The sequence below is a fragment of the Apium graveolens genome, chromosome 5, assembly GCF_009905375.1.
Source record: "Apium graveolens cultivar Ventura chromosome 5, ASM990537v1, whole genome shotgun sequence".
Lineage (NCBI taxonomy): Eukaryota > Viridiplantae > Streptophyta > Magnoliopsida > Apiales > Apiaceae > Apium > Apium graveolens.
Window position 1 is genome coordinate 7,698,929 of NC_133651.1, and position 72,089 is coordinate 7,771,017.

General features: G+C 32.5%; 3 protein-coding genes, 1 long non-coding RNA gene and 1 pseudogene across 5 annotated transcripts; 3 read left to right on the forward strand and 2 right to left on the reverse strand.

Moving 5' to 3' along the window:
* The first annotated feature begins 1,943 nt into the window (after positions 1–1,943).
* On the forward strand, positions 1,944–2,684 carry LOC141659736 (uncharacterized). Its single transcript, XM_074466664.1, has one exon. The coding sequence runs from the start codon at positions 1,944–1,946 to the stop codon at positions 2,682–2,684; it is 741 nt and encodes a 246-aa protein (XP_074322765.1).
* Positions 2,685–7,037: 4,353 nt separating this feature from the next.
* Positions 7,038–7,844, forward strand: LOC141659737 (uncharacterized). The gene has a single exon (XM_074466666.1). It carries the CDS (start codon positions 7,038–7,040, stop codon positions 7,842–7,844), a length of 807 nt encoding a protein of 268 aa, XP_074322767.1.
* A 15,737-nt stretch (positions 7,845–23,581) lies between these two features.
* Positions 23,582–35,090, reverse strand: LOC141659738 (alcohol dehydrogenase 1-like; annotated as a pseudogene).
* LOC141661600 (uncharacterized) lies at positions 29,174–33,305 on the reverse strand. Of its 2 annotated transcripts, none has more exons than XR_012550043.1 (10): positions 33,134–33,305; positions 32,188–32,343; positions 31,879–32,054; positions 31,607–31,786; positions 30,953–31,050; positions 30,327–30,472; positions 30,063–30,160; positions 29,869–29,969; positions 29,371–29,517; positions 29,174–29,273 (listed from the first exon to the last, which is right to left on the reverse strand). It is a non-coding gene; the product is annotated as an uncharacterized LOC141661600 (long non-coding RNA). The 2 variants fall into 2 exon arrangements; XR_012550044.1 differs by having other exon boundaries at positions 29,183–29,234.
* A 35,784-nt stretch (positions 35,091–70,874) lies between the features above and the next one.
* LOC141659739 (uncharacterized) lies at positions 70,875–71,615 on the forward strand. The gene has a single exon (XM_074466667.1). It carries the CDS (start codon positions 70,875–70,877, stop codon positions 71,613–71,615), a length of 741 nt encoding a protein of 246 aa, XP_074322768.1.
* Positions 71,616–72,089: the final 474 nt, after the last annotated feature.

The window sequence follows — 72,089 nt, forward strand, 5'->3', positions numbered from 1 at the left end:
TCACAAATCCTCAATAATATAACTAACCAATAATATAAAAGAAAATTGTATCACTAATTTTTTCAATTAATATGCATTTCTATTTCTCTGAATACAATTTAAAAAAAACAAAATTTATATAACCTAAGGATTGTCCATGAAACGTCATCATCTTAAAAAAATTAATTTCAATATAATGATGTACCATGAACATCCTCAAATTATATGGATTTGATAAACTATAACACATTTTTGTTTAGAAATTTAAATATTTTTACACTATCTTAATATGAGAGGTCTTCTTACTATCATTCTATACAAGATTACATAAAAGCCGCACTCTATGATTTGTAATTTGTGTATCAGCAACATAAATTGTGTATATTTATAGTATTATACACGGGATATTAAAAAATAAGTCAATAATATTAGCATTGATTTCAAAGTATAGTGTATGTTTACAGCTGGATAACATCCGGGAATGAAAAAAATAAAGTACAATTTTTTGCATATATTTATATATAATATAGTTGACCTTTTTTGTTATGACAATAATATGAAAGACACATTTTTTATTAAATAATATACAATTTTTATTAATGAGAGGTATATATATATTTAAAGATAAATTATTTGAATAAAATGCACAATATACTTTTTTTAATCTTATGTACAATGTAACTTAACTACCATAGAAAACAAACATTGTCAAATATTATGCAATTTTGGATAGTAAGAGATAGTATATCCAAAAATAAATTATTTTAGTAGTAAGGGGCACATTTTTTTTACAAAAGGGATATGGTCAAATATTAAATAAGTAGTAATATATGAATATGTATATTTATAGATAATATATTTTTAAAGTGAAACAATGATTTTTATATTATTAAGATATATGCATACTCATGATCTGTTGGTGGTTAACCAAAAGGACATATGGGCTTTTTTGAAACTGGATTATACAAGTGTCTGTAATGGAAGGATAAATGACTAATTCTTAATTGGCTCAATACAATATTATTTTAATCTCTTTAGAAATAAATTGAATAGTCCTCTAAGTTTGCAAAGTTATTTAATTAAAACTTGAATATCTTTTAATTCTCAATAAATTAAGATTTGAATGTTATTTAATTGTGAAGCCACAAAATTTAGCTGCATCAAGTCATGACCAATGCCAAATTTTTCACAAAAGTTGTAGACATATGCCTTGAATAAATGGATGCTCTCTAACATTTTGAAGGCTTGATCAATCAATGATATTATAACTATTTACTTGTCAAGCTTCTTTACCAGCTATATTTTAGTAATCATTGCCAATTTGCTATTATTTACTTTAAAGATTACCGTGATGAAGCCTTTTATTAATTCTTCTAATAGCTTTTATATACAACTTAACACATAATTAATATAATATATATTTTACTAATTAAAAAATCAAATAAATATATCTGGGTTTAAAGTATGGCCAAGTCTTTTAATGGTCATATATACAAGGAAATGGTGATAACTTATGTAAGATTTTATGATGGCATTGTTGTTAAATCATAGAATCTTTCTTGTGATTGTCCACAGAATACAAAAATCAATAAAGATACAGGTGTAGTCTTCAAAACTGTTGGAATTAATCTCAAATATTTATATTTGTTTAGTTTTTATATTGTTCTGTCTCAGGTGTGTAGTGTAGCATTTGTTTGAATAAGTCCAACATGTTATCGTGTTTGTAGGATTGAGAATGGGTCAGCAGTGGTTGAGTTGTATTAGGATTTAATGTGGATCATGTCCTAGTTTATATGCTTCAGTTTCAGTTGGTATTTCTATATATGTAATGTATTGCTTTTCATTTGGATAAGAAGAAATTTCAGTCAAGTAAATCTTTTCAGCATATACAAACAGTTAGGTATTATTATACTTGCTGAGGGTGTAAATTTATTATTAGTAAGAGTCAAGGAACAATACCAACCATGGAGGTGAACAAAGGCAAGGGAGGGTCAATAGGCTTGAGTTACCCAATGCTGACAAGTAGTAACTATACAACTTGGGCTGTCAAGATGAAAGTGTTCATGCAGGCACAAGGGGTATGGATTACAATGGAACCAAGTGATCCCAAGGCTGCCATTAAAGACAAAACAGACAAAGTGGCCATGGAAATGTTGTATCAGGGTATACCTGAAGATGTATTGCTCTCATTGGTAGAAAAGAAAACGGCAAAGGACTTATCGGAAATGATAAAGACCATACATCAAGGTGCCGACAGAGTTAAGAAGGCCAGGATTCAAACTCTCAAATCTGAGTTTGAAAATTTGAGCATGAAATATAACGAAAACATTGATGATTTTCACATGAGGTTGAATGGACTCGTAACGAATATACGGGCATTAGGAGAGGACATGGTGGAGTCATATGTCGTGAAAAAACTCCTACGTGCAGTCCTTTCCAGATTTTTACAGATCACAGCTACCATAGAACAATTTGGGAATCTTGACACAATGATTGTAGAGGAGGCTGTTGGATCACTAAAGGCACACGAAGAAAGAGTGAAAGGAAAACCAGAGATCGGGGAAACTCAATTGATGCTCACTGAAGAGGAGTGGGCAAAGCGTGAAAATAATGAGGGAAAACAACTACTCACTCGAGAGGAGTGGCAAAAATGCAACAATACTGAAAGGTCAACAGGGTTGAAGAGCCGTGGAAATTCTGATTAAAACAAGATAAAATGTTTTAATTGTAATGTCTATGGACACTTTACAGCTGAGTGTCGGAAACCTAAATGAAAGAAGGAGCAGAGACAAGAGGCATATATGGCTGCTGTAGACGACGATGAACCAGCGTTGTTATTGGCAAAGTATGACAAGAATGAATCAAAATTGATATTGGATGAGACCAAGGTAATATTCTCTTTACTGTAAAAAGATGGAGAGCAAACTAGTGAGTCCAACGTTAAGTTCACAGACTTAGAGATTTTCGACAGGGTGTTTTTATCCCTAAATTACAATAAAGAGAATATTGTAATTTTGATTACAATAACGTTAAGTTCACTATCACAGACTAGTGAGAGCAAACTAGTGGTATCTCGACAAGGGCACGAGCAACCATATGACTGGGTGTAAGGTTAAGTTCACAGACTTAGAGATGGGTCTACAGTCGATATAGAAGTACGAGGTACCGTGATGTTGGCATGCAAAAATAGAGAAATGAAAGTCCTACACGATGTGTACTATATCCCAAGTCTACGAAATAACATAATCAGCCTGGGGTAAATGTCAGAGGAAGGCAACAAAGTGGTACTCAGGGGAGAATTCTTGTGGGTTTTTGACAAACAAGAACAAGAAAGACTGTTGATGAAAGTCAAGAGTTCAACAAACAGACTATACAAGATTGTTATTCAGGCCAATAAATAGATCTGTTTGATGTCTAAATCGGATGAAGATTCTAGGTTGTTGCACACTCGCCTTGGTCATGTAAACTACCATGCCATGTCTCTAAGGTCCAAGAACAAGATGGTGAAGTGATTTCCAAAGACGATCAAACCAGATACTGTGTGTGATGTTTGCCTTATGTCAAAGCAAACCCGAAAGCAATTTCCAGTCAAGACAAATTTTAGAGCTAAGAATGTGCTTGAATTGGTGCACAGAGACTTGTGTGGGCCAATTTCTCCAGAAACTGGTTCTGGATTCAAGTATTTCTTTTTACTAGTTGATGACTTCAGTCATTACATGTGGGTTTATCATTTGAATCCTAGCTCGATCCAACTTAACTTAGAATCCTAGCTCACACACTGGACTGAGAATCCTCGTTACCAACAATTTCCTTTTCAACTATTGAAAACATAAAAAGGTTTGCAAGAGTGAGCTAACTAGCTCAGCAAGTCATAATAATAATAACTGAGGTTAAACAATAACCAATTGAAATGATTCAGAAGAATCAAGTTTTTTATTAAGCAATGATTAGAATTGGATATTCACTTTTCATTTTATAAACCAAGGTTAGGCTGCTGATCAGTCACAAACTAACCCCGAGCAAGGCTCCCAGCTTTGCTCTATATACTGGATCCAAGGCACGCATTGGCCTATTATGAATCTGGTCCGACCACGAATCTGGTCCACATTTATAAAACCATCCAATTCTAAAATAATTAAATATGATAACCAATATAATTCAATAAGATGAATTATAAATAACATTTATCTTGAAGTATAGGGTGATTCACAATCCCATGAAGGTATAACAAAGATTTCAAAAAGATTGGCTTTCAATTAAGGAAAGGGTTGGTATGTTAAGGAAAGGGTTGGTATAAGATCAAGGGTTTAAGGGTTACAAGGATTGGTCTTCTGTTAAACAAGGAATAAGGGTTGGTATGTCAAGTAATTCAATATCGGTAATCAGTATGTGGTAGATATATATTTGTGGAGTAGTATAGTATGTGTCTGGCTTGTATCTGAGAATTCAACAATCAATGGTTTATGAAGAATAAGGCTTATGGCTCAAGATCAATAAGAATCAGGGTTCAAGGTTGAATAGTTTAAAGCGCTTGCAATATAAAACATGATTTATTTTGAATACTAGCAACATGTTATGAGGAAGTTTGAAAATATTTGAAATATATCTTGAAGAAGGTTCAGAAGTACTTGCTTTATTACCGATAATTTCCAACTTTACTTGTACCCATCTAACAGTTTTACTTTTCCATCACTTTCCTTCTTTTTTTCTATGCCTTGCTTTTATTCCTCGATCACTTGCTTTCATTTTCTACACTTCAGTTCTATTTAATGATCACTGGTTTTTTTTTCTATGCCTCGCTTACTCTTCTAGGCATCACAAGTATCTATCAATACTCCATCTCATATCATTGTAATCGTCACATAGACGTCATAGGCTTTTATCTACCATTCGTTTTACCCAAATCCGATATACGGATTAAAAGTTATGACTAAAACAGTCAAATAATAACCACATAGGCATATAACACATCAATCAGATAGCACATAGCACATAGCATACAGGATATTCGATCAAAATAATTTTTCAAAAAAGATTTGGGGTCAAAATGATCTTCGAGGTATTTAAAACTAATTCTTGAACATTTTTCGGAATTAAAATGGGTATCTGAATCATTTTATAATTAAATAACAGGGTGCGAATACTCGAATCTGGCTATAAAATAATTTTATAATAATTATTAAGCCTTGAAAATAATTTAAAATAATATTTTAAAGCTCGAAACTATTTTGCGGAATTTTTAAATCAAAAAAAAAATTAAATCCAATTATTAAATAAATTAAAATTAGGTAATAATTAATTAAATGAATTAATCAATTAATATTAAATTAATCGATTAATTAAAAAAATTAAAAACTAATTAAAATTATTTAATAAAATAAATCAGATCTATTTTTGGATAAATAAATAAATTAAAACAATTTTCTTAATTTAAAATAATTAAAAAAAATATTTTTTCTCATTTTTAAAATAATAAACAAATCATTTTCAAAACAGTAATCCATTTTCTGGAAGTTTTTAAAACATGCATCCATTATTTGCAAGATTCCAGAAACTTTGGGGGTCAACTTGTAAAAACATAATTTCATAAATGAATTTGAACCACAACAGATCAAAACCGGGTCGAACCCCGGGTCAAAATTGACCCGAATGGGTCACCTGATTCTGAAAAATACGGCGGCCGGGGAAAGAATCCAGCGAGGCAATTTAACAGCACACATGAACCGGGTTAAACGATTCTGCATATCAAATGAATTTTGGCCCTAGCAGCAACCCATGGACGTTCCTTTGTATCGCTTACAACCCCTGGAACCAGTTCCCCGGTGAACTCACCATTAACGCCAGCGAGTTTGAAGGTTTTCCGGCGAACTCATTCCGGCGTCCAAACTTTGATTTCTTTACATGTTTCGATTGCTCATAAAATGATCTAATAGTTGGTACTCATCAAACATATCTAGAATCAACCGTTATAAAAATCCCAAATTTTGATTGAGTTTATTCATGAACATAAACCCTAATTTTCAAGTGTTCATAATTAAACATCAATTTCTATATGTTATTGAACTCGATTTTTGACATATTATATACCAAATTAGTCAGGAGAAAATTATCTACATGATTATACCATCAAATCATATCAAAAACATCAAGAATAAAAATTCCTAATTTAAACTTTAATTAATTCGAATTACAAAAATTAAATAAAAAAAATACCTTGATTCCTGCACAAAAATGGATGATTGATTCAGAATGGGTTTTTCGAGAGCTTCGATTTGATATATTGCACGCTTGAATCGTAGTTCGATAACGCATACGTTCGTGCGTTTGATTCTAACGAACGTAACATTTTAGTGTTTTTCTCTGTATTTTCTATATTTTTACTAATGGATTATGATTATACGAATAAAATGAAATAATAAAAGGGCTATATATATTTAAGGAATATTGGTTCGTGTTGGATCATTTTGGATCGATAAATTAGTTGTTTAGCAGCTAAGTAACTGCAAAAAGGATCCGATTTGACACTCGTATGGGATAATTATCCAAACCGGGCTTTTTATAAAAACTTTATACGAAAATAATGTAATAATATCCTGTATTTCATGAATACGGGTTTTGTTGATTCACCGAAATAATAATTGTATCGAAAATCTTGCGTCAGGATGTGCACGGGTCAAACCGTAATCCGGATTGAAAAAGTCAAATCACAGAAAATGTCTGGAATTACCAGATTAGGTTATGAAGGAGTTTTCGGAAGAGTTTCAGGTAGTAAAAACGTAAAAACGGTTGAAGTTGGAAGATTCCCGGCTTTATAAAATAGTTTTGTAATTATTCAGAAAATAATTAATAAATTCATAAATTAATATAAAATCATATAACCCTCCAAAAATTACCAGAAAAATATCACAATTATCTATATTTTATTCTAGACATAATAAAATTAACATACATATACTTTATCACATATAAACATCCACATATCAACACCAATCATCAGATAATTCACCAAAAATCATATAATAGTCACATAATAATGATTTATTGATAAAAATAATTATATGCTATATCCCGGATATTACAAAGACTGGCTGAAGCGTACAGGCAACACTGATGGGACTGGCAATTCGCGAGGTGGTCGTGGTTTCAAAGGCACGAGTCGAGACAAAAACACTGTGAGGTGTTTCAACTGTATTATGTTGGGGCATTATGCTGCAGATTGCAAGAGGCCTCGTCGAGAAAGAAATCAAAAGTCTAAAGCAAATCTGGTGGAAATCAAAGATGACGAGCCTGCATTATTGCTGTCTGAGCTAGATGAAAGTAAAACAACAATGGTGTTGCGGAACGAGGAGAAAGTAATCCCGAGATTCGAGAAAGACCCAACAACGAAGAGAACGTCACAAGTATGGTACTTGGACAATGGAGCTAGTAATTATATGACCAGAGATAAAACAAAATTCTCGATGCTAGATGAAAGAATAACAGGTGAGGTAAAGTTTGGAGACGGGTCAACCGTGAATATCAAAGGGAAAGGGTCAATCACTTTCAAGTATAAAAACGAAGAAGAAAGAATATTTGATAATGTGTTCTACATTTCATGCCACTGCAACAACATTATAAGTCTTGGACAGATGTCGGAAGAAGGAAACAAGGTGGTAATGCTTCGTGAACTATTGTGGGTTTATGAGAAAGATGGGAGGGCGTTGATGAAAGTTAAGGGGTCAGTGAATCGGTTGTATAAAATTATGCTGGAAGAGTCACCAGGTGCCTGCTTACATACACAGAATACAAAGATGGAAGAAGACTTATGGCTATGGCAATGTCGCCTAGGCCATGCCAATTTTAATGTAATGTCCATCTTGAAGTAAAATGATATGGTTGTGGGTCTACCCAGATTACTTCAACCTACTGAAGCATGCAAGGGATGTCTCATGGCGAAGCAAACACGGACTCTGTTTCCCTCTCAGACGAACTATGCATCTAGCAAAGGGTTAGAGCTCGCCCGCGGTGACTTATGCGAACCAATCTCTCCACCGACCCCATTTGGAAAGAGGTATTTCTTACTTTTAGTCGATGATTTCAGTCGTATGATGTGGGTTTTCTTTCTGTCGACCAAATATGAAGCTTTTGAAGGTTTTAAAAAATTTAAAGTACCGGTTGAAAATGAGTCAGACAAGAAAATTAAAACTCTCCGTACTGATAGAGGTGGTGAGTTTTGTTCCCTGAAATTAAAAAGATTTTGTGAAGATGATGGAATCCTTAGGCAATATACTGCTCCTTATTCTCTATAACAAAATGGTGCGGTGTAATGAAGAAATAAAACAGTTATAGCCACGGCACGAAGTTTTTTTAAAGGAGACGGGCGTACCGTCAGAATTCTGGGGCGAAGCAGTAAGGCACTCAGTATACGTGCTAAACAGATTGCCTGCATGAGCCTTGTCAAGCTATACACCCTATGAAGCTTAGACAGGGAGTAAACCTGATATCTCTCATCTCAGAGTGTTTGGTTGCTGGGCCTATATGAAGGTACCATCGGTGCATACTCAAAAATTGGATGATCGCCGTCAATATGTTGTGTACTTTGGACGGGAGCCCGACACAAAAGTCCATCGACTGTATGACCCAGACAAAAAGAAGGTGTCTGTCAGCAGAGATGTAAAATTCATGGAGTCAAACTCGTGGGTTTGGAACATTGTGGGAAAAACAAATGAAGCCCATACTCAGTTCTTTACTATCGACATGGCTAATGAACATATTTTTAATAAAGCTGATACATAGGAGGTAGAAGAACCTGCAACACCAGTTACCCAGACTATATCAATCCAGTCGAGTGAGACACTCCCATTCAGTGGATCAATATCGACAGGTAGCAGCAGTTCTCAGACATCAGGTGCAAGCAACACACCAAAATGTTTCAGAACATTGTCTTCAATCTATGGCACTACAGAGGAAATAGAGGCGGAAGATGAGCACTTGTTATTCTTGGGGGTCGAGGAGCCAGTTATCTCAAGTTATTTCTTTTTTGTTCTTAGAACTGAGGTAACTGTGTACCATGTCTTATTGGCTATGCTTTATTGGTTCTCTATTTGGATGGATAACTACAACTCATTGACACAAGTAGCTACTAAGTCCAGTCCTCAGTTTGGTGCGCATTTGGTCATTATAGAATTAATTGCAATCTTTAAGTGATGGGCTTGTTCCCAAATCATAATACATTTCTTTTCTAAGGATCTGATGAAAGCTAACTGTACTGGATTTACCCTTGGTTATAAGATATAGCTTTATTTGATACACTACAACAAAATAGGCCAATTACGATGGCCAGCTTACGACGGAATAAAGTGTGCGGCCAACTTACGACGAAAAAAAGTAAAACGTCGCAATTGTTTATGACGAAACACAAAACCGTCGTAAGTTTAGTATTTTATTAATAGAATTTTTCACGGCACAATTAAACAAAAATGAAAATTATTTGAAGTTGCGACGATTTAAACATTTCATCGTAAGTTAATTATTTTTATTAAAATTTGAACTTGAAATTGAAAAAAAAATATTTAATAAAAATTTACAACGAAATATGTGCGATGGAAAAAATCGGATCGTCAAATTTACGACATAAATTAAAATTCGTCGTAAGTTATCAAAGAGGGAAATTTAACTTTTTTCCCAAATTTTTGGTGGGGAAAATATTGAACATCCAATTTACGACGGAAATTAAAATTCGTCGTAAGTTATTCAAGATGGAAATTTAACTTTTTCCCTAAAATTTTGGCGGTAAATTTGACTTTTCTCAATTTTTTTGCAGATAATAATTCATGACGGGTTCTGTCGTAAATTAGCACATGATTTTTTATAATTTCAATTTTTAAGAAATATTATTTCATGATCCAACCATATTAATGTCAACATTAATTTGTTTGGGTGACATTTCAAGAATTTCAGTAAAAAATTAAATATTTTGATAAAATAATTTAATATGAAACATTGATTATATCACTAATATATATATATATATATATATATAATCATCCATACGGTTGGATCGTTCAAAACTATTTTTAAAATAATCGTAACACCAATTTAGGAATAAACACTAGATAACAGTACTAGTCCAACTGTTGCTTCACTAGTAAATTGGCAAATGAGATAAAATTATTTTGACATTTAATTTTTGTAATATCACTAATATATATCAATTGAAATCCATATGGTTGTATCGTTCAAAAATATTTTTAAAATAATCGAAACACCAATTTAGAATTAAACACTAGTTAGTTGTACTAGTCAAACTAATGCTTAACTGTTAAAATGAGAAACCAACTAAATATTTTTAAAATAATCACAACATGAGCTCAAGATTAAACACTAGTTAGTTATACTAGTCAAACTCATGTTTGACTGTTAAAATGACAAACAAAACAAAATTAATTTGATATGAAATTTTGGGTATATCACTAATATATATATATATATATATCTATTTACATCCATACGGTTGGATCGTTCAAAAATATTTTTAAAATAATCGAAACACTAATTCAGGATTAAACACTAGTTAGCTGTAATAGACAAACTCATGTTTGACTGTTAAAATGGCAGACCAACTAAAATTATTTTGATATTAAATTTTTGTTATATAACTAATATATATATCTATTGACATCCATACGGTTAGATCGTTTAAAAATATTTTTAAAATAATCGAAACATCAACTCAGGATTAAACACTAGTTAGCTATACTAGTCAAACTCATGTTTGACTGTTAAAATGGTAAACCAAATAAAATTATTTTGATATGAAATTTTTGGTATATCACTAATATATATATCTATTTACATACATATAGTTGGATCATTCAAAAATATTTTTAAAATAATCGAAACACTAATTCAGGATTAAACACTAGTTAGCTGTAATACACAAACTCATGTTTGACTGTTAAAATGGCAAACCAACTAAAATTATTTTGATATTAAATTTTGGTTATATAACTAATATATATATATATATATCTATTTACACCCATATGGTTGGATCGTTTAAAAATATTTTTAAAATAATCGAAACATCAACTCAGGATTAAACACTAGTTAGTTATACTAGTCAAACTCATGTTTGACTATTAAAATGACAAACCAAATAAAATTATTTTGATTTGAAATTTTGGGTATATCACTAATATATATATCTATTTACATCCATATGGTTGGATCGTTCAAAAATATATTTAAAATAATCGAAACACTAATTGAGGATTAAACACTAGTTAGCTGTAATAGATAAACTCATGTTTGACTGTTAAAATGGTAAACCAACTAAAATTATTTTGATATTAAATTTTGGTTATATAACTAATATATATATATATATATATATATATATATATATATTGACATCCATACGCTTGGATCATTTAAAAATATTTTTAAAATAATCGAAACATCAACTCAGGATTAAACACTAGTTAGCTATACTAGTCAAATTCATGTTTGACTGGTAATATCGCAAACCAAATAAAATTATTTTGATATGAAATTTTGGGTATATCACTAATATATATACCTATTTACATCCATACGGCTGGATCGTTCAAAAATATATATTTAAATAATCGAAACACCAATTCAAGATTAAACACCAGTTAGCTATACTAGTCAAACTCATACTTGACTGTTAAAATGACAAACCAAATAAAATTATTTTAATATGAAATTTTGGGTATATCACTAATATATATATCTATTTACATCCATACGGTAGGATCGTTGAAAAATATATTTAAAATTATCGAAACAACAATTCATGACTAAACACTAATTAGTTGTATTAGTCAAACTTATGTTTAAGTGTTAAAATGACAAACCAAGTAAAATTATTTTGATATGAAATTTTGGGTATATCACTAATATATATATATATATATATTTACATACCTCTAGTTGGATCGTTGAAAATATTTTTAAAATTATCACAACACCAATTCAGGATTAAACAGTAGATAGTTGTACTAGTCAAACTGATACTTGACCGTTAAAATGACAAACCAAATAAAAATATTTTGATACAAAATTTTGGTTATATCACTAGTATATATATCTATTGACATCCATACGGTTGGATCGTTGAAAAATATTTTTAAATTAATCAAAACACAAATTCAGGATTAAACACTAGTTAATTGTACAAGTTAAACTGATGGAGCATATTTTAAGATTTTATATATAATTTTCTGAAAAGTGTTATTAATCATTTATCTTTAAAATGTCCTCCTTTAATTACGGAAGATTAGTGATTTAAAGTTTTAAAATTGTCTAAAGATGACAAAACTTTTAGAATTTTGGTTTTGTTTTAACCTAATTTTAAAATATTTTTTATAGAGTTATAGTTAATCGATTAAGTAATCACCATGTTAAAATAATATTCTTTTAAGGTCACAACATAATGGACACATTATATTTTTACCCTCAATAAAATAAAATTTTCGTTATAACAATATTTTTCCCTATCATTTTAAATACTTTTAAATGTTCTAAAATATTATGAATATATATGCCTACCAATATAATTATCATAAAGTCATATCATTTAAAATTTCAAATGAACAAAATTAAGAATTTAATTTAAGTTTTTTTAAAAAAAATTATAATATTAAAAAAATGTAGGTAATCCGTGCGGGTTTTAAGCTAGTATATATAATTTCTTAAAACATTAAACAAAGAAAATAATGTGAAGTCGACCATATTGGAACAGAATAGAAAATAGGGTTGAGTAGAGCTTGAGACCTAAATTTTAAGTATGTGGCCGCCGATTCAATCGCTTGCTGCTTGCAAAGTATATCGAAGATTCAACCGCTGTTATATATATCAAAGATTTAATCGCTGTTAAGTCTAGTTCGATTTTCTTCTAAAGTATCAAAGATTCCAAGATCCAAAAGGTATCATTGATTCATTTTTTCATTAAATAATCAGTATTTTGTCTCGGTACTTTGTACTTTGTTCAATTAGAGGCAAGTTTCTTTATTTATATACAGTAATTTGTAATTACTTAATTTGTCTCTGTACTTAATAGTTTATTGTTGATGTTACTTAATTTGTCTCTGTACTTAATACTTTATTGTTGATGTTGAGAAGGGTTCCGATTCTGATTTAGATTCATATGGGTCTGATATTGAGAAAAAGTCTAAAGCTATTGATGCCAAGAAGGCGATAGAAGAGCTACATGCAAATGATGAAATACCGGTAAACATTAAGGAACAAGATGATGATTTTAGATTGCTCACACCTCAGGTTATTGTTTTTAACTTGCAAATATTATAATTGGTTGGAGTAGTTTTATTTATTGTTCATTTAGTATATTTTTATCATTTATTTTTTGAAATTAGGACCTTCAAGAAGAGGCTCAGCAACCTCCTGATCTTCCTCGTCTATACTGAAACTGGACAACCGGTACTCTCAACTCTGTACTCATTTGTTCTGTACTCTCATAAATTTGCATTTGTGGGCATTGATGTGTCACAACAAAAGAAATGCAGGCATCACTAATTATCTATTTTAAACCTATTGTATTATTAATGGAAACCGAATATATAGTATCATCTTTTCTGTGTTGTCTGTTTATATGAATAAAAGAAACTGGTTATGATAAATTAGCGAGTTGCCTGGTTTGTATTTAGGATACCACCATTCATATGAATTTCATTACAACATTGTGCGTGCAACCAAAACAATTATGTATGTGAAATTATTTAAAATTATGTTCAGCAATTACAGAGTCAAAATGTTGGTGTTAAGCAGAGGTATATGAAATTATGTATATACATTTTGAGCTTATCATAATGAAATACAAAGTTTAATACAAATGCAGTGGTGCTGATTGTTAGTCACAAGTTTAATATCAAAGTATAAGTCCTAAATAGCAATCCCCAACAACAATTATATTTTCAGTTATTATGATTTTTACCTTCTAGTCAAATTTTGTTGATATTTTCACTTGGTCAATAATGCAATTATACCTTATTATACAATTCTTTATTATGAAATATCTGGATCTCGTATTCTAGTCCTCGGTTTTGTCTCAAATTCTATACAATTCCCTTTATGTCAATCCCCTCACTGACCTCAAACATACTCGCAGTTCGAGCGAAGGCTGTCATGGAAACCTCGATATCGTGCCTCTCGGAGTTCACATTCGTCTTAATTCTGACAACAAAGAGACACTACAAGAAAAAGAAGTAAAAGCGACCACATAAAAGCGACCGACTATAAATTCCACCGAAATTGGTGGCTTTTAAGGTCAACTTTACCTGTCCATAAAACATAATTAAAAGCGACCGCTGTCGGTGGAATTTAATGAGCGGTCGCTTTTGTTCGGTGGAATTTGAAAGAGGTGGCTTTTAGCCGATGGCTTTTATCAACAAAAGCAACCGCCAATATTTAGCGGTCCATTTTATATTTTGAAGAACAGGCAGCAAAATTGCCGCCAGAACAAAGTCTAATTCTGGAAAACAAAAGCGACTGATCGGTCGCTTTTAAATTATTTATCAAAAAAATATTAAATAAGGCCACAACGGTCATTTTAATAAAAACGACCGTTGTTGGTTGAATTTATAAAAATGACCGATTTTCGTGACTTTTATAAAAACGACCGCTTGCGGTGGAATTTATTCTTTCAGAATTTACAGCCCCTGCCTTATCGTTTCTTCTTCGTTTATGTCCATACTTTCCTCTTCTTTCTATTTTCCTTCCTATTTTCTACGATTTTCCTTTCTCATCAAGCTCAACTATCCATTAACTTCAAGTCAAGTAAGTACCTTTCTTAAATTATTTATGTTGTGATTATCATGATTATTGTTTATTGATTTCTCATATACATTAAATATTTATTAACAATTTAAATGAAATATAGTTGTTAATATTTTAAATGTAGTGTTCAAAATAATTAAACAAAAAAAATAATTATTGTACATTGCTTGTCACTAAATATCTTGTACACATAGTGAATTTATTTAAGTATGTTTTGTTAATTAGTATTAAGTTATTTATTATACTATCTATGCACTTTGTAGATGACGTCGGATTGTAGTTGGATGAATCGTCGATTTGATGCAAGTAAAAATATAATGGAAGAGTACAAAATTGGTGTTGATGGTTTCATTAAATTTGCCATTGCAAATACGAATGATTCAAAGGGGAGAATAAGATGTCCATGCAATGAATGTGGAAATTTTTATATAAAAAATCCCGATGATATGATATTATATTTATATCGACATGGCATCATGCCCGCATATACAACATAGTATTTTCATGAGAAGAGTGTTAGATCAAGGGTTGACATTGGGACGAGTTCCATGAATGTTGATAATACGCATGATGATTTTTATGATGCACGTGAAATGCTTGGAGATTTTGCCGAGGCAAATAATAATTTTCAGAATATGCATGAAGAACCGAATGCAACAGCAAAAAGTTTTTACAAGATGCTTGACAGTGCTACTGAACCTCTTTATCCAAATTGTACAAGTTTCACAACATTATCATTTGTGAGTAAGCTACTTAAGTTCAAACATAGACATGGTTGTAGTAATAAGGGATTCGATGAGCTACTTGAACTTATTGGATCGGTGTTGCCTGAAGATCACAAGTTGCCCATGAGATACTATGATGTGAAGAAGTTAGTAAGTGGGTTGAGTATGGGATACGAAAAAATTGATGCTTGTGTGAATGATTGCATGTTATTTTACAAAGAAAATAGTGAGAAAACATATTTTGATATATGTCACGAAGGTCGGTACAAGGCGCAGAAGGATTCTATGAAAATGTTGATTCCGAAGAAGATTTTGAGATACTTCCCTCTTACATTGAGACTACAACGATTATTCATGTCCGAGAAGACTGCCAAATGTATGACATGGTATCATGATAAAGCTGCAGTTGAGGGTCAATTAAGTCATCGAGCTGATGGAGATGAATGGAAACAATTCAATCACAGATTTCCTCGATTTGCAAAAGAAACACAAAATGTCCGAATAAGCCTTGCTAGTGATGGATTTGATCCTTTTCGAGATGCACATGCAAGGGACTATACGGTGTGGCCTGTGATTATTGTTGTTTATAATCTTCCACCATCCATGTGTACAAAAGCTCCATACATGTTTATGCCTCTTCTCATTCCTGGGCCGAATGATCCGACAAAAGACTTTCATGTTTATCTTCGACCACTAATTGATGAATTGAAGATGTTGTGGTGTACCGGGGTGGAAACATATGATAGGGTATCACGTTCAAATTTCACAATGAAAGTAGCATTGATGTGGACAATTAATGACTTTCCAGCAAGATGATCCATTAAGAAGAAGCACAAAGTTTGGACGATGTGAGAGACATTCAGTCACAACTCAACATTCAGGATAAGGGCAAAGATACTTTGTGAGCAAATACAGTTTCCTCTTCCCGGAAAAACTACTAGGCAAAAGCCGAGGGATTATGGCGTGACACATAATTGGACACACTATTCTCCATTTTTTGAGCTACCGTATTAATGAAAATATATTTGTCCGGAGTGGATAACTTTTGGTTCTTCAAAAGAACTGGTTAAACAAGATGAATCCTCACTATCCACTTATGTCAAATCTTTACTATGAGGACACAGATCAATCTCAACATTAGTATCATTCCCTTGATTAGCAACGGAATGAGGTCTGTTTAAAGTAAAAGAAAACTTCTCCAAACTGAGCTGAGGTGCAGGTTGATATAAATCAACTTGCTTAACTGATGGCTTGTTATCGTAATTTACATACTCTGGAACAACTTTAACCCCATTCATTATTGGCACGCGAGTCACCTGGCTTTGCACATTGCTTTTTTTAGAATGATTAGATGGTCCTGTTTGCTTATTCCTTATCCACTTTTCTGCATCATTCCATTTAGAAGAGGTAGGCCTAGATAATGACCGTCCAAATGAATTGTGAATGGTTTTTTCGCCTTTAGGGAATTCAAAGTTAGATGAACTAGCATTACTATTATAATCATGATCATTATCTAATGTCCTCATTGGGTGAACCGAACTCGAATTAGCACTATTAGCCTTCTGCAATTTGGCCTGAATGGATAGTAATAATCTATTTTATGGATAGTAATGAAAATTAATTAATGCCACATATTTTGAATTTAATAATCAGTGGACCATATTTTTATAAGCAAGCACCTAAATACAACTAACAAAGTTAAAATTTAGATATTTTTTACAACTTATTTTGTATCAGTAAAAAAAAATATTATATACGGAAAAACTCAAATCATGAACTAATAAAATATATTTAATATCACAGTAATATATTTTCGGTAATAATAATTTTTTATGTTTGCTTTTATATTCAAAAAAAATAAAAATTCCGTAAGTTGAATAACTAAAAATATCTTTATAAAATAAGAGCATAATATTGTTTCTATTTTCTTATTCAAATTATGATTAGTTCTTGTCGCAATATGAATTTAGTGAATTAAACTTTCACTAGTTGATTCTAAATATATATTTTTTCTAAAATACCTTTTCAATTTAAAAGTTTTTGCAAAATTAACTTTTGGTGAATTATAGTTATAAAAATATTTTTATGATGCTTTGTTTTATGATTTTAATCCTCTTTAAATTATTATGGATTGTAGATTCATAATATTTTTATGATGCTTTGTTTTGTGATTTTAATTATTTGATTAACGTTGGTATTTAATCCCGGTCCCAATATAGGCGTATATGAATGTTTTTTATAATCATATTAATGCAGTCCAATCAGTAGGGAGTTTGGAATTAGTTTTGTTTCGTATCAGTCCTTGCAGTAATAGTTGTGGTAGAATCAGTATTTTCCGAGTTAAATAAGTAAAGTTAAAATTGAAATTTTACTTTTGTTACTATATGGTTAAAATTTCAGTGATTTATAAGTTACAGTTTAGGGTTCACGACAGTTGATATCATACTCTGTTTATTCAATAATATGAACCATTTAAATACCAAAAATGGCAACGACTTAAATTGCAGTAAATGGACTGTTTTTTTAGTTAGCAAGTGATTAAAAGTCAGGACATATAAAAAATTTATACTAAATTATGAAAGTCAGTCGATACTTAGGCATAAATTAGTTTCCGTAAGGGAGTTAGAAAAATAGCACTACTGTTTCCTGAAGTTTGGTGGAGGCAGAATATTAGTTTGAGATTAAATTGTCGACTTTGCTTTTTATTACACCTTTTATAATTTCCACTTGTTTTCTATTTATTGAAGGAATTGGATGCTAATTTGGAGACAGCTATGACTGATCTGGAATTTTTTAAATATGTCTACAACATCGATGAGCCAACAATTAAAAAAATAATGGTTTGTTGCAAACTTTATTCAGTCAATTGAATTTTTGCACTAATATATATATTATGGTATCTTTTCTTTGTGTTTGGACTGTTTGTTATAAATTGTATTATGTAGGAATCTTTAGAGGCCATGGTCAGCACTCAATCAGCCCTTGAGGAACCTCTATCACCGGCTAGCCAAAGGAAGCGAGACTTGGAACTACTTATAAAGGCAAGAACGCCAAAGAAAAATAGAGTCTTATTGTATCCTCGAAGTTCTTTATCGGAGTTATTGGGAGCTGATGAGGCAGCTAGATTAAAGACATTTCAGTCCGCTCAGGCCTCTCAAACAAGCATTCCAGATAATGCATACTCACTTATCCGCAGGGTTCTATCCGAACTGACCAATATGGTGAAGTCTTTAGACGGCATGGATCGAGTTCCTCGTGCAAAACTTAATGAATTGATTGAAAAATCAGCCACTATAGCTTTTCCAGACAATACCAATAAGTGCAACAATCATCATGGAACCAATATATGCGGATTGCAAATGAGATCATTGATCAAGTGATGTAGAATTTTGAGAAAGTTATTGTGAAGGTAACACTTTAACTTTAATTGTGAAGTTTAATTTCAGCAATTGATGTATCAGATTAGCAGATTTAGGGTTTATAGTATTACACATCTGAATCTTTATTTCTTAGTATTACACATCTGAATCTTTATTTCTTGCTCTGTGTGGTTGTGATTAGAATAATTTCAGCTAAAACAAAATTAGGGTTTGTGTAATTAGTGAATTAATTATTTTCACATCTGTTTGAAATGTTTTATAAATTTAACTCCTGTTTAATTTGAAGCTCTATGTTCTCATTTCTCGATAATTTTGTTTCAATTGTGTTAAGGTTTTTTAGATGTAATTGGAAATACAATCTCGATAAAGTTAATTGGATGCTGGATCTTGCATCTGGTTTTTCTATCCGATTTGAGGGATAATTCTCTGCTTTTTTGTATGGATTATATTTTTTATGTACATGTAATGTTAAGGAACATTTACAATGATGAATCTAGTTATGTTTACTTGTTTGAGATAATGGTAGTGTTAATTGTGGATTGTAGATTTGATAAGTGTTGTTAAGTTCAGATTTCTTTTCACGAGAATAAGTAGAGCCTTTTTAGAAGCTGTATTTGTTGTTTTTGGTGTCACAATCTTGATTTTAATAAGGGTCTGTTTTCTTCCATATTGATCTTCCAAGTTCCGTGTTACTAACCTGCCCATGGCTTTTACGCTTAAACTGTCAAAAGATGTTTCTTTTCCACCCGTAAGCGAGGGGTTTTATACATATCAATTATGTTTTTTGTTGGTATTTTATCTTGTATAGATAGTTTATAATCATTTATTAAGTGAGATATGAGGTTAACAGACTCATTTTGTGCTTAGTGTATTTGTTCTACTTTATGACATTGATGTAAGTTATGAAGTGAAGAAGTTATGTTAACATTTTTTCTTCAACTTAGCTAACTTGATTCTGATTAAATAAACTTATATATATATGGTGCAGTTACTTTACCTGTACAGAAGCAGCTGCTTTTTGGAACATGAAATTTGAATTTGAACAGCTTAAATAATTACTTAAACACACATTATTTTTTGTCTATGTAGGATGATATTCCGTTGTAAGTAGATTTATTATTTTATTGAGAATGTGGGCCCCTGCTTCCCAACTTCTGACGCAATTTTATTTTGTGACGAAAAATTGAACTTACTACACGAGCAAAAACGATGATTTTTTTCCGTCGTAAATGCCTCAATTACGACGATTTTAGTTCAGAAAAACCTGTCATAAATGGCATTATTTCTTGTAGTGATATTCTAGCTAGAGACTTGAAAATGTTTTGTACGGTGCTGCTGCTGGCACTTTTTTGTTGCCAAGTAGTCCAATTAAGTTCACATTTCTTTGTTTTTGATTATTTTTTTCATCTTATTTGATTACTTTTGGTATTAAATTTATTATATTGGTATAGGTACGGGCCCTTATCTCGGAATTGATTAAAGAAAAATCTGCTGCACTTCCGCAAGGTAATAAACTTCGTCAGGAATTGGTGAGAATAACAACTCAACTAAGCTTTCTAACCTTTAATGTATCTGTTCTCTAGGCTATCTTCATGCAATACCTTTATGTAATCGGAGAAGTGGCAATCTCAAATTATAGGAGATTACTTAAAGATGATGGTAGAGGTGTTGCAGTGACACTAAATGAGACAGTTTGTTTTTTTCTGACAAGCGCGTTGGGTTAACTGTAAATCACTTTCTGGTTGATGTTTTCTTTCTAAGTTTTTGATGATGGGGCAATACATTTTCCTAGCCGTGTATGTCGGGTTTTCTACTAATATCATTTGGTTTGCTATAAGTAGTCTTCTAATATATATGATTTTCGTTTAATTTGGCTGTAAATGATTTCATTTACAATAGTTTTTATAAGTTCACATCCATAATTGCTGATACAAGGTAAGTATTATCGTAGAACTGATCCCCTTGGTGAGGGAGCTAAGTGGCTTCGAACTTATGGGAAGGAGATATATTCTCCATTTTTATTAGCTTTCACTGAACATGTGAGATACATATAAATATATCATGTTCTCCTTTTTGCAAATATCTATGCAATTAATTGATGATTCACGTGTATGCACGATGGAAATACAGATCTCCTGTGAATAGTTAAAGTTTGCATGCTTAGTATATTTGATTATTTCAGTGCCCTGCGGATTTGGAACTGTGCTTTTAGGTGTTGCATTTTTGCACAATACCAGAGAGCAACCCCCATCTCCTTCAGGTTCTTGATACTACCAAGTAAGCGCAAATAGTCTGATTACTCCCTAACTTACTAAATATGTGCAATATGTCTGATTACTCCTTAACCTACTTTGATATGTTTTTGTTATGAATCATATTTCTCCCGAGGATAGATATTTATAAGAAAAGGTGGTGAAGCAGATAGAAATGATTATTTGGAGAAGCAAAAGCCAAGAATTTGTTATGGGAAGAAGGGGATCAACATAGCTGCAAAGTATTAATAACTTTCGTTATAGTTTGGATATGCTTGGAGTATTGTTAATTGATCAATCGTATTGTTGTAATTTTATATGGTGTTTGTAATATTTTGGATATGTATTGTAGATTTTAAACAGAACAAGTATTTTAAATTTTAAAATTAAATGTTATATATGCCTATTAAAGTTTAATGTGTGTTTTATTTTGGTGTTAGATTACAAATGCTACTATTACTTAATTAAAAAGATGGGTGTTATAATTGATAGAACAGATTGTTACAATAAGTTACAATTGATCAAGCTATTGTATCACTCATTTTGTGTTACATTTGGGCTTGTTAGTGTTACAGTAGGTGTCAATTGTAACGTTTTCCTCTCTGTTACAATATATCAGTGAAGTGTTACATTAGGGTGTCTATTGTAATGCTCGTATACGTGACGCCTCCTGGTGTTACAATAGACCTATTGTAACACTTTTAGGGCCTATTGTAACACCATTTAGGCATTACAATAGTCCACTTATGGCGTAGTGTGTGTTTGTTGGGTTGGTTAAATACCGAATTTTGCTGGCGTTTTTCCTTTTCTTTGGTCTCTCGGTAATGGTCTTTTCTGCAGGTGAAGTCCGTGTTCAACGGTGAAGATTTTAGGGGGTTAATTGGATTTATTTTTCTGGTTGTCTGGTGACCCGGAGAAGGTTTGTAGCTGGCACTACACCATAGAATGGCTATGTAAACCACAAAAATATATTGCCTTACGGGCTATTTCTGTTGTAGTAGAATTTATGGCAACAAATATATAAAATTTTGGTGTTGCATCCGGTGGTAATGCAATAGAGGTCCTATTGCAACATGTTAAGCAATATATTACAACAACAAAATATTATTGCAATAAACCATATATAGCAATAAAATGTATTTTACAGGAACTTGGTTAAATTATTGCAATAGTTGTTTTTGTCAGCTAAATAACCACCTTAAGGCAACATTAATTGGTTCAATTGCAATGAAATTTAAGGTTAAATTTGAAAATATTGTAACAATTTTGAACTAATTATAATATTTTATAGCTGATGTAATTATAAATGGCAACATATTTGGACACAATTGCACCATTATTTTTTAAAAAAAGCAGTAGGATTTGACTATAAATAAACTAAACCAGACATGTTTTATGCCACAAAACCAAACATCAATGTCATTTTATAACCATTAACAACCATTCAAAAGGTTGTTCCAACATAATCATGCATATAATTCAGAATGTACATCAATACAAAAGGATAAATTACTACACTAAATTAACTAATTAACAAAACTAATAGTAGTAATCTTTATTTAGCTTCTTCGCTAAATGAGAGGCATTTATCTTGGTTCTGGATCAAAAGTTTCACAAGCTCAATTGGAGCAGCAACAGTTTTGGACACAACTGTAAAGACTCCATCCATGAGAAAATCGATGGCAAAACCTGTAATCCCTTTCTCAGCTCGTTCTAGAACAAATTTCACATATGAAGAATAAGCTAATGGAAGGTCCTGGGTGGCTGGGTATGTTCATTCCGTGGGGTACCTCAATCCTGCACCAGTATAATTCCCAAAGGAAAAATGGCTTCTCTGTGTAGAAAAGCTTTCATAGATACCCTTAACATCATGTGAAAGGTTGGAACCAAAATTGTATTGGGTAGAAAATTTCTGATAAACAGTTGGAAGTTGGTTCTACTCAGCCATTTCTACTGGCACAAATAAAATTCCTACAAAAAGCATAAGTTAGTCAGAATATATAAATTAAATGCTCCGAAAAAGGAGAAAAGGAGAAGCATTAGAGATGCCCATTCAACACTTCTCAGATGCATTTATATTTAGCCCATTTCAAGGGAGAATTAAACTTCACTAAATTTGCACAATTTAAAAAGATTATTAACTTGAGATCGATATTAACTTCAATCTATCACTAAATTTCGAAAGATTATAAAAAAAACTTATTAACATGATAACTTTAGATAGAGCAAGATACACAACACAGAGTAGCTCTTACGCTTTCAACTAAAATTTGCATAATTGATAAGGTATTGACAACTACAGATACTTGCTGTGACACAAGTTAGAGATTAAATGACAAAATGAAAGTCAACCATTGAATAAAAGATAAAATTGGATGTTAAAATAAGTATCAAAAAAGATTTACAGAAAAGGCTAGCTAATTGATTTACATTAATAATTGAAACTTTATAAAGGGCCACTGGTAATAACTACTAATGCTATTTTCGGATTAGAAACATTCAGGGCCGCACCCATTCCTAAAAAATTAATGATACAAAAGCATTAGCAAAACCATGCTCAGTTCAGGCTGCAACTTGAGCTCCCATTATATATATAGAACATTATAAGATAAACACTTTTGTGCATGTGGATATACCACATCTAAGAACACAAACTTTATCAAGCGGAGCTTCCAGGTTGATCTTTGCAACACAGCCAGAGTGAACAAAAGTGTAATGACTGAGGTGAAAGTTCCAACAAAGTGATAGATAGGCTTGCCATCTTTCGAAAACCTTGGCTTACCATCACTAAGCATCACACCTCTGTCCAAATTGATCCTTAGCAGATCACACAAATTGCTTTCACTTGATTTACAATGACGGCACTCCCCACACTCGCCTATAAACAGAGGTAACACTTTTTCTCCGGGTTTGAGGGCTGTAACACCATCTTCAACACTCTCTATGACTCTGGAGCCAACAATATAAATCAATAAAATTCATTCAAGGATAAAATTACGCACACCACAAAGTCGAGAACATGTAAAATTAGAAGTCTAGGTCAGTAGAACATAAATTTATTCTCTTGTATTAAAAGTTTTCTTATCAAAATTCAAACATACCCTCCTGCTTCGTGACCTAATATTCGCGGAAATAGAGGTTGATGTCCCTGTTAGAAAATAAAAGCAAGTGTAATGGATAAAAAATAGAGAAAATAAATCTGCTCTAGCCTTTAGGAAAAGCGTACATATAATGACTAGCTATAGTGTTTAGGCTAGCAGTGAACACGTTCATCAATATAATATACCTTGGCCTCCCAGAAGTAAACGTCAGAATGACAAAGAGACGTGAAATGAATCCTGATTCGAACTTCCATTTTCTTCGGTGGTGCAACGTCTACCTCCTCTATTATCAATGGCATGCCTGCTTCCCAAGCCACAGCAGCTGCAATCATTAATTTATCTGTAAACCATTAATTTATAACTACTACTGCTACCGCAAGGATTACAATCTTGGAACTTGTAAACCACAATACGAACCGGATTTGCAGAAGGACTAACCTAAGTTGACTTTCAAACCATTGTGCCCTAAATCATCGAAACTGCTAATCAGCATAACAATTTGCATCAAGACAAATTAAACAATTCCACATAATCAAAGCAAGCCACCTGAATAATTGATGTACAATCTCAAACACAAACACACAATACAAAATCGATTCAAAAAAATTCAAATTAACCATAATTAAAATTCAATTGACATAATAACCAATTTAGGGAAGAACATGCCTTCTTAGTTGATCTTGAATCTTCAAACTTAAATGCTTGAGCTAGATTCTTCTTCATCCAATTTCAATCTGTGAGAGTAATTTGGTGTTCGCCTCTTTCTCAATTCTTGTTTTGTTTAGTGTATTTTTGTATTTTCTTTTATTCAAGTGTATCCTTGTAAACTGTTATTTTATCACGCTTATATCTGTGTGCTTTGGTTAAAAAAATTTGAAAGCCCGCTTTGTTTGAGAGCCCGCGAAACTAATGGGCTGAAATTTTTGGAGTTGGCAACGTATTTTGAAAACTGTTGCAAGGCAATTCGAATTTTTCACACAATTTGACACATTCTCAGTTCAACTGTAACATTTTTTTACAATTGTTGCAATATCTCCAAATTTAGAAAACACTTCACTACAGCATAAATGGCTTATTACAACATTTAAAGTTGATGTTTTTATTTCTTTTGTTAGATTTGCCATGCATATTTTGGCTAATACAACGTTGTCATTTTTATGTTGGCTTAGACATCGAAAAACTGTCGGTGAAGAATTAAAGTGTGGTTATGTTGCTAAAGGTATGAGGATGTGTTGCAATCATTTTTAATAAATAATAATACTGCTGATGTGGCATGGGTCCATGTATGCTAACGTGGCACTAGTGGAACCACATGGTGACGTGGCACTTTGTCATAACAGTTGGCTTAAAAATTGTTAATAATTTTCTATTTTTCTTCACTATAGTGAATCCAATACATTGCCAATATATTTGGCTTGGGCCAAAGTTTAACTTTAGGCTTAAATAACTGTTGTTAAATTTTGGGCTTAAAAATTATTGCGTTTATTGTGTTGCTGCACTTGCATATTGTGTTGGGCTTAAAAATCCGGCCCCGCTGCAAATCCGGCCCATAATCACCTTGTACATTTGCAAACATATTATGAATACAAACATATTCTTCTCCGAGTATAGAACTTGTTTTTAAGTTTTGGGTTTATGTGTTTTTATGTGTTTATAAATGAGTGTATGTAAAAGCTTCGATTTTCTCGATTTTCTATTTGTTTTCTGAATTTGGTTAAAAATTGAGTGTTGCCGAGTTTAGAGCTCGGCTTGCCGGCTTTTATGGTTGTTTTTAAGTTTTGAATTGTCGGCTTTTGTTGTTGTGGTTGAAATGAATCTGGTAAAATAGCTGAAAAAGTTTTCGAGATTGCTTTAATTTATGCTTATTCTGCTTTGATAAGAGTGGGTATTGTGCTTCGGAGATTTTTGTGTAGGGGGAAGGGGGAAAGAGTGGTGGAGGGTTGTTTAGTGATATGATTGATAGAGGGATTGAAGATGATTGATAGAGGGACTGATATACGTATAATACCATGATTCGTGGTTGTGTGAAGGTAGGAAGATGAGACTCGTCGGATTCTGTAATTTTCCAGTAAGTTCGTTGTGTTGTTGACGACCCATTAACCCGATTTCCTAACCCGATGTTGACTTAGTTTTAATCCAAAAACATCCAAACCCATTTTATGGAAACTGTTTATAGGATTTTCCTAAAAAAAATGATTTATTCTTAAAAAGTAATAAAAAATCCAATTTTATTAGAAAAATAGATTTTAATTTTAAACAATTAACTACAGTACATGTGGCAACATATTATTGGTTACTTGTGCCACCCCAGACTCTTGGTTTGTCACTTTAAAAATTATTAAGTCAATGGGAATTGAACCCAGCATCTCCACTCTAGCAAAGTAAGGAGCCAACCACTGTACCAATGCAATACTTGTGTTCTGTTTTGCATGATTAAAATGTAAAGTGATGTTGCATTTAAAATTTTGATTTCAATAAAAATGAGGCTTTTAACTATTTAATTTTTTTTAATTTTTTTTTTGACAATGCATCATTACATATTTTAAAAGTCAATGATTCTAGTAATGTGATTATTTTTATTTATATATAATTGGTAGAATTTTATAATATTCAAGGTATTTTTATTAATAAATATGGATACTAGTTAGTTAGTGTTACAAAGGAAGGTTGCATTTTTTTAAAAATTCATTTTTGAAGATGAATCTGCATGGATGTTAATTTTAATGATGTTAATTTTTAAAACACATTTTTTAAGATCTATTTTTGTAGATTTTATAATATTCCAAACCCCAAACCCTAAAACCTAAAATTTATATTTTATAACGATTAACGTTGATATTGAATTTATGATGTGGGTCCAATATACGTATTGTGTATCCATACTGGTGAGACCCATTTTAGCAACCCAAACCAATTAATTTGGGTTTTAAAAATTTCAACCCAAATCGAATCGTTTAAATTTATAACCCAAACCAATTTGTAGTTTTTAAACATTGTTTAAACATTGAACTCGGTAAACGAAAACAGTGGTGATTTAATTGGGTTGACTTTTTTCCAACCCAAATATATATCGGGTTGGAAAAAATCGATTTGGATCAGCCGAAATAGGGTCAAAACGGTTATATCGGTCAAAACAGTCAAATATTGATTTTATAAATATAATTAATATTCTACTAAATTTCACAATTTATCAAAAAGAAGATAAAATAGTTAATTATTATTTTATGTTTTCAAGTGAATAATTAATAAGTTAAAATATTAATATATATTTATTAATATATATTTAGTAATATAAAATTGGATGAGCGGCAAAATTACCGCCCAATCCAATCTACCAAATTTTACTTAGTGAAATTCCCTCTAGTGAGCATACTTACCTAAATTAATCTATCCTCTCTACTAAGCACCTCTCTCTTAGCTCTTCTCTCTGTAAATACCCACACACATATTAATCTTCGCTCATTTTCATCTTCGCTCTTCTCTCTTAGGCTCTTCTCTTCACTCACATTGATTTTGGGTTCTCTTTTCAGGGTTCTCTTTTTAGGGTTTCGAACTGGGGTTTCGAGATTGATTTTGAAATTAGGGTTTCGGATTGAAGGGTGTCGATTTAAAGGTAATTCTCTCTTCTATTTTATGAATTTAGGGTTTCTATTCTCTCTTCGATTTTGATTTTGAAATTAGGGTTTCGATTTGTTTTTTGGACTTTGTGTTATTTGTGTTTTTTAGAAGTTGTATATGCTAAATTAGGGTAAATGTTAAGTATACCTAGATATAAGTTCAGGTGTTTAATTTTTGTAAATGTCAATTGGTTGGTTAGAGATGTCGAATTGGGGATTTGGTTGATTATTTTCATTTTAGATGGTTTACAGTTAATTATAGTGAACTGGTTGTTTAATTATTTTGCACTTGTATTCAAAGATGTTTAGTGGTAATTGGTTTTAGCATTGTCCCCCTAGCTTCTTCCATTTTAGTTTTTGATTTTATTTTAAGTTCTTTGATTTTGTTAATATCATTATATTTTTGTTTAGGAACTAGAAAGAAATGAAATTGGATATTCATAAAGAATCTGTTGGTATCATCATTAGTAGATCTATTAGAACAAGCAATAGGAACGAACCGTGTTGGTCATTTGCTTATCATGCTTAATTGGGCACCTTTGAATAATTAGTAGATCTCTTAAAGCACTACGCCATAGATTGGATTCTGCAACCCCAAGAAACCGTAACTAAAGGCCAAAAAAGCGTTGCTAAAGGCCAAAAAAAGGCTATGGCGACTCTTTTTCGGGGTTGCAATTTTAGGCGTTGCAATATAGTTTTTTGCAACCCCGGCGACACCCTATTGCAACCCTTGGTTATCCGTCACAGAAACGTGCTATTGCAACACCAATGGGGTTGCAATAGGTCTTGAAAAGTGCTACAGTAGGGTTTGGGCTATCAGTACAATATTTGTGGACCCCACAATGGGGCCTACATATGGGGTATCGATGCAACCTTTTTGCAACGCTTTTTAGTATTTTTTTTAATGCTTTTTAGTATTTTTAGTAACATTTTTTAGTGATTATTAGCAACACTATAAAGACCTATTGCAACGCTTTTACAAAAAAAAATTGTAGGAACTGTTTATAAATTAACAAGCCCATAAATAAGACCATTGCCTTAAAACTAGCACAATCCACAAATTATAAACATCAGTCCACCAACCACAACATCAGTTTCCCGATACTACAACTACCTTCATCATCAACATACTACCATCCTTATACCACTAATTGTCTACCAACCTTAAAACAAAAGCGGAAGTTTAAACAAGTTAAAGTTACAATTCAAAATCTAAACATTGTAGTACTGAGAAAAACAAAGTAGAACGAGAATGCTGCTAGAACACTTTTGACTAGGTAGAACCACCTCCAGTAATAGGAGGTGGTTTACCTACACGCTGAAGAATTTCTTCCTCCAACTCAGCGCTTTCTATTTCTTCAAGTTTTGCTTCTAGTTCATCCTGCAACCTAAAGAAGACATTCAGAAAAAAGAATATTTTCTGAATCAAAGGAACATTGATAAGCAGAAAAGGATGTATTCTAACTGGGACTACAAGAATCAAAAAATAAAATTAGTGATATAGGTAAACAACATACCTCATCAAAATCAGCTGTTGCACCAATGGGAGTGGCTAGTGCTTCTTGAATTTGTTTCATGTTTTCTGTTTGCTCGCTTATTTAATCCATAGTTTTATCTACATCATCCATATCAATTTGTTGTTCGAGCAACTTTTTCCTCTTCACCTGCAACCAAAGATATTAGTTAGGCCACTAATTTAAATTAAGGGCCCATATGAATAGAAAGATATACTACCATATAGTGTTTCTCTAGTATTAATATATTTTGATGTAATAATTATATATTCTGATGTAATATCATTTAAGAAACACAAATAGTGAAACACACACAAGTCTAGAGGTTTGTCGGACTTCCACAGATCCAGTCAGATTAAACTATAAGAAGCTAATCCAAATAGATTGAAATGAATGAAACCCAATCAGTTGTTCAGTTACTGTTACAATATATATCATAAACAATGAGTGCAAAAGTTAGGTGGAGGCTAAAAGTTACAGAAAAGAAAGCTAAGATCGTACCGTATGGACAGGTGTCGAGCGCTCACTTGCAAGTTCATAACCATTTGGATCCTCACCAGGAGGATGTAAAATTGAGATACAAAACTTTCCATTAGAATAAACTGCAATGATGGGATTAGTTTCAGATTCTTCCCGGACTTTATAAACTTATATATAAACCTCTATATATAAATACTACTAGACTGCAGAGATACCGTTGGGATGCCACATCTCAGATGTAAACCTCACTCATGGAGGACTATTTGGGTAGTTGGGCGGGAAGCTCATAATTGCATTAAAATAGCCTCCATCGCTGCAACAAGATAAATATATATTGTTACAAGGTTCAAGATTCACACCATAGTAAACTGTCTCCTTGCTTCCTCATAACAAACATAATGCTGCCTAAAAAAACAATGTTGGAAAGTGGTTTCTCTAGTATTAAGTTTCCTTATTGGATCGAAACAAACTCCCATCACCTGTGGGAATACTATTTTCCCCATCAAAAAGCATAAGATTATCAGCACTATTAGGTTCATATGCGAGAGGAACTCCTGGTCTACCACTACTTTCAACAGAATCTCCTGGAGGTGAATCAGCCAATGCAAAACTACATTTTGCTTCACTGCAACAAAAGTACATTCTATCATATATCCACATGGAAAGCTATTTATTGTAAAACACAAAATTCTTATAATGATCTTATTATCGTTGATAGTATTGTTGTTACTTATATTACAATATCCCCCCCTCTTGATTCAGAAGGCAAAACTTTGGAAGACGGAATCTGATAAAATGCCAACTTAAGCACAATATATTCTACGTATCCAAAATTTATACTAGCTAAATAACTGAGCACTTGCAAATTAGTCATAATTATGTCATAAAACTATATATTAACACTCTATCTACAAATGATAGGTGGATTGAGTATACGACTAAAGTGGTACTTATACTTTTGTATCATGTTCTTCCTTGTATAATGATCTGATCTACGTGATCATTAATTTTCTTATATTACTTGAGACTTAATAGTAACAGAACTAGATGCTATAATTTTCTTATATTACTTGAGACTTAATAGTGACAGAACAAGGTGCTATACCTGATCACAAATTGCTCGGGTTGTTGATCTGTCAAGGAAGTAGACTGAACACTGTGTGAAGCAGCATTTGCTAGTCTAAAGTCCAGAGGATCACCACCCTGCCAAAACAAATGCTTTACTACCAGTACTTTGACTTAATTTTTTTGGTAAATGTCAATCACGGATATTTAAATTAATATAATTTATATATACACGCAATTTTCCTTAACAGGGGTGCGAACCTTGAAATTTAAAATTATTATATATACACGCATCCTTCCTTTACAGGGGTGCAAACCTTGTAAATAGTGATCAGATATCTGTTAGAAAGAGTTCAGTCGTAAACTAGTATATGTTGCTTAAATGGATAATTAGTAATTAGTTCTAAATATAGAACCAAAGATTGCTATAGCCATCCTTGCCACATTAGTTTCAAATAAGTAAAAGGGACGATATGTTTGTTACATGAGTTTTAACAAATAAACTCAATAAGTGCAGCCATTTTAGCATAACCACTGAACTACAAGTTCGAGTATAGCAGCAAAATCACGTTCGTAGCCAAAATATATAAATACTGAAATCCATATTAGCATTAGCATTGTGCTTGCTCTAGGATAGGAGTTGTCATATAATAGCAGTGGTCTAAGTAATTAGCTCAACTGGTTTACAACTTACAAGAAGATTTCTGAAGTTTCCTTTGGTACTCGCCTGTGTGTGATTTTATATTTCCTTTGGTACCTTTTTCCGACCTCTCTATTTCACTTCAGAACCAGCAGCATTCTGATTATTATGAATTTCTAACTCAGTAAGAAGCATCATGTGCACAAGGCAGGATGTATGAAATACATGAAAAGCCTGCAGGTGGAAGCATATTACAAAACAGAAAAGAATAAACAAGATGAAAAAAGATGGTCATACTGCTAAAAAATATCATGGCAGAAATTTACCCCATTCACATTCCTGCTACTGCAGACGAGTCTACCGGTCTTATGTTCATAAGAGTTGCCACATCTTTACCAGGGAGCACATTGTGCTGACAGATGTCACACATTCTTTCTGCAGCTACACGTTGATGTTTTCTAAGTTCTTTTCTCACAGTTTTGCTCGATATCAGCTTTCCTATCTGCAAAATCGATACAATATTAGCATTCCTGCAATAACCTTGTGGAAAAACTCTACAAAATTTCACTGGTGACCGTGACTGTTTAAGAAGAAAGGTAAGCATAAACTGATGTATTATTATATCTGTTATATACAAAATTAGCTTCTCCCACAGCCACGCGATCAAAACATTCCCCAGCATGGCAGGTGGAAGCCCAAATTAAGGGATTTTGCTTCTCATCAACAAAACTCCTCATCATATGTCGAATTGAGTCTGTTGATATAACAGTTGTTATGCCCAGTCTACTACCCTGCAAAATGAATTTAAAGCTTAACAACTAGAAAAGATGACTTTATAACTTCAATTGACAGCCTAGATTTTATTATTTTTGAGCATGAGAAGACCTACTGTATCTATGAAGATATTCAATAAAAATATTGAATTACTAATAACAGACATAGAGTAGTACTGACGAAAATAAATCTAGCATTACCTCTGACAAAACTTTGGCATAGAAAAACAGAACAGATTGGAAAAGAACAAAGGCGTCTGAGTCAACATTCATAAACAAATTAATAAAACATTCCGCAAAAACTAAAACAAGTGTACACAAATTAATAAGAGATCAACATTCATAAACTATAAATATACTAAATCTAACACCAAAAGATCTCACTCCCAAATCAATCATATTACATACCCAAACAATAAAATGTAATATCTCGAGGTGTTATAAACAAAAAATACGTAAAGGACATATAAAGCTTCACCTAAACTACCAAGCAAGGCGCGAAACAGTAAGTCAGTCATATTTCTTTAGCCCCAAATTATAAAAACCAGTGTCCTTAAAAACCTGAAAGACAATAAAACATTAAAGGAGCATAGACAGGAACAATGTAACACAAACCCTAAAAAACCGAGTTCTCTAACTTAACATCACCTAACTTAACACACTCCATCCCCACCCCCAATATCTCGTTAGCCCCAAATTACACAAACCAGTGTCCCGAGAAAACGAAATACAACAAAACGTTTAAAGCAACAGAAATAGTAATAGAAACAAGATAACACCCAAACCGAGTTCTCCAATATAACATCACCTAAATCCTAATCTCTGATACAGTGGTGACTCAGAGGGGGAGAGAGATAGAGCGCCTGGATCAAATCTGATTCACTAGAGTCTGTAGAAATAAAACTGATTATTCTGAATAGAGAAAGTCTGTGTTGTATAGCTTTGAGTAAATAGATAGAGATAGAATTGTAATATTTGTTTTTAGGATTGTGAATGAGAATTTCGGGAGCTGGTAGGTAGGGTTTTGAGAGGAGGGGCCTTAATATTTTCCCCAAAGTTAGTAGGCGGTATATTTCCCGCTCACCAAATCCCTCTACAGCTATTTACATTATTAAAATTAAAATATATTAATTAATTTTATAACACTTGTTTGATTTTTATTAAATATATTTAATTTACTCTTTTATTTTCATAATTTTTATAATTTTTTATTAGCAAAAAAATTAATTTTTTCTCTCACAGCTGCCACAGTATGTGACCCACTTGTAGAGAACCCAGTGAAACGTCAGCATAATTTTAATAAAAAAATAAATAATTTTATTTATAATAGACTTGACAACATTTTTTACTTCTTTGCTAACATAATTAAAATATGTTGTAATAGGTTAGATTAATGTTGTGTTGGGGCAATATTTTCTATGGCAACATCACTTAATAATGTGGTGGAAGGTCGTTTATGGCGTAGTGAATATTGTAAATAAATCCATTAATCACTTGTTAAGTTTTATAAAGCATTCAATTTATCATTATAATATTTGAAATCACTGTACTAATATTATTAACTTCTAAAAATAAATAAAATATATATTTCAATTATTATTTCATTTCTATGTAAAAAATTACTAATTAGTTATTTTCAAAAAAATTATCTTTAATTATATATGTCATTTTGATAACACATTTTGACTCTACGGCAACATCAAAAAAGAGGGGTTGCGGTAGACATTGGTTTTGAAGGCTACTATTATACTTTTCTTTGCAACCCCACCGTGAAGGGTTGCACAATCCAATATATGGCGTAGTGAAGGCTGCAAGATGTATAATTTTCGTCCTGAATTGGGCACCTTTGCTTATCATGCTTCATAATATGATCGAATGATGATAGATTCATGCTTGTTGGTTAAATAGATGTGTTTATCAGATGCCTTATGTTTCGTATGTTCTTTCTAGTAACAATAAGATTATATAAATATGATACATTAAGTCTTGAAGATTTATACAATTATGTTTGCGATGAATCATGACTGATGCAGAATTTGGAATTTGAAAATACAAAGTCATTTAGTGTTCTATTGTTGTTAGATACCAATTTGAAAACACAGACTCATTTAGTGTTCCGGACTAGGCCTTCCTAGGTTTGAGTTTGCAAACACACAAACACACAAATTATGATATTATAATATTTATATGCTTCTTAATTGTAGTGATAGACGACGAGGAAATTATTTGGATAAATCTCCCAAAGTATAGTGGACGGTACATTAGAGGGGTAGAGACATTTATTAAAAATGCATTTGCCAAATTCTCTGTTGGTGATGAATTACTAAGACCTTGCAAGACTTGTATTAATCGCAAGTGGCAGAGGGCAGATGTGATCAACAATCATCTTATTTGGAGTGGTCCATCTCAATTATATGTTAATTGGATTTATGAGGTTTCACTTAAGAGCGACGAAAATAGGGATAACAACATATGGATTTTCAAACCAATGTGAGTTTTGGAAATAACCTAGATGAGATGTTGCGTTGTACTAGTGGACCAAATGACGATGTCAAAAATGTTTATCGCCATGTCGAGGAGGGAAACCAGCCTTTATATCCAGGTTGCGCAAAATTTTCGCGATTAAGTTTTATCATTAGGTTGTATTCATTAAAGTATGCCCATGGGATTTCAGAGTCGGGATTTGGGGATATACTAGGGTTGATAAGAGAAGCCTTTCCACAGGCACACATACCCTTATTTTTCAATGCCGTAAAAAGTTTCATTATAGATCTAGGTCTCGACTATAAAAAAATACACGCTTGTCCTAACAATTGCATGTTGTATTGGGTGAGAATGAAAAAGAGGATTCCTGTAAAACTCGTGGTGCTTCAAGGTGGACCATAGTGGAAAAAGAAGGGACCCGCGACAATGATGGAAAGAAGTTGATTCATAAACTGCCGGCAAATATCATGCGATATTTTCCACTAAAGCCAAGACTGCAACAGATGTTGATGTGCAAGGAGTTTGCAGAAATAATGACATGGCATGCAGTTGGACGGAAAAATGACGGGAAACTTAGACATCCAGCAGATGGCGAAGCTTGGAAGGAAATGGATACTAGGTATCCTCAATTCTCGTGTGAAATTAGGAATTTTAGGTTGGGTGTCGCTGCTGATGGATTCAATCCATTCCGAACAATGAATACTTTACATAGCACCTGGCCAAATAATTTTGGTTAACTATAATCAGCCTCCTTGGTTATGTATGCGTCAAGAAAACCTTATGCTTTCAACACTCATTTTTGGTCCAGAATCTCGAAAAAATAATATAGATATTTTTATGCAACCTCTTATTGCCGAGTTAATAGAGTTATGGGAAGGAGGGATAGAAACTTATGATGTATTTACTGGTCAGAATTTTAGGTTACGTGCCGGTGTCATCTGCACCATCAGCGATTTCCCCGGATAAGCAATGTTATCTGATTGGAGCACCAAAGGTAAACTCGGTTGTCCCGTTTGCAACTACGAGACTTCTTTAATGTATCTAAAGCATAGTAAAAAGATGTGCTACATGAACCATAGGAAGTTTCTGGATCCCGATCATAAGTGGCGGTTCCATAAAAAAAGATTTAACGGCGAAGTTGAAATGGGAGTCACCCCTGAAATTTTGACAGGAACAGACTGTGTGAAATTATTATCGGGCTTTAGAAATTAGTTTGGGGGAATACTAGGGCAAAAAAAGGGTAAGATTGATTTGCCTTTCAAGAAGAAGTCAATATTTTTTAATTTACCATATTGGAGTCATAATTTACTTGGCATAATCTTGATGTTATGCACATCGAGAAGAATATTTGTGACAACATAATTGGTATTTTGCTAAATATTGCTCACAAGTCAAAAGACCATGTCAATGCTCGATATGATTTACAAGAAATGGGAATTAGGAAGGATCTTCATCCCGTTGAATCAAGTGACGGGAGCTATTTGAAATTTTTCCTACCATTTTTGATATGACAAAGGAGGAGAAGGATATATTATGCACTGTGCTGAAAAATGCTAAACTGCCACATGGTTGTGAACACGAAGGAGAGAAAAGTAACCGGTTATAAGATCCATGATGCGCATTTTATGCTGAACTATTTGTTATAATTTGCCGTGACAAAGTCAATAAAACCTGAGGTTGTGGTCCCTTTTATTAGATTAGGTGTATTTCTAAGAGGTATTTGGGCCAAAGTCGTTGATTTGAGTGAGCTTTCTAGGTTGCAACAAGAAATTATTGAAATTCTTTGTCAATTTGAAACAATTTTCCCACAAGCATTTTTCGACATTATAGTGCACCTACTAGTTCACTTATGCAGAGAAGTATAGTTAGGTGGACCAGTACACTTACGGTGCATGTTTCCAATTGAGAGATATCTTTCTACATTGAAGTCCTATGCCCGTAACAGAAGCAAGCCTAAGGGCTCCATTACTGAGGGTTATTTAGAAGATGAGTGCTTAACCTTTTATTCATGATTCTTGAATGGCGACGTGGGAAAAGAAGCTAACAATTTATCTACCATACTTGGAAGTTGTCCAAAAAAATCAGAATATCATATTGGTACAAGAAGAAACAAAGATGGGACAACCGTTCACTTAAAAGATTCTGAATTGAAAGCTTGTCATCAATATATCTTGTTCAATTATGGAAACCAAGAAATAGAGAGTTTGATTGAGTAAGTTTACGAACTCTAAATTGTGTTAGTAAGTTGAAAGTAACATGTAATTTATTTACTTTCTAACCAAGAAACCTGATTATTGTAGGGAGCATCGAGATCTTGTTGATGGTCAAACAAACCTAAAAAAATACAAGATGGAGAGAGAACATACTGACGATTTCTGGAAGTGGTTAAAGGAAAAAGTTGCCGAAAAAAAGGTTTCAAAAGAATTAGAAGTCCTCGCAATGGGACCAAATCCAATAGTTAAAAGGTTTAGTGGATATATAATTAATGGATACAGATTCCATACAACGTATAGGGATCGTAAATGTACGACACAAAATAGTGGTGTATTCTTGACTGCGTTGACGACTAGTTTTGCAAGTTCGAAAGATCAGAACCCGCTGGTTGGGGATGTCAATTACTACGGAGCAATTGAGGACATATTTGAAGTTGACTATTGGGGAGAATTTAATGTTGTATTATTTAATTATTCTTGGTATCAAGAGCAAAAAGAACAACAACAACAAGAACAACAACAACAAGAACAACAAAAGAACAAGAAATTTGTTCCTGTTGATAAGACAATAAAAACGCCTACTAGAAAGTCGCCACGACTGAATAAGCTGCAAGAAATAACTGAAGCAAGTGTGATTAAAAGTTGTCTAAGTGCTAGGAGGAAATTAGTTTTAAATGATCCATCACATGAAGACAAATATAAGGGAAACAATCAGTCTGAGGTAATTATAAGAAATACATTGGCAACATGCATTTTTTAGAATTATTTGCATGATTTTAAATTATTGGCAACATCATAAGCAACTGTCTTCCAGGTTTCCTGTTTACCCCCTCCACCCCCTTTAACACCAACAATCAAAAAGATAGTTGTGCGTGTTGAAGAATATGAAAAGAATCTGACCGCATACGAAATGCAGAAGCTAAAAATGTGAAAAAGAACAATAAAGTTTTAATAGCTCTAAATTTTCCTACACTAGCAAATTCCTTGAAATCTGCTAACACAAAGAGAAAGGGAAAAGAAAGGATAGAAAAGGACAGGGAATATTATGTTCGAGAACCTGAGAAGGAAGCTAGCGACAGTGATGCTTGTAAAATTCCATCAAAGGTGTGTCGTTCTAGAATTAATTTTCCATTTTATACCCATACAAGCACAAATATTACCTCGGTACCTAATTGAATTTATATTTCAGAAAACCAAAAACATTCGGATAAACATACATGATTAAAATTGATAAACAGAAAAATAAAAATTTTGGTAAAAAGACTTTGCAATCCCATCTCCCATATGGTTAATGATCTCATTAGGTCAAGTTTCCAAATTTTTGAAACAACTCATTGCATTCACAAATCCTCAATAATATAACTAACCAATAATGTAAAAAAAATTGTTTCAATAATTTTCTTCAATTGATATGCATTTCTATTTCTATGAATACAACTATTAAAAAATGAAATCTATATAAATTAAGGATTGTTCATGAAACATCATCATCTTAAAAAAATTAATTTCAATTTAATGATGTACTATAAACATCCTCAAATTATATGGATTTGACAAACTATAACACATTTTTGTTTACAAATTAAAATATTTTTACACAATCATTATATGAGAGGTCCTCTTACTATCATTCTATACAAGAATACATAAAAAAGGACACTGTATAATTTGTAATTTGTGTATCAGGAACATAGATTGTGCACGTATTTATAGTTGAATAGAGGGATATGAAAAAAATAAGTCAATAACATTACCATTGATTTCAAACTCTAAGGTATGTTTAGCGCAAAATAACATCCAGGAAATACAAATTTCATAAATACTCATTTAATTTGTGATATTTCGAAAAAATAAAGTAGAATTTTTTTCATATATTTATATATAATAGAGTTGGACTTTTTTATTATGACCATAATATGAAAGACACATTTTTTATTAAATAATATGCAATTTTAATTGATGAGAGGTATTTATGTTGAAATATAATTCAAAGTTTGATTTAGTCATATTATTTGATATTAGTATTTCTATATTTCACGGTTTGTTTGAGTCAAATAAATTGTGGATACTATTTCTACATTTAAGCTAGCTAGTTGGTTAGTGGGGTGTTGTGGATTTATCCAGTAGTCCGTTAGTTGCTAGAATTTCTCTATTCTTGTTATGATGTAGCCTATATAAATGGGCATGTATTGTTTGTTTAAAATTAATTGAAGTTAAAAAGAATAACTCTTTATTCTCTCTGGTATTCTACTGCTACATATACACATACATTATCTATCTGTTAATTTTCCCAACAAATTGGTATCAGAGCCATAGGCACTTCAATTCATTCCAATGGCAGGTACTGGAAGCAGCTTGAGTGCAGCACAACCACTAATTCCAGTTTTCAAAGGAGAGAGTTATGAGTTATGGAGCATACGTATGAAGACTCTACTTAGGTCTCAGGAACTTTGGGACATAGTAGAGAATGGGTACAAAGAGACGGATGAAGAAAACAAATTGAGGGAAAACAAGAAAAAGGATTCTAAGGCGTTAGTTATCATTCAGCAAGCGGTGCATGATAGTATTTTCTCGCGTATTGCAGCGGCGGGTACATCAAAAGAAGCCTGGTCAATCTTGCAGAAATAATTTCAAGGTGACTCAAAAGTGAAGGTCGTGCGGCTACATTCTCTTCGACGAGATTTTGAGAACTTAAATATGAACAATGGTGATTCGGTAGCTGATTTTTTGTCAAGAGCAATGGCAATAGTCAGTCAAATGTGTTCTTTTGGGGAGACGGTAAAGGATCAGACTATTGTTGAAAAGGTACTTCGTAGCTTAACTCCTAAGTTCGATCATATTGTAGCAGCCATAGAGGAATCTAAGGACCTCTCAGTCTTTAGTTTTGATCAGCTAATGGGATCCCTTCAAGCACACGAGTCAAGAATTAATAGATCACCTGGTAAGAATGATGAAATGGCATTCCAAGTGAAAGAATTTGGAAAACCAAGTGAAGGTGAACGTTCAGCCGAAAGAGGTCAGACACGAGGAAGTTTTCGTGGACGAGGAGGTTTCCGTGGAGGTTTTCGTGGTGGCTTTTATGGGCATGGACGCGGAAGCTATCAAGGAAGAGACGTATATGATGGACAGACCTCAGAGGCAGTCCAGTGAGCAGAAAGTTAACAAGAATGTCATTTAGTGTTATAACTGCAAGGGCTATGGTCATATGTGTTAGCAATCTTGTACGATAAAGACATTGTTATATATATATATTGAATATATAACTACTTCACAAAAACATTGTTAATTCTTAAATCACATAAGCATATGAGAATTAACAATTAAATTAGGAGAAGGGTTTGAGAAAACAAACAGAGATTGGATTTAATCTCGAGTCCAGAAAACTGTCTCCTTAAAGCAGTTTCGCCCCGCACCATCCGTGTTTAGCGACCTGCTTCCCAGGATAAAACGAGATACTAGTATAATCGATAGATCGAATATACTCTCAGCGAACTTGAACTGAGCCCGAGAACTATCACCGGAATATTGGAAAAATTTAATACTAAAGAGACCGAGAATAAAAGAGATGACTCTTATTTCCTCGACTTAATAAAACTGGTGCCCTAAGACTCTATTTATAAAGAGAGGCTTGAAAGGACTTGTTTTTTTCTTTTCGATGTGGTACATGGTATTTATAAGAAAAACTAAGGAATAGGTTTGTGCTACTCTCGATGTGGTACAAAACCACTTTTCATATTAAAAGGTAAAACTTTGGAACATCAGTTCTAATTCACCTTTTACTCATTTTGAGCGTGTTAATATGCGTTGGAATCCCCTCGAAGAGAAGAATACGTTCCAATAAATACACACCACTAACACATAATGTGTCTCACTCATATAGAGTCTCAAAATGATTCACAACTTAGTCTAAAATACTAAGTTTGTCCAACAATCCCCCACAAATGAGATTGATGGTCCAGTAGCACGCACCACATAGACACCACATAGACAGACAGACGCGGAGCTTGACTTGGTGATAGTTCCGGCGGTCGGATATAGCATACGATAGGTAGAGAATGCTCCTTGAACCTTCGCTCGAATAAGTATATCGACTTTACTGGTAGACAGTATGACGCGATGTCCTTGAACTGTTCGACCGTTTGTGTAAACGATGACATACTCATCACTATATCTTTCCTGACTCATTCAGTTCTCATGATTATGTCCATTTTGGCCCTGGAACATCGTCCTGGTTCTGCAAGAGTTTCTAAAGAATTGTGCCTCGCAATTCTCCTTTGAAGCGGCCATACTTCTCTCTTACATAGGTGATCTTTATCTTATAGAGTAACCCGCGTTTACTTAACCGAATATTATGTATTCAAACTTGAAATCCCTGTATTCGTCAAAGATCATTAAAAGCATAAAGCTTAACCTCGTACCTTACGGGTCTCACTGTTTCATCATCATAGAAATAGGCCAGGGGTTACCCCCACAGTGATTTGGTCATCATGATTTAGTTGTCCCATTGAACCAAGTTCTTGGGATCTCCAGTCAGCAAGGTTGGGTGTCCACCATGACGCCGTTAAGCAATAGGCAAGGCCCATTCCTCTCGATGATTTGACAACTATCTCTCGGTCTAACTAGATTCCCTTGGCTTAAACAGATTCGCTCAGTTTAACCATCTGGTTAGTGGATCCAAACATTATCATTTAACTTTACATAGTCAATCATGATAATTCTCGTTGAGAATAGTTGTTTAATGGTATTATGTCCTCATCATAGATGTGAGACATACCATTTCATACACAATAATGTGATCTCCCAATTTGCATATTGATTACACGATATATGCATATTGAAGACACATTTTCCTTGTCATTTAGGAATATCCTTACAAAGTGGCTACTCGGCCTTTTAACTGCATTTATTTTATGCACCAGACTCGTATTCCATCATGAATCGAGCTAAGTTTAGGATTTCCATGACACGACTGCTAAGTGTGAAATGTATTCTCGAATGACTTTTAAGTTCTTAAAGTCAAATATCTAATTTACATACTATATTCACATAGTACAATTAGATATCTTTCGTATTGAAGTCCAAGCTCACGAGCACATATCATACACCTTAAATCTCATTACAATCACTTCCAAGTGACCAATTTCCATTGTACTCGTGCATCTACCCAGTTTACCAACTGTGTAGCCTATGTCTAATTTTGTACAATTTTAAAAAGTACAACAGACTTGCAATCCTTCTTGAGAGATCCTTGTTCATCTACGCTTGGATATATATAAATCCATTCCAGCTATGACAACTTTAGCTTCGTTGACCTCTTCAAAATTCACATCACCAACATGTGACATGTATCATCTAAACCTTTTAAAGTCACGAAGATTGTAATCTTCAAATCAAAACTTTTCAATCTCATCAAGATTTTCAGAGATGATCCTCTTGTCATTACTTCTCGTAATGATCAGATCACTCACATGCAATCAATTATGACTTGCATATCATGTGTAAATAACACATGCACACTTGTCAATTCTCTGATTTTGAATCAGTTTGACATCTCATATTGACATATTTCATATTTATGAAATAACTTTACTAGTTATTACTTAAGGCTTCACTTGTTATTGATATTACCAGCTTTTAGCGTCCCAAAAAACCAGCAATTTCAGTTTGCATCATTACCGAGTTTAAGCGTCCTTAAACTGGCAATCCTTATTCACATAGCAACCAATATTGAGCGTCCTCAAAATGGCAACCATGTCATTTATTTGAAGCCATTGCTTATCATAGCAATATCAAATTTAATATGCCATTATTTCGTGTCAATGTTGTTTCACTCAACATGATCACCGAAAATACAGATTTTCTACTCTTGCTTTATCTAGAGCAACCCTCGGGTTCATGTAAATAGATATTTCTCCAAATATCTATTTAGAAAGACCATCTCAATGTTCATTGATGCACTTTTAAATTTCACAATACGATAATTTTAGTATCATCTTAATGAACCTTATTCTCAAAACTCGAGAATATTTCATAAATTATATAAGGTCATCACTTTCGACTGTAATATTTTTTGTATCAGTCTGACCTTATACTTCCTTCAGACCCAGATATATTTTCCCAATTTAAAAATTCATCTGGGTCCTAATGCTTCTATCTCGTAAGAAGATCTATATATTTTTTTTAAACAAGATTCTGTCAAACAGAACCACTCTCTCTATTTCTTAACATCCTTTCCCCCACAAAGGACATAGAGAGAACATGCACAATCCATTTTCTAGTACACGTGCTAGAAAATCTTGATTTATTGACTCTCAGTAATAGTCAAATTTTCTCTTGATATATTCACTTATCAAGAAATTATACGTGAAGCGCATTGCTTCTATTAAATTTACGAGTTCACCTTCAAGCAAATTATCAAGACATTCGGGACTAGCAATTATCCAAGTCTTTTGCTCTCTGCAGGTTCATCCTCACATTCATCCAATAACCCGTAAGTTCATTTAGATGACTTTTAATTACAGATCTACTAGGATCTACTAGCTTATCGCATAAGCATTCCTAAACTCTGTAATAGTATTCTTACGAATCTCAAAAATTAGATTCATATATCGGATATTATTAGACTCAACCATTGTCTATGTATCCATCCAAAATATCTCAATTGATTTTGGATCTCATGCTACCAACAGAGGTATTGGTATCAAGTTTCGAGATACCCCCACATTTCAATTATTTTCAAGAATGTTTCATTACATTCCACTATTCATAGAAAATTCAATAATTTTCTATTTTAGATACCCCACAATTTTAATATTTTACAGAATGTCAGAAAATATTCCAAAACTAATAGGAAATTTAATTATTTCCTTCTGTGGTATCATGTTTAAGGAACGATTAGCCCTTCGTAACTAATATCCTCAAATTCAGTGATAGTCTGAGCTGATCACAATCGTTTTGCATCTCTCTCAGAGCGCAACTCAAGCCTGCATCTACTCCATTTATATAATGCGAGTAAGGTGCAACGACTTCATGAATATTCACGTTGCAAACAGAATTTGCCCGGTGATTATTCATCATCAAATTTATTCACAACCATCTTAATTATCTGTATTAAGTTGGATTTACCCTTGAGTTTATAGAGCACACATCTCTCTATTTAGCTTCAATATTGACTCGACTACGAGTACGAGTGACAAATGTTTTACTATCAAACTAGACAGTAAACACGTATCGTGTCACTACCTCTCATCTGAGCAGGTTTTACGTTATTCATTAAAACCTATAAGATTTTAATATCATGTTAAAAGAACTTCCCGTAGTTCTTATCATTAAAAATTCAATTACCGAATTTCTCGAAAATATTTATATGGTTCACACGAACCTACATTTATGGCTCACCTACTGGTACAACCAGAAAAGGCCCAAGGAAGAACATAAATATTCAATAAACCCACATTCAGTGATCCTTGATCAACTGATGCGTTAGGGTTAACAACTTTTCGGATTCTCTCCGAAGTTCAGCATAAATACTGATATCAATATTCGCCATATTAATTATCACATGGATCACTATAATAGGCTCGTGTGTCACTGCCACAGCAGACCGACACCAACACGTGAAATTACTATTTAACTGGAGGAAAAATCCAACCAGAAAAATATAATTTATGTGCCGACCCATAACCTGTACTCCAGGCCCATTAGGTTTTTTAATGTGGAGAATCCTGAGCAATTGTAAATCTGGTTCACTTCAGCTGCCCACCTCATCACATTATTTAACAACAAACATGTTACTGCATTCTATCCAGTATTACAAGTTTGTGATATAACTCCATTATTAAAGATTAAACAATAATAATTGATGCCTTATCATCACTCAACAATGATTAAAAAATTAATCACCAAATAATCAAGTTCCATCATGAAGGGTCACATTTATGTAGCCATATCATTTAATTGCATAGCAATATCATGTTATGAACTTTCAAACATGCATGTAAACTATAGCATATATGATTCTTGTATCAGTGTACTAATAATTCCAAAATCAATTCAGAATTAAGAAATCAATCACCATGTTAACAAAACATAATAAGCTATCCATTAATAGCAAAACCATGGACGAATTATAAATTTGGGTTTAATCTACCAATTTATAATGATCAACCCGAAAGAGATGTCACCAAATATGTCAACTTGAATATAAGTTGATCATAAATCAATAACCATTAAAGCATCAATAGCCTTATAAGAAACCAATTATCCAACAACTTTGTGCTTACTTTTGCCTCGTACCTGTTATGCTTAAACAAAGCACCACTTAAAACAAATTTATATTAATTTCAAGCACATGGCAACAAGTGATCAAAGAAATTAACGCACTAAATTTAATTTAATTAATGAGGCAAATAATGGCCACTCATATACCCATAAATAAATCCAATTTAAAAATTCAAATTGACTTTTGCGTCTACTCACAAGAAAGTATGAAAATTGAAGAAAACTGCTTTAAGATTGTTAGCAATCTTGTACGATAAAGACATTGTTATATATATATATTGAATATATAACTACTTCACAAAAACATTGTTAATTCTTAAATCACATAAGCATATGAGAATTAACAATTAAATTAGGAGAAGGGTTTGAGAAAACAAACAGAGATTGGATTTAATCTCGAGTCCAGAAAACTGTCTCCTTAAAGCAGTTTCGCCCCGCACCATCCGTGTTTAGCGACCTGCTTCCCAGGATAAAACGAGATACTAGTATAATCGATAGATCGAATATACTCTCAGCGAACTTGAACTGAGCCCGAGAACTATCACCGGAATATTGGAAAAATTTAATACTAAAGAGACCGAGAATAAAAGAGATGACTCTTATTTCCTCGACTTAATAAAACTGGTGCCCTAAGACTCTATTTATAAAGAGAGGCTTGAAAGGACTTGTTTTTTTCTTTTCGATGTGGTACATGGTATTTATAAGAAAAACTAAGGAATAGGTTTGTGCTACTCTCGATGTGGTACAAAACCACTTTTCATATTAAAAGGTAAAACTTTGGAACATCAGTTCTCATTCACCTTTTACTCATTTTGAGCGTGTTAATATGCGTTGGAATCCCCTCGAAGAGAAGAATACGTTCCAATAAATACACACCACTAACACATAATGTGTCTCACTCATATAGAGTCTCAAAATGATTCACAACTTAGTCTAAAATACTAAGTTTGTCCAACAATATGAAGGCTGATTGTTGGTACAGAGATCAGCGTACAAATTATACAGCAGAAAATGATGATGAAGATTGTTGGTACAGAGATCAGCGTGTAAATTATGCAGCGGAAAATGATGATGAAGAGGGTAAGCTTTTTATGGCTCTTATAAGTACTAATCCAAAATCAAGCGATGTATGGTTTGTAGATAGTGGTTGTTCAAATCACATGTCAGGAGATCACACAATATTTCAAGATCTCGATGAGTCACACAAGCTAAAGGTGCAACTTGGAAATGGCAAAGACTTACAGGTAGAAGGAAAATGTACTGTGGGTCTTAAGACTAGCCATGGTAATGTCAAAAATATCCATGATGTTCAGTTTGTACCTAAATTGGGATACAACTTATTAAGTGTTGGACAACTAATGGCTGAAGGGCATTCTGTATTGTTTGATGATGATGCTTGCATTATTAAAAATAAGCAAACAGGGCAGGTGGTGGCAAGAGTTTTGATGGCACAAAACAATACATTTCTGTTGGAAGTTTCAAGCAATGAAAGCATGACGCTTGTCACTGGTGGAGTAGATAACTCAAAGTTATGGCACTTGCGTTACGGACATCTGAATGTCAAAGGTCTGCAATTGTTGAACAACAGAGGTATGGTCTTTGGACTACCAAAAATTAGTTCTATTACTTTGTGTGAAGGTTGCATTTATGGAAAACAATGTAAAAAACCATTTCCTGTTGGTAAAGCTTGGAGGGCTTCAAAGTGTTTAGAATTAATACATGCTGATCTATATGGGCCGATGCAGACTAAATCATTTGGTGGGAGTCGTTATTTTTTACTCTTTAATGATGATTATAGTCGTATGAGCTGGGTTTATTTTTTGGAATGTAAATCAGAAACGTTTGAGAAGTTTAGGCACTTTAAAGCGATGGTGGAAAAACGCAGTGGAGCCTGCATCAAGATTCTCCGGACAGATCGCGGGGGGGAATTTGTGTCCAAAGAATTCAGCTCATTTTGTGTGGAAAATGGCATTCGAAGGGAGTTAACAGCACCTTATACTCCAGAGCAAAATGGCGTGGCGGAGCGAAAGAATTGTACTGTCATCGAGATGGCAAGAAGTATATTGAAAGCAAAGGGTCTTTCGAATCAGTTCTGGGCCGAGGCTGTTGTGACATCTGTTTATTTACTGAATCTCTCTCCAACCAGGGCTGTAATGAATCAAACACCGTATGAAGCTTGGAAAGGCAGGAAACCAACTGTAAGTCATTTGAGAGTATTCGGTTGTGTTGCTTATGCATTGGTGAATTCACAAGTACGTCAAAAACTTGATGAAAAATCAGAGAAATGCATATTTGTTGGTTATTGTATTGCATCCAAAGCATATAGATTATATAACCCTGTGAATGCAAAAATGTTGATAAAAAGAGATGTTGTTTTTGCTGAAAATACAAGTTGGTATTTTTGTGAAAGTAAAGAAAAGGTGCAATAGGTTCCATTATCTGCTGAAATTCCAAGTGAAAGTCAGGATTCAATTCTTGAATCTTCGAAAAATAATGCATCACCAATTAGAGATTCAGCATTCACTCCTAGACAAACTTCAGATGAGACAACACCAAGAAAGTTCAGACCGTTGGTTGACATCTATGAGGCATGCCAATTTGCTCTTGTTGTTTCAGACCCTTTAACCTATGGAGAAGCATCTGCAAAAGAAGAGTGGAAAAAGGCAATGATGGAAGAAATGTCATCAATTGAGAAGAACATAACATGGGAGTTGGTGGATTTGCCGGAAGGAAAGCATGCAATTGGTTTAAAGTGGGTTTTTAAAACAAAATTTAATGCCGATGGAAGTATACAGAAGTATAAAGCGCGGCTTGTGGCAAAGGGATATGCACGACAACAAGGTATTGATTTTGAGGAAACTTTTGCGCCAGTAGCTCGGTTTGAGACGGTGAGGATTGTTCTTGCACTAGCTCCACAGCTACAGTGGCCAGTTTATCAACTCGATGTCAAGTCTGCATTTCTCAACGGCGATTTGAAGGAAGAAGTATTTGTTACTCAACCAGAAGGATTTTTCATCAAAGGCAATGAAACAAAAGTATACAGATTAATTAAGGCGTTGTACGGACTAAGGCAGGCTTCTCGAGCATGGTACACCAAGATTGACAATTATTTTGTTAAAAATAATTATCGAAGGAGTGACAATGAGCCCACTCTGTATGTGAAGAATGAAGGTACTGAATTTATCATTTTATGTGTATATGTTGATGATATCATCTATACTAGTTCTTCAAGTAAAATGTTGAATGAGTTCAAGTTGCAAATGAAGAGCAAATTTGAGATGTCAGATATGGGGTTGCTGCACTATTTTCTTGGTCTTGAAGTGCAGCAACGTAATGATGGGATTTTTATCTCACAAAGAAAATATGCTAAAGATCTTCTTAACAAGTTTGGTATGCTTAACTCCAACCCTGCTGACACACCAATGATTTTTAATGAAAAGTTGCAGCAAGATGATGGAGCAGAGATGGCGGATCCTAAAAAATTCATAAGTTTAATTGGTGGTTTAATTTATTTAACTAGCACTCGTCCCGATATTGGATATTCTGTTGGTTTGATTTCCAGGTTTATGCAACAGCCTTCGAAAATCCATTTTGGTGCAGCAAAGCGAGTCTTGCGTTATATTGCAGGAACCATGAATTATGGGATTATATATTCAAAGGTGTTAAATCCCAGGCTGTGCGGATTTACAGACAGTGATTGGGCAAGTTCATTGGATGATAGAAGAAGTGTCTCAGCAAGTGTGTTTACTCTGGGATCTGGTGTTATTACTTGGAGTTCAAAGAAGCAGCCTATGACGACCTTGTCATCAACTGAAGCTGAGTATGTTGCCGCTACATCAGTAGCTTATCAAGCTATCTGGCTAAGAAGATTGCTAGCAGAGATTAATCAAGAGCAAGAAGGTGCAACTGAAATATTCTGTGACAATATTGCTGCAATTTCCATGTCAAGGAATCCGGCATTTCATAGCAGAACAAAGCACATTGATATTCGCCACCATTTTATTCGTGATTTGGTTGCAGAAGAAAAGATCACATTGGAGTACTGTAGTACACATGAGCAGATGGTCGACATACTGACAAAAGCTTTGTCCAAGGAGAAGTTCTGCTACTTTAGAAGTATGATGGGTGTTCGAAACTTTGAATTAAGGGAGGGTGTTGAAATATAATTCAAAGTTTGATTTAGTCATATTATTTGATATTAGTATTTCTATATTTCAGGGTTTGTTTGAGTCAAATAAATTGTGGATACTATTTCTACAATTAAGCTAGCTAGTTGGTTAGTGGGTGTTGTGGATTTATGGTTGCTAGAATTTCTCTATTCTTGTTATGATGTAGCCTATATAAATGTGCATGTATTATTTGTTTAAAATTAATTGAAGTTAAAAAGAATAACTCTTTATTCTCTCCGGTATTCTACTGCTACATATACACATACATTATCTATCTGTTAATTTTCCCAACAATTTATATATTTAAAAATAAATTATTTGAATACAATGCACAATGCACAATATACTTTTTTTAATGTTATTTACAATGTAACTTAACTACAATATAAAATAAACATTTTTAAATATTATGCAATTTTGGATAGTAAGAGATAGTATATCCAAAAATTAATTATTTTAGTAGTAAGGGGCACATTTTTTTTACAAAAAGGATAAGGTCAAATATTAAATAAGTAGCAATATATGAATATTTATATTTATATATAATATATTTTTAAAATGAAACAATAAGGAATATAGGGGATGATGTTAAACAAAGTGAAGAATCTAGGGGATGATGTTAAACAAAGTAAAGAATCTATAAACATAATGTTATACAATTTATGTATCCAGTCACATATATGTGCTTCTTTGATGTTTCAACCAATTTTTTTAGAGAATATTGTACACAGACCATAAGTATAAATTGATCTTGGGGATTCCATGTATTACACTAAAGGCTAGAGCAAGAGTGAACCCATGTAGTTTATCTCCATTGGTTTTATCACAACACTTGCAAATCAATCCCAGCTTTCCTTTATGTTACCTCCTCTATTCATCATATCATTATTCATTTTACAAAGACACGACCATCAAATGAATTTAATTAAACTGAATTTCTAAATTTCAAGTGATTATATTTATAGGGTTTACTTACGGGCACATCACCATCATGAAGTAGAAACTTCAATCCCCCTCCCAGTGTTATTTAGTATCAGACACCCCAATTCATTCTGATATGTTGACTAGTGGATAATTGATTTCAAAAATTCTCATTTGACATTTAGTCATAATAACCTAGCATTTTCAAATAGTAGTTTGTAACACTCCTATACCACATATGGATGTTGTCAATTTATATTTTTTAGTATCAAAAGTAAAACTTATTATCTGGTAGTCCATGATTACATGTCAAATAAAAATATAAGTGTGAGATACTAGATAGCATATAGGCAACAAGGAGATTAGATAATTTTCCAAAGACCTCTTCATCAAATGAAAAATCGATTGTAACAAAAGTACTTAATAGCTACATTAACAAAATTAACTAATTATTTTTTTACCATTCATACATATTTATATTAGAAACTAAAGTACTATAAATGATCACTTAAATATTTGAATTTTGATATACTGATGTATCGTAGGTACCCCACTATTATATTAACCAATGAATATAAACATACATGATTAAAATTGATAAAGAAAAATAAAAATAATGGCAAAAAGACTTTGCAACCCATCTCCCATATGGTTAAGGAATTAGCTCAAGTTTCCAAATTATTAAAACAACTCATTGTATTTAGAAATGCTCAATAATATAACTAACCAATAATATCAAAGAAAATTGTATCACTAATTTTCTTCAATTAATATGCATTTTTATTTCCATGAATACAACTGTTAAAAATATATATATTCTAAAGATTGTTCATGAAACATCATCATCTTAAAAAAATTAATTTTAATATAATGATGTACCATGAACATCCTCAAATTATATGGATTTGATAAACTATAACACATTTTTGTTTACAAATTTAAATATTTTTACACTATCATTATATGAGAGATCTTCTTACTATCATTCTGTACAATAATACATAAAAAAGGACACTCTATGATTTGTAATTTGTGTATCAGGAACATAGATTGTGTACATTTATAGTAAAATACAGGGATATGAAAAAAATAAGTCAATAACATTACCATTGATTTCAAAGTATAATGTATGTTTACCACTATCATTATATGAGAGATCTTCTTACTATCATTCTGTACAATAATACATAAAAAGGACACTCTATGATTTGTAATTTGTGTATCAGGAACATAGATTGTGTACATTTATAGTAAAATACAGGGATATGAAAAAAATAAGTCAATAACATTACCATTGATTTCAAAGTATAATTTATGTTTAGAGCTAGATAACATCCAGGAAATACAAATTTCATAAATACTCATTTAATTTGTGATATGTGTATACAACTGGAAAAAATAAAATACAATTTTTTACTTATATTTATATATAATATACTTGGACTTTTTTGTTATGACAATAATATGAAAGACACATTTTTTTATTAAATAATATGCAATTTTAATTAATGAGAGGTATTTATATATTTAAAAATAAATTATTTGAATACAATGCACAATGCACAATATACTTATTTTTTTAATATTATGTACAATGTTACTTAACAAAAATATAAAACAAACATTTTTAAATAGTATGCAATTTTTGATAGTAAGAAATAGTATATCCAAAAATAAATTATTTTAGTAGTAAGGGGCAAATTGTTTTTACAAAAATGATAAGGATAAATTTTAAATAAGTAGTAATATATGAATATGTATATTTATCGATAATATATTTTTAAAGTGAAACAATGATTTTTAGATTATTAAAATATATGCATACTCATGATTTGTTGGTGGTTCACCAAAAGGACATATGGGCTTTTTTGAAACTGGATGTCCGTAATGGAAGGGTAAATGACTAATTGTTAATTGGCTCAATGCAATATTATTTTAATCTCTTTAGAAATAAATTGAATAGTCCTCTAATTTTGCAAAGTTGTTTAATTAAAACTTGAATATCTTTCTTTTTGACGAACACAATGAAGAATTCATTAAAACATTGAACCCCGACCATAACAAACCCTCGAACGGTCAATTATAGCGTGATTGTCAAACATAAATCGAGCTAACCAAATAGCTGTTTTATTTTCAGATTGTTTAACGCATAGAATATTCAAATTCTTTAATCTAAAAAGTATTACAATGACATCTCGAGTAATCCAACCTACATCAATTCTGAAATTAGTAGTAACATAATTGACCTTCACATAAGCACCATCTGTAGCCCAATGTTCTGAACTATCAATTATATTAATTGATATTAGAGCAACAAAAGCCCCTAAAATACGAACATTTTTTTGTTGTGAAAGGTGAGCTTTTGCAATATCCACCACCGTCTCAGATCTGATACAAGCCTTACGGATCTCAAAAAATATCATATAAATCCTTTTCAGGGCAACAAAAGATAAAATAACATCATAACATAAAACACTAACATCCCAAAAAGATGGGCACGACTAACAACTTTGATAACAAGGTACTCGACAAGATCTCACCCGAAAAGAATTAGCTATTTATTTTATTGAGAAAATGATAGATAAATAAAGAGGAGATGGGAGAGCGAAGGGAGGCTTGATCGATTGATGGATGAAGGTTGAAGAATGGAGAAGTGGTGGCTAGAACTCTAGTTTCGGGGATCAACTTTTAGTAATCATTGCCAAATTGCCATTATTTACTTTAAAGATTACCATGATGAAGCCTTTCATTATTTCTTCTAATAGCTTTTTTATACAACTTAACACATAATTAATATAATATATATTTTACTAATTAGAAAATAAAATAAATATATCTGGGTATTAAAGTATGGCCAAGTCTTTTAATGGTCATATATACCGGAAAATGGTGATAAGTTAAGATTTTATGATGGCATTGTTGTTTAATCATAGAAACTTTCTTGTGATTGTCCAGAGAATACGCAAATCAATAATGATATACCTCTAGTCTTCAAAATATGTTGGATGCATCTATCATCGAAATCAAAGACATGATCTTTTGATTTTTGTATGTACAGTTGGAGCATGCTACTGAGTACTTATAAGCGTCCTTGCAAGCACGAGTTTTGTTGGATATGCCTGGGACCATGGAATGCACATCATCGTAAGGCGTGTAATGGTTATATGGAGACTATAAGGAGAGGAGAATGTGAAGTTATTAGGCTTAGAGCATCAGCTCATGAATACATCAAGAGATATGCTCATTATTATGAAAGGTGGGTTGTAAATGAAAAGTCAAGAGAGAAAGCATTAGCATATCTAAGCGAGATATAAAATAAGAAACTTCAAAAACTCGAAAAAAAATATTGTCAGCGAGAACACCTAAGCTTTTTTATGGAAGCTTGGGAGCAGATTTTTGAATAAAGGCGAGTGTTAAAATGGACTTATATTTATGGATATTCTATGCCACCACAAGCATATACGAAAACAAAACTATTTGAGTAACCACAAGGTGAGGCTGAGGTGGCTTCAGAAATGCTCTATGATTACGTAGAGAATAAGCTGCAAAAATACATTAGGGATGAGGCTAGCTCAGAAGAATCTAATAAAAAATTCGTAAGGAGCTTATAAATTTAACTAAGGTAACTGGAAGATATTTTTCAAACTTTCTAAAAATTTAGAAAATGGGCTATCTGAAGTTGATGTTACTCTAGTGAAAGAAAAGCATGTCCAATTGACAGATGCCTGACAATGTCAATATTGTACTTGTAACACACTCCAAACCCGGGTCAGAAGTCTGGGGTTCATAACACACACACCTAATATATAAACCTTTATATGAAATATTATATGCATTGACCCTTCTTTACACAACCACGGATCGTAACAGGTTAAAGTTTGAAAATAAGCCACAACCTTAACTTTTATTATATCGTACCAAATCCCAACTAGTTCAACTTACAAGTGATAATAATATCATTCTTACAATCTTGCATAACTCATCTACAATATTAAGCTCATGCTAGCTCGATCCAACTTAACCTGGAATCCTAACTCGCACACTGGACTGGGAATCCTCATTACCAACAATTTCCTTTTCAACTGTTGAAAACATAAAAAGATTTACAAGAGTGAGCTAACTAGCTCAGCAAGTCATAATAGCAATAACTGAGGTTAGACAATAACCAATTGAAATGTTTCAGAAGAATCAAGTTTGTGAATAGGTAATGATTAGAATTGGATATTCATTTTTCATTTTAAAAACCAAGGTTAGACTGCTGATCAGTAACGCACTAACCCCAAGAAAGGCTCCTAGCTTTACTCTATATACTAGATCCAAGGCATGCATTGACCTATTATGACCACGAATCTGGTCTGGCCACGAATCTGGTCCATATTTATATAATCATCCAATTCTAAAACAATTGAAAATGATAACCGATGTAAATCAATAAGCTGAATCATATACAACATTTATCTTGAAGTATAGGGTGATTCACAATACCATGAAGGTATAAGAAGAAATTTTAAAAAATTGGCTTTCAATCAAGGAAAAATCAGAAAGTAGAAGACTAAGGGTTCAAGGGTTCCAAGGATTGGTCTTCTGTTAAACAATGAATAAGGGTTGGTATGTCAACCAATTCAATATCAGAAATCGGTATGTGGTAGATATGTATTTGTGGAGTAGTATCGTGTGTGTCTGGCTCGTATCTGAGAATTCAACAATCAATGGTTTATGAAGAATAAGGCTTATGACTCAAGAACAAGAAGAATCAGGGTTCAAGGTTAAATAGTTTAAAGCGCTTGCAATATAAAACATGAGTTATTTTGAATAATAGCGACATGTTATGAGATAGTTCGAAGATATTTGCAATATATCTTGAAGAAAGGTTCAGAAGTACTTGCCTTATCACCGATGATTTCCAACTTTACTTGTACCCATTTACCAGTTTTACTTTTCCATCACTTTCCTTCTTTTTCTACACCTTGCCTCTATTCATCAATCACTTGCTTTTTTTTCTACACTCCAGTTATATTTACTCATCATTGGCCTTTTATTCTATGCCACACTTACTCTGCTAGGCATCACAGGTATCTATCAATAATCAATCTCATATCATTGTAATCATTACATAGACGTCTTAAACTTTTATCTACCCTTCATTTTACCCAAATCTGATTTACGGATTGAAAGTTATGACTGAAACAGTCGAACAATAACCACATAGGCATATAACACATCAATCAGATAGAACGTAGCACATAACATGCAAGATATTCGATCAAAATAATTTTTCAAACAAGATTCAGAGTCAAAAGTACTTTTCAGGTATTTAATACGAATTTTTGAACATTTTTCGGAATTTAAATGGGTTTCCGGATCATTTTATAATTAATTAATAGGGTTCGAACACCTGAATCTGACTTTAAAATAATTTTATAATAATTATAGAGTCTTAAAAATAATTTAAAATAATATTTTAAAGGTCGAAACTATTATTTGGAATTTTTAAATCAAAAATAAATAATAAAATCTCATTATTAAATCAATTAAAATTAATTAATAACTAATTGAATTAATAATAAATTAATTTTTAAATTAATTGACTAATTTAATAATTATTGATTATATAAAATTAATTAAATAAATAATTTAGATTTAATTTCAATTTAAAAATAATTTTTCAGATTTAAATATTGATTTTTAGAATTTAAAATGAATTTTTAGAAATAAAAATAGAATTTTAAAACCATTTTTAAATAATAGAAATTCAGAAACAAAAATTACATTTTGCAAATGGGTTTTAGGGGATCAAAACCGGGTTTTAGAAATTGGTTAAACAGGGCGGCAACCGGGTAGACGACCCGCTGGATTATCCGCCCTGAATCCGATGAACTGCCATTTCCGGCAAGGTTCAATCGGTGACCAATCTGCAGGATTATGGTCCCATCTTCCCCAAGACAGTTGTACTTCGAATCACGTATTCAATCCAGCAGCCAGAACCTACAGACGAGTTAAAACTCGTTCATTCCGGCCGAAAGGCCATTTTTACCGGCGAAAGCTCAGGAATTCCGGCAAGACTAAAGCGACTACCAACATCTGATTTTTTTACATGATTCGATTGCAAATGAAACGATCTATATGATGATACTTTCAATTTCAACCCAGATTTAATGGTTTAAAAATACCAAAAAATCGATTAAGAACATTCAAGAACATTTAACCCTAATTTTTTAAATTCGAAAATCAAATTCAAAATTAAACATGTTACTGAACTGCAATTTCATCATATAATATACCAAAATGATCAGGAAGAAAAGATCTACATAATTCAAGCATCAAATCACACAAACAACATCAAAAACAAAAATTCTTATTTTAATCCATAAATAATTCGAAATAAAATAATTAAATAAGAAAAATACCTTGATTTCTGCACTAAAATAGATGGTTGATTCAGAAAGGTATTTTCGAGAGCTTCGATTTGATATATTGCACGCTTGAATCGGAGTTCGATAACGCCTTCATCCGTGCGTTTGATTCTCAAGAACGCGGTATTAATTCAATGTTTTTACGGGGTTTTACTGACTGATTATGATTATATGAATAAAATGAAATGATAAAAGGGATATATATATTTTTGGAATATTGGTTCGTTTAGGATCGTTAAATTAGTTACTTAGCCTTTAAGTAACTGTGAAAATGATCCGATTTGATACCCGTATTGGATAATTATCCAAACCGGGCTTCTTATAAAACACTTGATACGAAAATATTGTAATAATATCCCGTCTTTTGAGAATACGGGTTTTGATGATTCACCGAAATGATCATCGTATCGAAAATCTTGCGTCGGGCCGCGCACGGGTCAAACCGTAATCCGGATTGAAAAAGTCAAAACACGGAAAATGTCTGGAATTACCAAATTAGGTTAGGAAGGAGTTTTCGGAAGAGTTTCGGGTTGTAAAAACGTAAAAACGGTTGAAGTTGGACAATTTCCAGCTTTATAAAATAATTTTTTAATTATTCAGAAAATAATTAATAAAATCATAAATCAATATAAAATCATATAACAGTCCAAAATTTACCAGAAAAATACCGTAATTATTTATATTTTATTCTGGTCATCATAAAATTGACATACTTATACTTTACCATATATAAGTATCCACATATCCACATCAATCATTAGATAATTCACCAAAAATTACATAATAATCACATAAAAATTATTTATTGATAAAAATAATTATACGCAATATCCCGGATATTACATCCTTCCCCACTTAAAATGATTTTGTCCTCAGAATCATACTAAGGATCAGATATTGATACACTCAAGTATCTCACTTCTATTTTCCCAAGTTAATTCCACAAACTTACAACTTTTCATAAACTTTTACTCGTAGCATCACTCATTACTTAACAACCTCTTGCTGATGACATACTCTTTTAGTGGCTCACATAATTCAACTTAAGTCCCCATTATATATATATGATGGAGCTTAATTATTTTTCCTGATTATACACACATAATACTCTGTGAACCAGTTATACCTCTGGCGATGAAGCTAACCCACTTACATTTAACTTACCTATTCATTGTTTCTAAAGGATCGGCATAATGCATATTAATTCTCTTTTCTTTCTATTTCTAGTAATTCGTGCTGATGAACGCTTCCAATAGAACTGGTTGTTAAACTTCATTCCCACATGTTTCTTTGTTCAATTAACCTAGTTTGTAATTTCTTGCAATCGTCTTCAAGGCTCTTTAATCGTTCCCTTAACCTTCATGTCTATTTGCGAATGATAAACTGAAATCATAGCGTTCAATTTCCAACGTTCTCAAAATTACTTTCGAATTAAGAATCAACGAGAAAGCTTGACTGGATATGATTGCCGCATAAACTTATCACCATATCTTAATTTCCTTGAATCACAGTTGAGTATATTTGCCGAGCGAACATCTCTTATTACTTATAAGACAATTTACTAATCATGAGGCATCACCCACATAATCTAACCTATATTATTATTTACTTTGGTTTTAGGAAGTTCTCATACGAAACTGGATGCAATGCTCTTCCTGACGTTTAGTCACATATAACACTTATTCTTTTTTTATGCCATATTATCAGAATGTCCTCTTTCACATCTATGCCTTGTATCATATTCTTGAAATAAATTGAATCACTTGATTAGCGACGTTGAGCCAAATTCCTATCTTTTAGTTCCGCCTTACTTAATGCCCGTTCATCTAAGAGTGGTATATACTATTCTGGTTCGACATAATTCATCGAATTCTGAATACTCCTGTCAAATCTCAAATCAAACAATATTGATCATTTACAATAAATGATCTGATGACGTACCACCATTTCTTTAAGCAGCAACTAACCCACTTATTGGACAGACTGTTTATTAAATAAAGAGAATGATTAGGTTTAGATAACCTATCAATAATGATGCAATTAACGCTTTCCTCGCCTTTAGTTTTCAGGTGATTTCACTACCACATCTCCTGGCGAAAAGTATCCATCTAGCCTTTCATGCCCCGCCTTAATTCTTGGGTAGGTATAACATTTATTTACGTTTTCCCCCATTTTCTCTTCACGTCTGGTCACTAGATATTTCCCTTTAGCCTTTTGTACTTGATCGTACTCCTGGGATGCATTCCTTATCTCAATTTGCAAATGTTTCGTAAGTTTCTCACCTTACTCTTGTCTTTCATATTACCCATATCTTACCTATATCCTGGCATCTTATAAAGTTTCTTTATCACCCTTTGATTCCACTTCCTCTCCTATTTCCGTTCTTTATTTTCATAACTCATTCAAACCGAACTCTTGACCTTAATACTAATTTTGATGTTATATCAAATTAGATATCAATACGAACTTTGATGCTCACCACATCCCATTTTGAAGTAAACATCAAATATCTATATTAATACCACTTTTGATATTTAACAACAACTTAAGTATCAACATCAATCAGAAACTGAACTAAAATTGTATCTCACATTTTATCCAAACCAGAATTACTTGATAAATCATTTATTGTATGATTATCAAAATAATTTGGAAACAAGACGTCCTTTACTAAAACTTTATTGCACATGATAAAATCTCTTTGATTGACTAATAAAATCCATATTGGTGTAGGTACTAATCTCTTCTTCATTCCACCTCCCTTTTTCCTTTCCTTTCTTTCTTTTCTTTGCTCTATCTTAAATCTTTAGTTCTTAAAATGTTCTCCTTACTTGTCCATACAAATAACTTTTTATTTCTCTTGTCCCTTATAAAGGGCATATTCATCCAAGTAAAGCCTCACGCACGTGCAGTAATTCCCGAATTCTACTGTTGTCCTTACTTTTTCCCAATTCCTCATTGCTTTAATTTTGGATTTGAAAACCATATCAAAATTTGACTTAATCTAATTGGAATCGATTTCCATCTAACTGACCATTAATTGGTAAAATTACCCAATTAACTTACTTAATTTATCAATTGCACCAAATGATGACTAGCTAAATGAAATCAAAGACCAATTATATATATAGTCGAATTGACTGTAACAACTTCTTTTAAGAACCGAGATCACAATTATTTGGAGTATCTATATGAAAATAAATAACATACGGAAGTATACTTTCTATCTTTAGAAGTAGGGTATTTTCTGAAAATTTGGGCAGCATCTCCTTTATATTATTGACTACCAGTCGGACTCAAGCCGACACCAACAATCAATCAAACAACCAACAATCAATCCTCACATATACCAATCCGCTGCCACTTTCTAAACTCACCATTTCACCACCTCATGTAATATTAATCAGTACAGCCCATGGCTCTATTTTAGCTTAAGATTATAGCGAACAATTCTTATTATACCATACCTTTTTCTCATTTTTCTGATTATAATAGAATATCACTGCTGAGTACAATTACAAATTAAAAATTCTTTTAGTTCGTTTTTAAATTCAAGCTCTCTAATTAATAATTTATCCATCCTTAAAAATATACACTTATTCTTATTAGTCAACTTGTTCAACTTCTGATAACCAGCACGTGGTCTTAACCAACACTATTATAATCTTGTGAAAGAATTTTTTTGGTTTGAAAGCATCACTTCTTAAAAATTGTTGCGGTCAAACCACCATACCTTCATCTCCCCTTATGTCTTTCTATACTGAACCTTCTTCGCTAACCTAGTTATAAGTATCAAATTTACCATAACTCACTTACTTGAGTGGGGAAAGCCCAACTATTCCTTGATGAACACATTCAGAGTTTGTTCGTAACTAGCATTTCTTCGATCTTGAATATTCATGACAAATATCTCCCACATGATTGAGGTATGCTTCATCTTCACAACGTCTTAATCGATTATCTGGTTATTACTAAGAATTTATTCATTCGCTTCCGTTGTCCAATCAATCATTTTCCTTATCTGATATACGCAGCTTTGCTTTTCTATTTTTTTTCTAGTTAATTCACCTCATACAGTTTGCTAACTACTTCAATTTACGCTAAAATCTCAAGCTTAGAATGTATCATGTATATAGATTTCCGCTTCCGATTTGATGTCGTCGCGATAACCACGTTACTGGCATAATGATTCTTCTTTGCACATAAATGTCCACCATTTGTTGGCTTGCAATTATCCATACTCATCATATAACTCCATTTGCTACACGGGTTCATTTCACGTCCTTTTTAAAATATTCAAAGGATAGACCTTACACAAGAAGGAATTTGTGTATATGATTCTGATTGGAAACCTTTTGTAAGGAATAAGAGTATAAAAAAATAATCAGAAAGATCCATGAATCAAGAAATCATAATTGAAGAGGAAAGAATGAATGATGATTTGGATATGAGTGAGACAACCATATTTGTACTCAAGATGGCCAGTCTTTCATACTATATGGCATACAGCATATGATTAGGTGGCGTCCCACCAGACTCTTTGTCATTTCGACAAAGCATCAAACCATAACACTGCTTGTCTCAATCAGAAGATAAGACTTGAGGGAAAAATGATTTTGAAAGGAATACAACAATTTTCTTATCACCTCATAGAGCTGATTATGACAGAGGTTCATACTTTATTCAAGATTCATAAGAACAAATGGTATTATAAAAAAGGATGATAGCATTGGTCGTCATCCACATTTCATCTATTTACAGCTTCAATGCTGATTCGATCAATATATTCCAATCCAAGTCATATATTAACTTTAGAAAGTTCTCTGACATGCCTTCTTAATCGATCATTAGAATAATTATATCTTTAGTGCCGCACTTCCATATTTATAATTCGACTCTATTTGCAGTATTACGAGATTTACAATCATAACTTCAAATTTCGCTTATGTTGTTGATCGTTCAACATATCGCCTCCTTTACTAATAACATTCTTCCTTTAGAAAAGTCTGGAAATTTTCTCAATCTTCTTTGCTCATACTCGGCTTCTTGTTAATTGACGTATTCTTCGAACTCTAATCGTCTCAGAAATTGGATGAACAGTTTCTCCGTACATTGGTTCTGTTTATCAAACAACATTTGCATTCTTCTGCTAGGAACAATTAAACCTTCTCTATAATAGCGGGTCCACTTGGCCTTCTAAACGAACCATACTAACTTCTTGAACAAGTAATCTTCTAAATAATCCAAATCTTATAACAATCGAGAAACCCATGGAGTAATTGAACAACCAAGTTTTTAAAACTTGTTTTGTTTAAAAGTCTTTTAGAAAAAAAAATTGTTAAGAAAATCTCTTTCAAAACCTGGTTTAAAATTTTAAAAATCATACACCTGGTCGTTATCACTATATGAGTTGGTTGTCGCCCTTCTCAACTATCACAAGGAATCCAATTAGGAAAACAATCATATAAAAGCCCATTCATTTCCATATATCTTCTACCCCTTATTGGGTCCATTTTGCCTTCATTGGTCAACAAAACTCCAGTTACCATTGCGTATTATTTTATTCGTAACTTCACTTCTATTCTTTCATACTGGTAACACACCCATCATCATCTCTTACGATTACTAAGTATAATAAGTCTATTCAGTAATCATTAAATCCATTTTATAAAATAAGGTCGACTAATATCACATCACATTACTACTATACGCATCATGTTTGGTCGTAATATCATCATGTACTTCCAAGAAAATTCTCGATTTCCAATCTTTCCAAACTTCTTTAAAATCCATCTAGCTCACTCCATAAGATAATCATAGGTGGCATACTTACTAGTAGCTCCATATAACCTGGTAGCGGCTATTCAACGGAACATACGAATCTTCTCTCTAGGTTTCTTCTCACTCTTCTTAATACCTCGTGTACTCACCATATGTTGTAGCTTTCGAATCCATCCTCATATGCCGTTACTTTAACGGGTTTTAAACTGATGATATAGAACAAGGTGTAGGGTAGATAGAAAAGATGCACTTACAGCTGAACATCTGATAGAACTAGAATCAACATGTGGGGGAGTCTCGAATAGGTTGTCTCACATCAGGGAAAGAGATAATAACGTGAAAAGGTTCAATCTCCGCAACAGGATGTGACATGGCTAACACCAGTGGACGAGCAGGGTATGAATCAGATGATGGTCCTCCGACTAAATGCTCCGAATGATCAGACGATACCAAAATAAAATAATCTGCCATCACTGCCATCTGAAAATCACGTCGCCAGATAAGAATCTCGAATCTCATCACGAATCATAACAAAACCTATTATACACTCGCACTTCACCTCTCGATGTTCTATCTTTCTATTTCCTAATCCTAGTCATACCCCTCTATCCATTTCCGATATTCTAAGCTTGTTTCAGTGACTTATAACATATGGCTCTGATGCCAAATTGTAACGCCCTCCAAACCCGGGTCAGAAGTCTGGGGTTCACACAACACACACCCAATATATAAACCTTTATATGAAATATTATATGCATTGAACCTTCTTTACACAACCACGGATCGCAACAGGTTAAAGTATGAAAACAAGCCACAACCTTAACTTTTATTACATCGTACCAAATCCCTACTAGTTCAACTTACAACTGATAATAATATCATTCTTACAATCTTGCATAACTCATCTACAATATAAAGCTCATGCTAGCTCGATCCAACTTAACCTGGAATCCTAGCTCGCACACTGGACTGGGAATCCTTATTACCAACAATTTCCTTTTCAACTGTTGGAAATATAAAAAGATTTATAAGATTGAGCTAACTAGCTCAGTAAGTCATAATAGCAATAACTGAGGTTAAACAATAACCAATTGAAATGTTTCAGAAGAATTGGATATTCACTTTTCATTTTAAAAACCAAGGTTACGCTGTTGATCAGTCACGCACTAACCCCGAGCAAGGGTCCTAGCTTTGCTCTATAAACTGGATTCAATGCACGCATTGGCCTATTATGACCATGAATCTGGTCCGACCACGAATCTGGTCCATATTTATAAAATCATCTAATTCTAAAATAATTGAAAATGATAACCGATGTAAATCAATAAGCTAACTCATAAACAACATTTATCTTGACGCATAGGATGATTCACAATACCATGAAGGTATAACAAGAAATTCAAAAAAATTGGCTTTCAATCAAGGGAAAAATCAGAAAGTAGAAGACCAAGGGTTCAAGGGTTCCAAGGATTGGTCTTCTGTTAAATAAGGAATAAAGGTTGGTATGTCAAGTAATTCAATATCAGAAATCAGTATGTGGTAGATATGTATCTGTGGAGTAGTATCGTATGTGTATGGCTAGTATCTGAGAATTCAACAATCAATGCTTTATGAAGAATAAGACTTATGGCTCAAGATGAAGAAGAATCAGGGTTCGAGATTAAATAGTTTAAAGTGCTTGTAATATAAAACATGAGCTATTTTGAATAATAGCGACATGTTATGAGATAGTTCGAAAGTATTTGCAATATATCTTGAACAAAGGTTTAGAAGTACTTGCCTTATCACCGATGATTTCCAACTTTACTTGTACCCATTTAACAGTTTTACTTTTCCATCACTTTCCTTCTTTTTCTACGCCTTGCCTCTATTCATCAATCACTTGCTGTTTTTTCTATACTTCAGTTCTATTTACTAATCACTGGCCTTCTTTTCTATGCCTCGCTTACTCTTCTAGGCATCACAAGTATCTATCATTACTCAATCTCTTATCATTCTAATCATCACATAGACGTCATAAGTTTTTACCTACCCTTCATTTTACCCAAATCCAATTTACGGATTAAAAGTTATGACCGAAACAGTCAAACAATAACCACATAGGCATATAACACATCAATCAGATAGCACGTAGCACATAGCATGCAAGATATTCGATCAAAATAATTTTTCAAAGAAGATTCAGAGTCAAAATGAATTTCCAGGTATTTAATATGATTTTTTGAACATTTTTCAGAATTTAAACGGGTTTCCGGATCATTTTATAATTAATTAATAGGGTTCGAACACCCGAATCTGCTTTAAAATTATTTTATAATAATTATCGAGCCTTGATAATAATTTAAAATAATATATTGAAGCTCGAAACTATTTTTCAGAATTTTTAAATCAAAAATAAATAATTAAATCAAATTATAAAATCAATTAAAACTAATTAATAACTAATTAAATTAATTAATCAATTAATTTTTAAATTAATCGACTAATTAAATAATTAATTATTAACTAAAATTAATTAAATAAATAATTTAGATTTAATTTCAATTTAAAAATAATTTTTCAGATTTAAATATTGATTTTTAGAATTTAAAATGAATTTTTAGAAATTAAAATAGAATTTTAAAACCATTTTTAAATAAAAGAAATTCAGAAACAAAAATTACATTTTGCAAATGGGTTTCAGGGGTCAAAACTGGGCTTTGGCAATCGGGTAAACCGGTCGGCAACCGCGTCGACGACCCGCCGGATTATCCTCCCAGAATCCGATAAACTGCCGTTTCCGGCAAGGTTCAATCGGTGACCAATCTGCAGGATTACGGTCCCATCTTCCCCCCAAGTCAGTTGCACTTCAAATCACGGATTCAATCCAGTAGCCAGAACCTACAGAGGAGTTAAAACTCGTTGATTCCGGCCGAAAGGCCATTTTTACCGGCGAAAGCTCAAGAATGCCGGCGAGACTAAAGCGACTACCAACATCTGATTTTTTTCCATGATTTGATTGAAAGTGAAACGATCTACATGATGATGCTTTCAATTTCAACCCAGATTTTATGGTTTAAAAATACCCAAAAATTGATTAAGAACATTCAAGAACATTCAACCCTAATCTTTTAAATTCGAAAATCAAACTCAAAATTAAACATGTTACTGAACTCCAATTTCATCATATAATATACCAAAATGATCAGGAAGAAAAGATCTACATGATTCAAGCATCAAATCACACAAACAATATTAAGAATAAAAATTCTTATTTTTATCCATAAATAATTCGAAATAAAATAATTAAATAAGAAAAATATCTTGATTTCTGCACTAATATAGATTGTTGATTCAGAAAGGTATTTTCAAGAGCTTCGATTTGATATATTGCACGCATGAATCGGAGTTCGATAACGCCTTCATCCGTGCGTTTGATTCTCAAGAACGCGGTATGAATTCGATATTTTCTCTATATTTTACGGGGTTTTACTGACTGATTATGATTGTATGAATAAAATGAAATGATAAAAGGGCTATATATATTTTTGGAATATCGGTTCGTATTGGATCGTTAAATTAGTTACTTAGCCGTTAAGTAACTGCGAAAACAATCCGATTTGATACCCGTACTGGATAATTATCCAAACCGGGCTTCTTATAAAACACTTTATACGAAAATATTATAATAATATCCCATCTTTTGAGAATACGGGTTATGATGATTCACTGAAATGATTATCGTATCGAAAATCTTGCGCTGGGCCGCGCACGGGTCAAACCGTAATCCGGATTGAAAATGTCCGAAATTACCAGATTAGGTTAGGAAGGAGTTTTCGGAAGAGTTTCAGGTTCTAAAAACGTAAAAACGGCTGAAGTTGGACGATTCCCGGCTTTATAAAATAATTTTATAATTATTCAGAAAATAACTAATAAAATTATAAATCAATATAAAATCATATACCAGTCCAAAAATTACCAGAAAAATACCGTAATTATCTATATTTTATTCTGGTCATCATAAAATTGACATACTTATACTTTACCACATATAAATATCCACATATCCACATCAATCATCAGATAATTCACGAAAAATCACATAATAATCACATAAAAATTATTTATTGATAAAAATAATTATACGTAATATTCTAGATATTACAATACTGCCCTAAATGATTGTGACCATAACATGTGCTAAGGGTGCTTGGTGCGTAAAGGGGGGGTAAAACAGAGACAACATTCAAAAACTTCGAGGTAAGAGTTTGTTTAAGGCAGCGAGATAAAAAAGTTCTTATTTTTCAAGTCAGCTTAATTTTAGAGATTTATTTAATAGTTGCTACTACTTTTTTTGCAAGTGAACTGGTTTTGTTTTTACCTTAAATTTTCATATTACTTAGATTTTGCTTTATTTATGTTGGAAAATTCCTATATTTTGATGTTTGTTTGATTGGAATGTGAATGTAGTAGAATTTTTATGAAGTAATTTTAAGTCTTCTACATCTCATATGAAAGTGGAAAACTACTTATAGACTTATAGTATTTTGTGATAAGCTGGGCAATAAAAAAAAATTAAAAAAGTCAGGAAAATGGGGAATTCTGAGAATTGAACTCGAAACCTCTCACTCCCTAAGCGAGAATCATACAACTATACCAAATGCCAACATGGGTTCAAACCAAAAAATAGTTTAGAACATCTCTATCACCCCCAAAAGCGGAACAAGTAACATAAAAAGATTTGAAGAATCCCATTGCCTGGTTTTTGTCTTTAATTCAAAGAGTTTATGTGAGGGAACATTAGTTTTGTAGCAAACAACATTAATTTGGAAGCACACACTTTCCTAGTTGTCTTTCCATTTTAGAGGATAATTGGACAAACTATTTTGAAGTATTCATTATGGCTTCTCCTGTAATTCACTAGAATTGTAATTACCTCATACCTCTTTGTTTCTAACCGTTGGCTGTGACCTGGGGGTCAAGCGTATTAGGATCTAAAATATTATTATAAATTACAATTGAATATAGAAATTAAGAAATTAATTTTTGATGAGGAACCGAAAAGCTGCAAACATCCATCACCTCTCGAACAACAAATGGATTAAGCTACCAATCCACTTCGAACACATTCATTTAATACATACAGAAATATCCTCAGACTACAGATGTCCAATTCCCTACTCACAATTCAAATTATTATACATGTAAATGGCCACATACCATTATTACATATTTGTTAAGTCTTAAATGAAAACCATCAATTTCATATTCTTTTTTATTATTAAATTTCGGGATGTTAAACAAAGTGAAGAATCTAGAAACATAATATTATACAATTTATGCATTCAGTCACATATATGTGCTTCTTTGATGTTTCAACCAATTTTTTTAGAGAATATTGTAGACGGACCATATGTATAAATTGATCTTGGTCGCTTCCATGGATTACACTAAAGGCTAGAGCAAGAGTGAACCAGTGTAGTTTATGCAGACTACTTCTCCATTAGTTCCATCACAACACTTGCAAATCAATCCCAGTTTTCCTTTGAGGTACCTCATCTATTTATCTTATCATTATTCATTTTACTAAGAGAGGACCATCAAATGAATTTAATTAAACTGAATTTCTAAATTACAAGTCATTATATTTATAGGGTTTATGTACACGCATATCACCAACATGAAGTAGAAACTTCAATCCGGTGCAGCTCCCAGGTTATTTAGTATCAGACACCCGAGTTCATTCTTTTATGTTAGATGCCTCGATAATTGATTCCACAAATTCTCATTTGACATGTAGTCATAATAAACTAGCATTTTCAGATAGTAGTTTGTAAAACTCCTATACCACATTTGAATGCTGTCAAGTTATAGTTTTTAGTATCATAAGTAAAACTCATTATCTGGTAGTCCAAGATTAAATGTCAAATAAAAATTTATAAAATCCCTTACACACACATCAACGGATTAGAATGAAATTATGGGTGTAAGATAGCACATATCATATAGGCAACATGGAGATTAGATGATTTTCCAAAGACCTCTTCATCAAATGAAAAATAGATGGTAAAAAAAGTACTTAATAGCTACATTAACAAAATTAGCTAATTATTTTTCTACCATTGATACATATTTATATTAGAAACTAAAGTATGATAAATCATTACTTAAATATTTGAATTTTGATATAGTGATGTATCACTATTATATTCACCAATAAATATAAACATACATGATTAAAATTGATAAACAGAAAAATAAAAATTACAGTAAAAAGAATTTGTAATCCCATCTCCCATAGCTCAAGTTTTCAAATTATTGAAACAACTATTTGCATTCACAAATCCTCAATAATATAACTAACCAATAATATAAAAGAAAATTGTATCACTAATTTTTTCAATTAATATGCATTTCTATTTCTCTGAATACAATTTTTAAAAAACAAAATTTATATAACCTAAGGATTGTCCATGAAACGTCATCATCTTAAAAAAATTAATTTCAATATAATGATGTACCATGAACATCCTCAAATTATATGGATTTGATAAACTATAACACATTTTTGTTTAGAAATTTAAATATTTTAACACTATCTTAATATGAGAGGTCTTCTTACTATCATTCTATACAAGATTACATAAAAGCCGCACTCTATGATTTGTAATTTGTGTATCAGCAACATAAATTGTGTATATTTATAGTATTATACACGGGATATTAAAAAATAAGTCAATAATATTAGCATTGATTTCAAAGTATACTGTATGTTTACAGCTGGATAACATCCGGGAATGAAAAAAATAAAGTACAATTTTTTGCATATATTTATATATAATATAGTTGACCTTTTTTGTTATGACAATAATATGAAAGACACATTTTTTATTAAATAATATACAATTTTTATTAATGAGAGGTATATATATATTTAAAGATAAATTATTTGAATAAAATGCACAATATACTTTTTTAATCTTATGTACAATGTAACTTAACTACCATAGAAAACAAACATTGTCAAATATTATGCAATTTTGGATAGTAAGAGATAGTATATCCAAAAATAAATTATTTTAGTAGTAAGGGGCACATTTTTTTTACAAAAGGGATATGGTCAAATATTAAATAAGTAGTAATATATGAATATGTATATTTATAGATAATATATTTTTAAAGTGAAACAATGATTTTTATATTATTAAGATATATGCATACTCATGATCTGTTGGTGGTTAACCAAAAGGACATATGGGCTTTTTTGAAACTGGATTATACAAGTGTCTGTAATGGAAGGATAAATGACTAATTCTTAATTGGCTCAATACAATATTATTCTAATCTCTTTAGAAATAAATTGAATAGTCCTCTAAGTTTGCAAAGTTATTTAATTAAAACTTGAATATCTTTTAATTCTCAATAAATTAAGATTTGAATGTTATTTAATCGTGAAGCCACAAAATTTAGCTGCATCAAGTCATGACCAATGCCAAATTTTTCGCAGAAGTTGTAGACATATGCCTTGGATAAATGGATGCTCTCTAACATTTTGAAGGCTTGATCAATCAATGATATTATAACTATTTACTTGTCAAGCTTCTTTACCAGCTATATTTTAGTAATCATTGCCAATTTGCTATTATTTACTTTAAAGATTACCGTGATGAAGCCTTTTATTATTTCTTCTAATAGCTTTTATATACAACTTAACACATAATTAATATAATATATATTTTACTAATTAAAAAATCAAATAAATATATCTGGGTTTAAAGTATGGCCAAGTCTTTTAATGGTCATATATACAAGGAAATGGTGATAACTTATGTAAGATTTTATGATGGCATTGTTGTTAAATCATAGAATCTTTCTTGTGATTGTCCACAGAATACAAAAATCAATAAAGATACAGGTGTAGTCTTCAAAACTGTTGGAATTAATCTCAAATATTTATATTTGTTTAGTTTTTATATTGTTCTGTCTCAGGTGTGTAGTGTAGCATTTGTTTGAATAAGTCGAACATGTTAACGTGTTTGTAGGATTGAGAATGGGTCAGCAGTGGTTGAGTTGTATTAGGATTTAATCTGGATCATGTCCTAGTTTATATGCTTCAGTTTCAGTTGGTATTTCTATATATGTAATGTATTGCTTTTCATTTGGATAAGAAGAAATTTTAGTCAAGTAAATCTTTTCAGCATATACAAACAGTTAGGTATTATTATACTTGCTGAGGGTGTAAATTTATTATTAGTATGAGTTGGTATCACAGCAGGAATGGTCGTGACTGTCAAGGAACAATACCAACCATGGAGGTGAACAAAGGCAAGGGAGGGTCAATAGGCTTGAGTTACCCAATGCTGACAAGTAGTAACCATACAACTTGGGCTGTCAAGATGAAAGTGTTCATGCAGGCACAAGGGGTATGGATTACAATGGAACCAAGTGATATCAAGGCTGCCATTAAAGACAAAACAGACAAAGTGGCCATGGAAATGTTGTATCAGGGTATACCTGAAGATGTATTACTCTCATTGGTAGAAAAGAAAACGGCAAAGGACTTATCGGAAATGATAAAGACCATACATCAAGGTGCCGACAGAGTTAAGAAGGCCAGGATTCAAACTCTCAAATCTGAGTTTGAAAATTTGAGCATGAAATATAACGAAAACATTGATAATTTTCACATGAGGTTGAATGGACTCGTAACGAATATACGGGCATTAGGAGAGGACATGGTGGAGTCATATGTCGTGAAAAAACTCCTACGTGCAGTCCTTTCCAGATTTTTACAGATCACAGCTACCATAGAACAATTTGGGAATCTTGACACAATGACTGTGGAGGAGGCTGTTGGATCACTAAAGGCACACGAAGAAAGAGTGAAAGGAAAACCAGAGATCGGGGAAACTCAATTGATGCTCACTGAAGAGGAGTGGGCAAAGCGTGAAAATAATGAGGGAAAACAACTACTCACTCGAGAGGAGTGGCAAAAATACAACAATACTGAAAGGTCAACAGGGTTGAAGAGCCGTGGAAATTCTGATTAAAACAAGATAAAATGTTTTAATTGCAATGTCTATGGACACTTTACAGCTGAGTGTCGGAAACCTAAATGAAAGAAGGAGCAGAGACAAGAGGCATATATGGCTGCTGTAGATGACGATGAACCAGCGTTGTTATTGGCAAAGTATGACAAGAATGAATCAAAATTGATATTGGATGAGACCAAGGTAATATTCTCTTTACTGTAAAAAGATGGAGAGCAAACTAGTGAGTCCAACGTGTGGTATCTCGACAAGGGCACGAGCAACCATATGACTGGGTGTAAGGTTAAGTTCACAGACTTAGAGATGGGTCTACAGTCGATATAGAAGTACGAGGTACCGTGATGTTGGCATGCAAAAATAGAGAAATGAAAGTCCTACATGATGTGTACTATATCCCAAGTCTACGAAATAACATAATCAGCATGGGGCAAATGTCAGAGGAAGGCAACAAAGTGGTACTCAGGGGAGAATTCT

Bases quoted from the DNA above. Each gene is read 5' to 3' on its own strand.
- LOC141659736 (XM_074466664.1), top strand. From the start codon at position 1,944: ATGGAGGTGAACAAAGGCAAGGGAGGGTCAATAGGCTTGAGTTACCCA.
- LOC141659737 (XM_074466666.1), top strand. From the start codon at position 7,038: ATGCTATATCCCGGATATTACAAAGACTGGCTGAAGCGTACAGGCAAC.
- LOC141659739 (XM_074466667.1), top strand. From the start codon at position 70,875: ATGGAGGTGAACAAAGGCAAGGGAGGGTCAATAGGCTTGAGTTACCCA.